This window comes from Equus caballus, chromosome 15, assembly GCF_041296265.1.
Source record: "Equus caballus isolate H_3958 breed thoroughbred chromosome 15, TB-T2T, whole genome shotgun sequence".
Lineage (NCBI taxonomy): Eukaryota > Metazoa > Chordata > Mammalia > Perissodactyla > Equidae > Equus > Equus caballus.
The window spans coordinates 8,342,102-8,409,961 of record NC_091698.1 but is presented as its reverse complement, the minus strand read 5'-3'; positions in this window follow the sequence as shown (position 1 = coordinate 8,409,961).

The window sequence follows — 67,860 nt, the reverse complement described above, 5'->3', positions numbered from 1 at the left end:
GGCGTCTCCGGCACGTGTTTCTGGCACATCTCACAGGTGGTTCCGGCATGCCCGAAAGGTGATTCCGGTCTGTCCAGTAGGTGGTTCCAGCCGGCACGGCATGTGGTTCTGGTACGTCTCAGAGGTGGTTGCGCATGCCCAACAGGTGATTCCGGACTGTCCGCCACATGGTTCTGGCACGTCTGAGAGGTGGTTCCGGCATGCCCGGCAGGTCATCCCAGAGAGTCCTCCAAGTGGTTCTGGCATAACACGCAGGTGATTTTGGCGTGTCAGGCAGGTTGTTCCGTTGTGCTTGGCAGGTGGTTCAGGCTTGGCCGGCAGGTGGTTCCAGACTGTCCAGGACGTGTTTCCAGCTTCTCCGGCAGGTGGTTCTGGTACGTCTGAGAGGTGGTTCCGCCATGGCTGGCAGGTGAATCCGGACCGTCCCCCAGGTGGTTCTGGCATAGCCAGCAGTTGATATTGGCCTGTCCGGCAGGTGGTTCCAGCGAGTCGAACAGGTGGCTCCGGCGTGCTCGGCAGGTGGTTCCGGTGTGTCCGGTAGGTGTTTCCGGCGTGTCTGGCACGTGCTTCCGGCACGTCTGAGAGGTGGTTCCGGAATGCGCGGCAGGTGATTCCGTAGTTTCCGCCAGGTGGTTCTGGCGTACCCGGCAGGTGATTTTGGCGTGTCCGGCAGGTGTTCCTGGCGAGACGAGCAGGTGGCTCCGGCATGCTCGGCAGGTGCTTCCGGCGTCTCCGGCACTTGGTTCTGGTGTGTCTGAGAGCTGGTTCCGGCATGTCTGGCAGATGATTCCGGAGTGTCCGCCAAGTGGTTCTGGCATACCCGGCTGGTGATTTGGGCATGTCAGGTAGGTGGCTCCGGCGTGCTCGGCAGGTTGTTCAGACTGGTCTGGCAGGTGTTTTCCGTCTGTTCGGGGTGTGGTTCCAGCATCTCATGCACATGTTTCTGGCACGTCTGAGATGTGGTTCAGGCCGGCCCGACAGGTGTTTCCACAGTGTCCGCCAAGTGGTACTGGCGTAGTTGGCAGGTGATTTTGGCATGACCGGCAGGTGGTTCCAGCAAGCCCGGCAGGTGATTCCGAAGTGTTCCCCAACTGGTTGTGGCGTAGCTGGCAGGTGATTTTTGCATGTCCGGCAGGTGTTTCTGGCGAGTCGAGCAGGTGGTTCCGGCGTGCTCGGCAGGTGCTTCCGGGGTCATTGGCACGTGGTTCTGGCATATCTGAGAGGTGGTTCCGGCATGCCCGGCAGGTGATTCCGGAGTGTTCGCCAAGTGTTTGCGGCGTAGCCGGCATGTGATTTTGCATGTCCAGTGGTCGTTCCGGCGGGTCGAGCTGGTGGTTCCGGCGTGTCCGGCAGGTGGTTCCGCTCTGTCCGGCAGGTGGTTCTGTGGTGTCCGGCACGAGGTTCAGTCTGAGAGGCTGTGCCGGCATGCCCCTCACGTGATTCCGGCTAGTCCCCGAAGTGGTGCTGGTGTAGCGGGCAGGTGATTTTGGCGTGTCCGGCAGGTGGTTCAGGCGAGTTGAGCAGGTGGTTGCGACGTGCTCGGCAGGTGCTTCCGGCGTCTCCGGCACGTGTTTCTGGCACATCTGACTGGTGGTTCCGGCATGCCCAAAAGTTGATTCCGGTCTGTCCGGTAGGTGGTTCCGGCGTGCACGGCACGTGGTTCTGGTACGTGTCAGAGGTGGTTGCGCATGCCCAACAGGTGATTCCGGACTGTCCGCCACATGGTTCTGGCACGTGTGAGAGGTGGTTCCGGCATGCCCGGCAGGTCATCCCAGAGAGTCCTCCAAGTGGTTCTGGCATAACACGCAGGTGATTTTGGCGTGTCAGGCAGGTTGTTCCGTGGTGCTTGGCAGGTGGTTCAGGCTTGGCCGGCATGTGGTTCCAGACTGTCCAGGACGTGTTTCCAGCTTCTCCGGCAGGTGGTTCTGGTACGTCTGAGAGGTGGTTCCGCCATGGCTGGCAGGTGATTCCGGACCGTCCCCCAGGTGGTTCTGGCATAGCCAGCAGTTGATATTGGCCTGTCCGGCAGGTGGTTCCAGAGAGTCGAACAGGTGGCTCTGGCGTGCTAGGCAGGTGGTTCCGGTCTGTCCGGTAGGTCATTCCGGCGTGTCCGGCACGTGCTTCCTGCACGTCTGAGAGGTGGTTCCGGCATGCGCGACAGGTGATTTTGGCGTGTCCGGCAGGTGTTTCTGGCGAGTCGAGCAGGTGGCTCCGGCATGCTCGGCAGGTGCTTCCGGCGTCTCCGGCACGTGGTTCTGGTGTGTCTGAGAGCTGGTTCCGGCATGTCCGGCAGATGATTCCGGAGTTTTCCGCCAAGTGGTTCTGGCATACCCAGCTGGTGATTTGGGCATGTCAGGTAGGTGGCTCCGGCGTGCTCGGCAGGTTGTTCAGACGGGTCTGGCAGGTGTTTTCCGTCTGTTCTGGGTGTGGTTCCAGCATCTCATGCACATGGTTCTGGCACGTCTGAGATGTGGCTCCGGCCGGCCCGACAGGCGTTTCCACAGTGTCCGCCAAGTGGTACTGGTGTAGTTGGCAGGTGATTTTGGCATGACTGGCAGGTGGTTCCAGCAAGCCCGGCAGGTGATTCCGAAGTGTTCCCCAACTGGTTGTGGCGTAGCCGGCAGGTGATTTTGGCGTGTCTGGCAGGTTGTTCCGTTGTGCTTGGCAGGTGGTTCAGGCTTGGCCGGCAGATGGTTCCAGACTGTCCAGGACGTGTTTCCAGCTTCTCCAGCAGGTGATTCTGGTACGTCTGAGAGGTGGTTCCGCCATGGCTGGCAGGTGATTCCGGACCGTCCCGCAGGTGGTTCTGGCATAGCCAGCAGTTGATATTGGCCTGCCTGGCAGGTGGTTCCAGCGAGTCGAACAGGTGGCTCCGGCGTGCTCGGCAGGTGGTTCCGGTCTGTGCGGTAGGTTATTCCGGCGTGTCCGGCTCGTGCTTCCGGCACGTCTGAGAGGTGGTTCCGGCATGCGCGACAGGTGATTTCGGAGAGTCCGCCAGGTGGTTCTGGCGTACCCGGCAGGTGATTTTGGTGTGTCCGGCAGGTGTTTCTGGCGAGTCGAGCAGGTGGCTCCGGCATGCTCGGCAGGTGCTTCCGGCGTCTCCGGCACGTGGTTCTGGTGTGTCTGAGAGCTGGTTCCGGCATGTCCGGCAGAGGATTCCGGAGTGTCCGCCAAGTGGTTCTGGCATACCCGGCTGGTGATTTGGGCATGTCAGGTAGGTGGCTCCGGCGTGCTCGGCAGGTTGTTCAGACGGGTCTGGCAGGTGTTTTCGGTCTGTTCGGGGTGTGGTTCCAGCATCTCATGCACATGTTTCTGGCACGTCTGAGATGTGGTTCCGGCAGGCCCGACAGGTGTTTCCACAGTGTCCGCCAAGTGGTACTGGCGTAGTTGGCAGGTGATTTTGGCATGACCGGCAGGTGGTTCCAGCAAGCCCGGCAGGTGATTCCGAAGTGTTCCCCAACTGGTTGTGGCATAGCCGGCAGGTGATTTTGGCGTGTCCGGCAGGGGGTTCAGGCGAGTTGAGCTGGTGGTTGCGACGTCCTCGGCAGGTGCTTCCGGCGTCTCCGGCACGTGTTTCTGGCACTTCTGACTGGTGGTTCCGGCATGCCCAAAAGTTGATTCCGGTCTGTCCGGTAGGTGGTTCCGGCGTGCACGGCACGTGGTTCTGGTACGTGTCAGAGGTGGTTGTGTATGCCCAACAGGTGATTCCGTACTGTCCGCCACGTGCTTCTGGCACGTCTGAGAGGTGGTTCCAACATGCCCGGCAGGTCATTTCGGAGAGTCGTCCAAGTGGTTCTGGCGTAGCCCGCAGGTGATTTTGGCGTGTCCGGCAGGTGGTTCCGCCGTGCTCGGCAGGTGGTTCTGGCATGGCCGTCACGTGGTTCCAGTCTGTCCAGGACATGTTTCCAGCTTCTCCGGCAGGTGGTTCTGGTACGTCTGAGAGGTGGTTCCGCCATGGCTGGCAGGTGATCCCGGACTGTCCCCCAGGTGGTTCTGGCATAGCCAGCAGTTGATATTGGCCTGTCCGGCAGGTGGTTCCAGCGAGTCGAACAGGTGGCTCCGGCGTTCTTGGCAGGTGGTTCCGGTCTGTCCGGTAGGTGTTTCCGGCGTGTCTGGCACGTGCTTCCGGCACGTCTGAGAGGTGGTTCCGTCATGCGCGGCAGGTGATTCCGGAGTGTCCGCCAGGTGGTTCTGGCGTACCCAGCAGGTGATTTTGGCGTGTCCGGCAGGTGTTTCTGGCGAGTCGAGCAGGTGGTTCCGGCATGCTCGGCAGGTGCTTCCGGCGTCTCCGGCACTTGGTTCTGGTGTGTCTGAGAGCAGGTTCCGGCATGTCCGGCAGATCATTCCGGAGTGTACGCCAAGTGGTTCTGGCATAGTCGGCAGGTGATTTTGGCATGTCCGGCAGGTGGTTCAGGCGAGTTGAGCAGGTGGTTCCAACGTGCTTGGCAGGTGCTTCCGGCGTCTCCGGCACGTGTTTCTGGCACATCTGACAGGTGGTTCCGGCATGCCCGAAAGGTGATTCCGGTCGGTCCGGTAGGTGGTTCCAGCCGGCACGGCATGTGGTTCTGGTACGTCTCAGAGGTGGTTGCGCATGCCCAACAGGTGATTCCGGACTGTCTACCAGATGGTTCTGGCACGTCTGAGAGGTGGTTCCGGCATGCCCGGCAGGTCATCCCAGAGATTCCTCCAAGTGGTTCTGGCATAACACGCAGGTGATTTTGGCGTGTCCGGCAGGTTGTTCCGTTGTGCTTGGCAGGTGGTTCAGGGTTGGCCGGCAGGTGGTTCCAGACTGTCCAGGACGTGTTTCCAGCTTCTCCGGCAGGTGGTTCTGGTACGTATGAGAGGTGGTTCCGCCATGGCTGGCAGGCGATTTCGGACCGTCCCCCAGGTGGTTCTGGCATAGCCAGCAGTTGATATTGGCCTGTCCGGCAGGTGGTTCCAGCGAGTCGAACAGGTGGCTCCGGCGTGCTCGGCAGGTGGTTCCGGTCTGTCCAGTAGGTGATTCCGGCGTGTCCGGCACGTGCTTCCGGCACGTCTGAGAGGTGGTTCCGGAATGCGCGACAGGTGATTTCGGAGTGTCCGCTACGTGGTTCTGGCGTACCCGGCAGGTGATTTTGGCGTGTCCGGTAGGTGTTTCTGGCGAGTCGAGAAGGTGGCTCCGGCATGCTCGGCAGGTGCTTCCGGCGTCTCCGGCACGTGCTTCTGGTGTGTCTGAGAGCTGGTTCCGGCATGTCCGGCAGATGATTCCGGAGTGTCCGACAAGTGGTTCTAGCATACACAGCTGGTGATTTGGGCATGTCAGGTAGGTGGCTCCGGCGTGCTCGGCAGGTTGTTCAGACGGGTCTGGCAGGTGTTTTCCGTCTGTTCGGGGTGTGGTTCCAGCATCTCATGCACATGGTTCTGGCACGTCTGAGATGTGGTTCCGGCCGGCCCGACAGGTGTTTCCACAGTGTCCGCCAAGTGGTACTGGCGTAGTTGGCAGGTGATTTTGTCATGACCGGCACTTGGTTCCAGCAAGCCCGGCAGGTGATTCCGAAGTGTTCCCCAACTGGTTGTGGCGTAGCCGGCAGGTGATTTCTGCGTGTCCGGCATGTGGTTCTGGCGAGTCGAGCAGGTGGTTCCGGCGTGCTCGGCAGGTGCTTCCGGGGTCTTTGGCACGTGGTTCTGGCATATCTGAGAGGCGGTTCCGGCATGCCCGGCATGTGATTTCCGAGTGTTCGCCAAGTGTTTCCGGCGTAGCCGGCAGGTGATTTTGCATGTCCAGCGGTCGTTCCGGCGGGTCGAGCCGGTGGTTCCGGCGTGTCCGGCAGGTGGTTCCGGTCTGTCCGGCAGGTGGTTCTGTGGTGTCCGGCACGAGGTTCAGTCTGAGGGGCTGTGCCGGCCTGCCCCTCACGTGATTCCGGCTTGTCCCCAAAGTGGTGCTGGTGTAGCGGGCAGGTGATTTTGTCGTGTCCGGCAGGTGGTTCAGGCGAGTTGAGCAGGTGGTTGTGACGTGCTCGGCAGGTGCTTCCGGCGTCTCCGGCACGCGTTTCTGGCACATCTGACTGGTGGTTCCGGCATGCCCAAAAGTTGATTCCGGTCTGTCCGGTAGGTGGTTCCGGCGTGCACGGCACGTGGTTCTGGTACGTGTCAGAGGTGGTTGCGTATGCCCAACAGGTGATTCCGTACTGTCCGCCACGTGCTTCTGGCACGTCTGAGAGGTGGTTCCAACATGCCCGGCAGGTCATTTCGGAGAGTCGTCCAAGTGGTTCTGGCGTAGCCCGCAGGTGATTTTGGCGTGTCCGGCAGGTGGTTCCGCCGTGCTCGGCAGGTGGTTCAGGCATGGCCGTCACGTGGTTCCAGTCTGTCCAGGACGTGTTTCCAGCTTCTCCGGCAGGTGGCTCTGGTATGTCTGAGAGGTGGTTCCGCCATGGCTGGCAGGTGATCCCGGACTGTCCCCCAGGTGGTTCTGGCATAGCCAGCAGTTGATATTGGCCTGTCCGGCAGGTGGTTCCAGCGAGTCGAACAGGTGGCTCCGGCGTTCTTGGCAGGTGGTTCCGGTCTGTCCGGTAGGTGTTTCCGGCGTGTCTGGCACGTGCTTCCGGCACGTCTGAGAGGTGGCTCCGGCATGCGCGGCAGGTGATTCCTTAGTTTCCGCCAGGTGGTTTTGGCGTACCCGGCAGGTGATTTTGGCGTGTCCGGCAGGTGTTTCTGGCGAGTCGAGCAGGTGGCTCCGGCATGCTCGGCAGGTGCTTCCGGCGTCTCCGGCACTTGGTTCTCGTGTGTCTGAGAGCTGGTTCCGGCATGTCCGGCAGATGATTCCGGAGTGTCCGCCAAGTGGTTCTGGCATACCCAGCAGGAGATTTTGGCGTGTCAGGGAGGTGGTACCAGTGAGTCGAGCAGGTGGTTCCGGCGTGCTCGGCATGTGCTTCCGGGGTCATTGGCACGTGGTTCTGGCATATCTGAGAGGTTGTTCCGGCATGCCCGGCAGGTGATTCCGGAGTGTTCGCCAAGTGTTTCCGGCGTAGCCGGCAGGTGATTTTGCATGTCCAGCGGTCGTTCCGGCGGGTCGAGCCGGTGGTTCCGGCGTGTCCGGCAGGTGGTTCCGGTCTGTCCGGCAGGTGGTTCTGTGGTGTCCGGCACGAGGTTCAGTCTGAGAGGCTGTGCCGGCATGCCCCTCACGTGATTCCGGCTTGTCCCCGAAGTGGTGCCGGTGTAGCGGGCAGGTGATTTTGGCGTGTCCGGCAGGTGGTTCAGGCGAGTTGAGCAGGTGGTTGCGACGTGCTCGGCAGGTGCTTCCGGCGTCTCCGGCACGTGTTTCTGGCACATCTGACTGGTGGTTCCGGCATGCCCAAAAGTTGATTCCGGTCTGTCCGGTAGGTGGTTCCGGTGTGCACGGCACGTGGTTCTGGTACGTGTCAGAGGTGGTTGCGTATGCCCAACAGGTGATTCCGGACTGTCCGCCACGTGCCTCTGGCACGTCTGAGAGGTGGTTCCAACATGCCCGGCAGGTCATTTCGGAGCGTCGTCCAAGTTGTTTTGTTGTAGCCCGCAGGTGATTTTGGCGTGTCCGGCAGGTGGTTCCGCCATGCTCGGCATGTGGTTCAGGCATGGCCGTCACGAGGTTCCAGTCTCTCCAGGACGTGTTTCCAACTTCTCCGGCAGGTGGTTCTGGTACGTCTGAGAGGTGGTTCCGCCATGGCTGGCAGGTGATCCCGGACTGTCCCCCAGGTGGTTCTGGCATAGCCAGCAGTTGATATTGGCCTGTCCGGCTGGTGGTTCCAGCGAGTCGAACAGGTGGCTCTGGAGTGCTCGGCAGGTGGTTCCGGTCTGTCCGGTAGGTCTTTCCGGCGTGTCTGGCACGTGCTTCCGGCACGTCTGAGAGGTGGTTCCGTCATGCGCGGCAGGTGATTCCGTAGTGTCCGCCAGGTGGTTCTGGCATACCCGGCAGGTGATTTTGGCGTGTCCGACAGGTGTTTCTGGCGAGTCGAGCAGGTGGCTCCGGCATGCTCGGCAGGTGCTTCCGGCGTCTCCGGCACTTGGCTCTGGTGTGTCTCAGAGCTGGTTCCGGCATGTCCGGCAGATGATTCCGGAGTGTCCGCCAAGTGGTTCTGGCATACCCAGCAGGTGATTTTGGCGTGTCAGGGAGGTGGTACCGGTGAGTCGAGCAGGTGGTTCCGGCGTGCTCAGCAGGTGGTTCAGGCGGTTCTGGCAGGTGGTATCCGTCTGTTCGGGGTGTGGTTCCAGCATCTCATGAACACGTTTCTGGCAAGTCTGAGATGTGGTTCCAGCCGGCCCGACAGGTGTTTCCGCAGTGTCCGCCAAGCGGTTCTGGCGTAGTTGGCAGGTGATTTTGGCATGACTGGCAGGCGGTTCCAGCAAGCCTGGCAGGTGATTCCAAAGTGTTCACCAACTGGTTGTGGCGTAGCCGACAGGTGATTTCTGCGTGATCGGCAGGTGGTTCTGGCGAGTCGAGCAGGTGGTTCCGGCGTGCTCGGCCGGTGCTTCCGGGGTCATTGGCACGGGGTTCTGGCATGTCTGAGAGGTGGTTCCTGCATGCCCGGCACGTGATTCCGGAGTGTTCGCCAAGTGGTTCTGGCATAGTCGGCGGGTGATTTTGGCATGTCCGGCAGGTGGTTCAGGCGAGTTGAGCAGGTGGTTCCAACGTGCTTGGCAGGTGCTTCCGGCGTCTCCGGCACGTGTTTCTGGCACATCTGACAGGTGGTTCCGGCATGCCCGAAAGGTGATTCCGGTCTGTCCAGTAGGTGGTTCCAGCCGGCACGGCATGTGGTTCTGGTACGTCTCAGAGGTGGTTGCGCATGCCCAACAGGTGATTCCGGACTGTCCGCCACATGGTTCTGGCACGTGTGAGAGGTGGTTCCGGCATGCCCGGAAGGTCATCCCAGAGAGTCCTCCAAGTGGTTCTGGCATAACACGCAGGTGATTTTGGCGTGTCTGGCAGGTTGTTCCGTTGTGCTCGGCAGGTGGTTCAGGCTTGGCCGGCAGGTGGTTCCAGACTGTCCAGGACGTGTTTCCAGCTTCTCCGGCAGGTGGTTCTGGTACGTCTGAGAGGTGGTTCCGCCATGGCTGGCAGGCGATTCCAGACCGTCCCCCAGGGGGTTCTGGCATAGCCAGCAGTTGATATTGGCCTGTCCGGCAGGTGGTTCCAGCGAGTCGAACAGGTGGCTCCGGCGTGCTCGGCAGGTGGTTCCGGTCTGTCCGGTAGGTGATTCCGGCGTGTCCGGCACGTGCTTCCGGCACGTCTGAGAGGTGGTTCCGGCATGCGTGACAGGTGATTTCGGAGTGTCCTCCAGGTGGTTCTGGCGTACCCGGCAGGTGATATTGGCGTGTCCGGCAGGTGTTTCTGGCGAGTCGAGCAGGTGGCTCCGGCGTGCTCGGCAGGTGCTTCCGGCGTCTCCGGCACGTGGTTCTGGTGTGTCTGAGAGCTGGTTCCGGCATGTCCGGCAGATGATTCCGGAGTGTCCGCCAAGTGGTTCTGGCATACCCAGCAGGTGATTTTGGCGTGTCAGGGAGGTGGTACCGGTGAGTCGAGCAGGTGGTTCCGGCGTGCTCAGCAGGTGGTTCAGGCGGTTCTGGCAGGTGGTATCCGTCTGTTCGGGGTGTGGTTCCAGCATCTCATGAACACGTTTCTGGCAAGTCTGAGATGTGGTTCCAGCCGGCCCGACAGGTGTTTCCGCAGTGTCCGCCAAGCGGTTCTGGCGTAGTTGGCAGGTGATTTTGGCATGACCGGCAGGTGGTTCCAGCAAGCCTGGCAGGTGATTCCAAAGTGTTCACCAACTGGTTGTGGCGTAGCCGGCAGGTGATTTTTGCGTGATCGGCAGGTGGTTCTGGCGAGTCGAGCAGGTGGTTCCGGCGTGCTCGGCTGGTGCTTCCGGGGTCATTGGCACGGGGTTCTGGCATGTCTGAGAGGTGGTTCCTGCATGCCCGGCAAGTGATTCCGGAGTGTTCGCCAAGTGGTTCTGGCATAGTCGGCAGGTGATTTTGGCATGTCCGGCAGGTGGTTCAGGCGAGTTGAGCAGGTGGTTCCAACGTGCTTGGCAGGTGCTTCCGGCGTCTCCGGCACGTGTTTCTGGCACATCTGACAGGTGGTTCCGGCATGCCCGAAAGGTGATTCCGGTCTGTCCGGTAGGTGGTTCCAGCCGGCACGGCATGTGGTTCTGGTACGTCTCAGAGGTGGTTGCGCATGCCCAACAGGTGATTCCAGACTGTCCGCCACATGGTTCTGGCACGTCTGAGAGGTGGTTCCGGCATGCCCGGCAGGTCATCCCAGAGAGTCCTCCAAGTGGTTCTGGCATAACACGCAGGTGATTTTGGCGTGTCAGGCAGGTTGTTCCGTTGTGCTTGGCAGGTGGTTCAGGCTTGGCCGGCAGGTGGTTCCAGACTGTCCAGGACGTGTTTCCAGCTTCTCCGGCAGGTGGTTCTGGTACGTCTGAGAGGTGGTTCCGCCATGGCTGGCAGGTGATTCCGGACCGTCCCCTAGGTGGTTCTGGCATAGCCAGCAGTTGATATTGGCATGTCCGGCAGGTGGTTCCAGCGATTCGAACAGGTGGCTCCGGCGTGCTCGGCAGGTGGTTCCGGTCTGTCCGGTAGGTCATTCCGGCGTGTCCGGCACGTGCTTCCTGCACGTCTGAGAGGTGGTTCCGGCATGCGCGACAGGTGGTTTCGGAGTGTCCGCCAGGTGGTTCTGGCGTACCCGGCAGGTGATTTTGGCGTGTCCGGCAGGTGTTTCTGGCGAGTCGAGCAGGTGGCTCCGGCATGCTCGGCAGGTGCTTCCGGCGTCTCCGGCACGTGGTTCTGGTGTGTCTGAGAGCTGGTTCCGGCATGTCCGGCAGATGATTCCGGAGTTTTCCGCCAAGTGGTTCTGGCATACCCGGCTGGTGATTTGGGCATGTCAGGTAGGTGGCTCCGGCGTGCTCGGCAGGTTGTTCAGACGGGTCTGGCAGGTGTTTTCCGTCTGTTCTGGGTGTGGTTCCAGCATCTCATGCACATGGTTCTGGCACGTCTGAGATGTGGTTCCGGCCGGCCCGACAGGTGTTTCCACAGTGTCCGCCAAGTGGTACTGGCGTAGTTGGCAGGTGATTTTGGCATGACCGGCAGGTGGTTCCAGCAAGCCCGGCAGGTGATTCCGAAGTGTTCCCCAACTGGTTGTGGCGTAGCCGGCAGGTGATTTCTGCGTGTCCGGCAGGTGGTTCTGGCGAGTCGAGCAGGTGGTTCCGGCGTGCTCGGCAGTTGCTTCCGGGGTCATTGGCACATGGTTCTGGCATATCTGAGAGGCGGTTCCGGCATGCCCGGCATGTGATTTCCGAGTGTTCGCCAAGTGTTTCCGGCGTAGCCGGCAGGTGATTTTGCATGTCCAGCGGTCGTTCCGGCGGGTCGAGCCGGTGGTTCCGGCGTGTCCGGCAGGTGGTTCCGGTCTGTCCGGCAGGTGGCTCTGTGGTGTCTGGCACGAGGTTCAGTCTGAGGGGCTGTCTCGGCCTGCCCCTCACGTGATTCCGGCTTGTCCCCAAAGTGGTGCTGGTGTAGCGGGCAGGTGATTTTGTCGTGTCCGGCAGGTGGTTCAGGCGAGTTGAGCAGGTGGTTGTGACGTGCTCGGCAGGTGCTTCCGGCGTCTCCGGCACGTGTTTCTGGCACATCTGACTGGTGGTTCCGGCATGCCCAAAAGTTGATTCCGGTCTGTCCGGTAGGTGGTTCCGGCGTGCACGGCACGTGGTTCTGGTATGTGTCAGAGGTGGTTGCGTATGCCCAACAGGTGATTCCGGACTGTCCGCCACGTGCTTCTGGCACGTCTGAGAGGTGGTTCCAACATGCCCGGCAGGTCATTTCGGAGAGTCGTCCAAGTGGTTCTGGCGTAGCCCGCAGGTGATTTTGGCGTGTCCGGCAGGTGGTTCCGCCGTGCTCGGCAGGTGGTTCAGGCATGGCCGTCACGTGGTTCCAGTCTGTCCAGGACGTGTTTCCAGCTTCTCCGGCAGGTGGTTCTGGTACGTCTGAGAGGTGGTTCCGCCATGGCTGGCAGGTGATCCCGGACTGTCCCCCAGGTGGTTCTGGCATAGCCAGCAGTTGATATTGGCCTGTCCGGCAGGTGGTTCCAGCGAGTCGAACAGGTGGCTCAGGCGTTCTTGGCAGGTGGTTCCGGTCTGTCCGGTAGGTGTTTCCGGCGTGTCTGGCACGTGCTTCCAGCACGTCTGAGAGGTGGTTCCGTCATGCGCGGCAGGTGATTCCGGAGTGTCCGCCAGGTGGTTCTGGCGTACCCGGCAGGTGATTTTGGCGTGTCCGGCAGGTGTTTCTGGCGAGTCGAGCAGGTGGCTCCGGCATGCTCGGCAGGTGCTTCCGGCGTCTCCGGCACTTGGTTCTCGTGTGTCTGAGAGCTGGTTCCGGCATGTCCGGCAGATGATTCCGGAGTGTCCGCCAAGTGGTTCTGGCATACCCAGCAGGTGATTTTGGCGTGTCAGGGAGGTGGTACCAGTGAGTCGAGCAGGTGGTTCCGGCGTGCTCGGCATGTGCTTCCGGGGTCATTGGCACGTGGTTCTGGCATATCTGAGAGGTGGTTCCGGCATGCCCGGCAGGTGATTCCGGAGTGTTCGCCAAGTGTTTCCGGCGTAGCCGGCAGGTGATTTTGCATGTCCAGCGGTCGTTCCGGCGGGTCGAGCCGGTGGTTCCGGCGTGTCCGGCAGGTGGTTCCGGTCTGTCCGGCAGGTGGTTCTGTGGTGTCCGGCACGAGGTTCAGTCTGAGAGGCTGTGCCGGCATGCCCCTCACGTGATTCCGGCTTGTCCCCGAAGTGGTGCCGGTGTAGCGGGCAGGTGATTTTGGCGTGTCCGGCAGGTGGTTCAGGCGAGTTGAGCAGGTGGTTGCGACGTGCTCGGCAGGTGCTTCCGGCGTCTCCGGCACGTGTTTCTGGCACATCTGACTGGTGGTTCCGGCATGCCCAAAAGTTGATTCCGGTCTGTCCGGTAGGTGGTTCCGGTGTGCACGGCACGTGGTTCTGGTACGTGTCAGAGGTGGTTGCGTATGCCCAACAGGTGATTCCGGACTGTCCGCCACGTGCCTCTGGCACGTCTGAGAGGTGGTTCCAACATGCCCGGCAGGTCATTTCGGAGCGTCGTCCAAGTTGTTTTGTTGTAGCCCGCAGGTGATTTTGGCGTGTCCGGCAGGTGGTTCCGCCATGCTCGGCATGTGGTTCAGGCATGGCCGTCACGAGGTTCCAGTCTCTCCAGGACGTGTTTCCAACTTCTCCGGCAGGTGGTTCTGGTACGTCTGAGAGGTGGTTCCGCCATGGCTGGCAGGTGATCCCGGACTGTCCCCCAGGTGGTTCTGGCATAGCCAGCAGTTGATATTGGCCTGTCCGGCAGGTGGTTCCAGCGAGTCGAACAGGTGGCTCTGGAGTGCTCGGCAGGTGGTTCCGGTCTGTCCGGTAGGTGTTTCCGGCGTGTCTGGCACGTGCTTCCGGCACGTCTGAGAGGTGGTTCCGTCATGCGCGGCAGGTGATTCCGTAGTGTCCGCCAGGTGGTTCTGGCATACCCGGCAGGTGATTTTGGCGTGTCCGACAGGTGTTTCTGGCGAGTCGAGCATGTGGCTCCGGCATGCTCGGCAGGTGCTTCCGGCGTCTCCGGCACTTGGCTCTGGTGTGTCTGAGAGCTGGTTCCGGCATGTCCGGCAGATGATTCCGGAGTGTCCGCCAAGTGGTTCTGGCATACCCAGCAGGTGATTTTGGCGTGTCAGGGAGGTGGTACCGGTGAGTCGAGCAGGTGGTTCCGGCGTGCTCAGCAGGTGGTTCAGGCGGTTCTGGCAGGTGGTATCCATCTGTTCGGGGTGTGGTTCCAGCATCTCATGAACACGTTTCTGGCAAGTCTGAGATTTGGTTCCAGCCGGCCCGACAGGTGTTTCCGCAGTGTCCGCCAAGCGGTTCTGGCGTAGTTGGCAGGTGATTTTGGCATGACTGGCAGGCGGTTCCAGCAAGCCTGGCAGGTGATTCCAAAGTGTTCACCAACTGGTTGTGGCGTAGCCGGCAGGTGATTTTTGCGTGATCGGCAGGTGGTTCTGGCGAGTCGAGCAGGTGGTTCCGGCGTGCTCGGCTGGTGCTTCCGGGGTCATTGGCACGGGGTTCTGGCATGTCTGAGAGGTGGTTCCTGCATGCCCGGCACGTGATTCCGGAGTGTTCGCCAAGTGGTTCTGGCATAGTCGGCGGGTGATTTTGGCATGTCCGGCAGGTGGTTCAGGCGAGTTGAGCAGGTGGTTCCAACGTGCTTGGCAGGTGCTTCCGGCGTCTCCGGCACGTGTTTCTGGCACATCTGACAGGTGGTTCCGGCATGCCCGAAAGGTGATTCCGGTCTGTCCGGTAGGTGGTTCCAGCCGGCACGGCATGTGGTTCTGGTACGTCTCAGAGGTGGTTGCGCATGCCCAACAGGTGATTCCGGACTGTCCGCCACATGGTTCTGGCACGTGTGAGAGGTGGTTCCGGCATGCCCGGAAGGTCATCCCAGAGAGTCCTCCAAGTGGTTCTGGCATAACACGCAGGTGATTTTGGCGTGTCTGGCAGGTTGTTCCGTTGTGCTCGGCAGGTGGTTCAGGCTTGGCCGGCAGGTGGTTCCAGACTGTCCAGGACGTGTTTCCAGCTTCTCCGGCAGGTGGTTCTGGTACGTCTGAGAGGTGGTTCCGCCATGGCTGGCAGGCGATTCCAGACCGTCCCCCAGGGGGTTCTGGCATAGCCAGCAGTTAATATTGGCTTGTCCGGCAGGTGGTTCCAGCGAGTCGAACGGGTGGCTCCGCCGTGCTCGGCAGGTGGTTCCGGTCTGTCCGGTACGTGATTCCGGCGTGTCCGGCACGTGCTACCGGCACGTCTGAGAGGTGGTTCCGGCATGCGTGACAGGTGATTTCGGAGTGTCCTCCAGGTGGTTCTGGCGTACCCGGCAGGTGATATTGGCGTGTCCGGCAGGTGTTTCTGGCGAGTCGAGCAGGTGGCTCCGGCGTGCTCGGCAGGTGCTTCCGGCGTCTCCGGCACGTGGTTCTGGTGTGTCTGAGAGCTGGTTCCGGCATGTCCGGCAGATGATTCCGGAGTGTCCGCCAAGTGGTTCTGGCATACCCAGCAGGTGATTTTGGCGTGTCAGGGAGGTGGTACCGGTGAGTCGAGCAGGTGGTTCCGGCGTGCTCAGCAGGTGGTTCAGGCGGTTCTGGCAGGTGGTATCCGTCTGTTCGGGGTGTGGTTCCAGCATCTCATGAACACGTTTCTGGCAAGTCTGAGATGTGGTTCCAGCCGGCCCGACAGGTGTTTCCGCAGTGTCCGCCAAGCGGTTCTGGCGTAGTTGGCAGGTGATTTTGGCATGACTGGCAGGTGGTTCCAGCAAGCCTGGCAGGTGATTCCAAAGTGTTCACCAACTGGTTGTGGCGTAGCCGGCAGGTGATTTTTGCGTGATCGGCAGGTGGTTCTGGCGAGTCGAGCAGGTGGTTCCGGCGTGCTCGGCTGGTGCTTCCGGGGTCATTGGCACGGGGTTCTGGCATGTCTGAGAGGTGGTTCCTGCATGCCCGGCAAGTGATTCCGGAGTGTTCGCCAAGTGGTTCTGGCATAGTCGGCAGGTGATTTTGGCATGTCCGGCAGGTGGTTCAGGCGAGTTGAGCAGGTGGTTCCAACGTGCTTGGCAGGTGCTTCCGGCGTCTCCGGCACGTGTTTCTGGCACATCTGACAGGTGGTTCCGGCATGCCCGAAAGGTGATTCCGGTCTGTCCGGTAGGTGGTTCCAGCCTGCACGGCATGTGGTTCTGGTACATCTCAGAGGTGGTTGCGCATGCCCAACAGGTGATTCTGGACTGTCCGCCACATGGTTCTGGCACGTCTGAGAGGTGGTTCCGGCATGCCCGGCAGGTCATCCCAGAGAGTCCTCCAAGTGGTTCTGGCATAACACGCAGGTGATTTTGGCGTGTCTGGCAGGTTGTTCCGTTGTGCTCGGCAGGTGGTTCAGGCTTGGCCGGCAGGTGGTTCCAGACTGTCCAGGACGTGTTTCCAGCTTCTCCGGCAGGAGGTTCTGGTACGTCTGAGAGGTGGTTCCGCCATGGCTGGCAGGCGATTCCGGACCGTCCCCCAGGTGGTTCTGGCATGGCCAGCAGTTAATATTGGCCTGTCCGGCAGGTGGTTCCAGCGAGTCGAACAGGTGGCTCCGGCGTGCTCGGCAGGTGGTTCCGGTCTGTCCGGTAGGTGATTCCGGCGTGTCCGGCACGTGCTTCCGGCACGTCTGAGAGGTGGTTCCGGCATGCGCGACAGGTGATTTCGGAGTGTCCGCCAGGTGGTTCTGGCGTACCCGGCAGGTGATTTTGGCGTGTCCGGCAGGTGTTTCTGGCGAGTCGAGCAGGTGGCTCCGGCATGCTCGGCAGGTGCTTCCGGCGTCTCCGGCACGTGGTTCTGGTGTGTCTGAGAGCTGGTTCCGGCATGTCCGGCAGATGATTCCGGAGTGTCCGCCAAGTGGTTCTGGAATACCCAGGTGGTGATTTGGGCATGTCAGGTAGGTGGTTCCGGCGAGTCGAGCAGGTGGCTCCGGCGTGCTCGGCAGGTTGTTCAGACGGGTCTGGCAGGTGTTTTCCGTCTGTTCTGGGTGTGGTTCCAGCATCTCATGCACATGGTTCTGGCACGTCTGAGATGTGGTTCCGGCCGGCCCGACAGGTGTTTCCACAGTGTCCGCCAAGTGGTACTGGCGTAGTTGGCAGGTGATTTTGGCATGACCGGCAGGTGGTTCCAGCAAGCCCGGCAGGTGATTCCGAAGTGTTCCCCAACTGGTTGTGGCGTAGCCGGCAGGTGATTTTTGCGTGTCCGGCAGGTGGTTCTGGCGAGTCGAGCAGGTGGTTCCGGCGTGCTCGGCAGGTGCTTCCGGGGTCATTGGCACGTGGTTCTGGCATATCTGCGAGGTGGTTCCGGCATGCCCGGCAGGTGATTCCGGAGTGTTCGCCAAGTGTTTCCGGCGTAGCCGGCAGGTGATTTTGCATGTCCAGCGGTCGTTCCGGCGGGTCGAGCCGGTGGTTCCGGGGTGTCCGGCAGGTGGTTCCGGTCTGTCCGGCAGGTGGTTCTGTGGTGTCCGGCACGAGGTTCAGTCTGAGAGGCTGTGCCGGCATGCCCCTCACGTGATTCCGGCTTGTCCCCGAAGTGGTGCTGGTGTAGCGGGCAGGTGATTTTGGTGTGTCCGGCAGGTGGTTCAGGCGAGTTGAGCAGGTGGTTGCGACGTGCTCGGCAGGTGCTTCCGGCGTCTCCGGCACGTGTTTCTGGCACATCTGACTGGTGGTTCCGGCATGACCAAAAGTTGATTCCGGTCTGTCCGGTAGGTGGTTCCGGCGTGCACGGCACGTGGTTCTGGTACGTCTCAGAGGTGGTTGCGTATGCACAACACGTGATTCCGGACTGTCCGCCACGTGCTTCTGGCACGTCTGAGAGGTGGTTCCAACATGCCCAGCAGCTCATTTCGGAGAGTCGTCCAGTGGTTCTGGCGTAGCCCGCAGGTGATTTTGGCGTGTCCGGCAGGTGGTTCCGCCGTGCTCGGCAGGTGGTTCAGGCATGGACGTCACGTGGTTCCAGTCTGTCCAGGACGTGTTTCCAGCTTCTCCGGCAGGTGGTTCTGGTACGTCTGAGAGGTGGTTCCGCCATGGCTGGCAGGTGATCCCGGACTGTCCCCCAGGTGGTTCTGGCATAGCCAGCAGTTGATATTGGCCTGTCCGGCAGGTGGTTCCAGCGAGTCGAACAGGTGGCTCCGGCGTTCTTGGCAGGTGGTTCCGGTCTGTCCGGTAGGTGTTTCCGGCGTGTCTGGCACGTGCTTCCGGCACGTCTGAGAGGTGGTTCCGTCATGCGCGGCAGGTGATTCCGGAGTGTCCGCCAGGTGGTTCTGGCGTACCCAGCAGGTGATTTTGGCGTGTCCGGCAGGTGTTTCTGGCAAGTCGAGCAGGTGGCTCCGGCATGCTCGGCAGGTGCTTCCGGCGTCTCCGGCACTTGGTTCTGGTGTGTCTGAGAGCTGGTTCCGGCATGTCCGGCAGATGATTCCGGAGTGTCCGCCAAGTGGTTCTGGCATACCCAGCAGGTGATTTTGGCGTGTCAGGGAGGTGGTACCGGTGAGTCGAGCAGGTGGTTCCGGCGTGCTCAGCAGGTGGTTCAGGCGGTTCTGGCAGGTGGTATCCGTCTGTTCGGGGTGTGGTTCCAGCATCTCATGAACACGTTTCTGGCAAGTCTGAGATGTGGTTCCAGCCGGCCCGACAGGTGTTTCCGCAGTGTCCGCCAAGCGGTTCTGGCCTAGTTGGCAGGTGATTTTGGCATGACTGGCAGGTGGTTCCAGCAAGCCTGGCAGGTGATTCCAAAGTGTTCACCAACTGGTTGTGGCGTAGCCGGCAGGTGATTTTTGCGTGATCGGCAGGTGGTTCTGGCGAGTCGAGCAGGTGGTTCCGGCGTGCTCGGCTGGTGCTTCCGGGGTCATTGGCACGGGGTTCTGGCATGTCTGAGAGGTGGTTCCTGCATGCCCGGCAAGTGATTCCGGAGTGTTCGCCAAGTGGTTCTGGCATAGTCGGCAGGTGATTTTGGCATGTCCGGCAGGTGGTTCAGGCGAGTTGAGCAGGTGGTTCCAACGTGCTTGGCAGGTGCTTCCGGCGTCTCCGGCACGTGTTTCTGGCACATCTGACAGGTGGTTCCGGCATGCCCGAAAGGTGATTCCGGTCTGTCCGGTAGGTGGTTCCAGCCGGCACGGCATGTGGTTCTGGTACGTCTCAGAGGTGGTTGCGCATGCCCATGAGGTGATTCCGGACTGTCCGCCACATGGTTCTGGCACGTCTGAGAGGTGGTTCCGGCATGCCCGGCAGGTCATCCCAGAGAGTCCTCCAAGTGGTTCTGGCATAACACGCAGGTGATTTTGGCGTGTCAGGCAGGTTGTTCCGTTGTGCTTGGCAGGTGGTTCAGGCTTGGCCGGCAGGTGGTTCCAGACTGTCCAGGACGTGTTTCCAGCTTCTCCGGCAGGTGGTTCTGGTACGTCTGAGAGGTGGTTCCGCCATGGCTGGCAGGTGATTCCGGACCGCCCCCCAGGTGGTTCTGGCATAGCCAGCAGTTGATATTGGCCTGTCTGGCAGGTGGTTCCAGACATTTGAACAGGTGGCTCCGGCGTGCTCGGCAGGTGGTTCCGGTCTGTCCGGTAGGTCATTCCGGCGTGTCCGGCACGTGCTTCCTGCACGTCTGAGAGGTGGTTCCGGCATGCGCGACAGGTGGTTTCGGAGTGTCCGCCAGGTGGTTCTGGCGTACCCGGCAGGTGATTTTGGCGTGTCCGGCAGGTGTTTCTGGCGAGTCGAGCAGGTGGCTCCGGCATGCTCGGCAGGTGCTTCCGGCGTCTCCGGCACGTGGTTCTGGTGTGTCTGAGAGCTGGTTCCGGCATGTCCGGCAGATGATTCCGGAGTTTTCCGCCAAGTGGTTCTGGCATACCCGGCTGGTGATTTGGGCATGTCAGGTAGGTGGCTCCGGCGTGCTCGGCAGGTTGTTCAGACGGGTCTGGCAGGTGTTTTCCGTCTGTTCGGGGTGTGGTTCCAGCATCTCATGCACATGGTTCTGGCACGTCTGAGATGTGGTTCCGGCCGGCCCGACAGGTGTTTCCACAGTGTCCGCCAAGTGGTACTGGCGTAGTTGGCAGGTGATTTTGGCATGACCGGCAGGTGGTTCCAGCAAGCCCGGCAGGTGATTCCGAAGTGTTCCCCAACTGGTTGTGGCGTAGCCGGCAGGTGATTTTTGCGTGTCCGGCAGGTGGTTCTGGCGAGTCGAGCAGGTGGTTCCGGCGTGCTCGGCAGGTGCTTCCGGGGTCATTGGCACGTGGTTCTGGCATATCTGAGAGGTGGTTCCGGCATGCCCGGCAGGTGATTCCGGAGTGTTCGCCAAGTGTTTCCGGCGTAGCCGGCAGGTGATTTTGCATGTCCAGCGGTCGTTCCGGCGGGTCGAGCCGGTGGTTCCGGCGTGTCCGGCAGGTGGTTCCGGTCTGTCCGGCAGGTGGTTCTGTGGTGTCCGGCACGAGGTTCAGTCTGAGAGGCTGTGCCGGCATGCCCCTCACGTGATTCCGGCTTGTCCCCGAAGTGGTGCTGGTGTAGCGGGCAGGTGATTTTGGCGTGTCCGGCAGGTGGTTCAGGCGAGTTGAGCTGGTGGTTGCGACGTGCTCGGCAGGTGCTTCCGGCGTCTCCGGCACGTGTTTCTGGCACATCTGACAGGTGGTTCCGGCATGCCCGAAAGGTGATTCCGGTCTGTCCGGTAGGTGGTTCCAGCCTGCACGGCATGTGGTTCTGGTACGTCTCAGAGGTGGTTGCGCATGCCCAACAGGTGATTCCGGACTGTCCGCCACATGGTTCTGGCACGTCTGAGAGGTGGTTCCGGCATGCCCGGCAGGTCATCCCAGAGAGTCCTCCAAGTGGTTCTGGCATAACACGCAGGTGATTTTGGCGTGTCTGGCAGGTTGTTCCGTTGTGCTCGGCAGGTGGTTCAGGCTTGGCCGGCAGGTGGTTCCAGACTGTCCAGGACGTGTTTCCAGCTTCTCCGGCAGGAGGTTCTGGTACGTCTGAGAGGTGGTTCCGCCATGGCTGGCAGGCGATTCCGGACCGTCCCCCAGGTGGTTCTGGCATGGCCAGCAGTTAATATTGGCCTGTCCGGCAGGTGGTTCCAGCGAGTCGAACAGGTGGCTCCGGCGTGCTCGGCAGGTGGTTCCGGTCTGTCCGGTAGGTGATTCCGGCGTGTCCGGCACGTGCTTCCGGCACGTCTGAGAGGTGGTTCCGGCATGCGCGACAGGTGATTTCGGAGTGTCCGCCAGGTGGTTCTGGCGTACCCGGCAGGTGATTTTGGCGTGTCCGGCAGGTGTTTCTGGCGAGTCGAGCAGGTGGCTCCGGCATGCTCGGCAGGTGCTTCCGGCGTCTCCGGCACGTGGTTCTGGTGTGTCTGAGAGCTGGTTCCGGCATGTCCGGCAGATGATTCCGGAGTGTCCGCCAAGTGGTTCTGGAATACCCAGCTGGTGATTTGGGCATGTCAGGTAGGTGGTTCCGGCGAGTCGAGCAGGTGGCTCCGGCGTGCTCGGCAGGTTGTTCAGACGGGTCTGGCAGGTGTTTTCCGTCTGTTCTGGGTGTGGTTCCAGCATCTCATGCACATGGTTCTGGCACGTCTGAGATGTGGTTCCGGCCGGCCCGACAGGTGTTTCCACAGTGTCCGCCATGTGGTACTGGCGTAGTTGGCAGGTGATTTTGGCATGACCGGCAGGTGGTTCCAGCAAGCTCGGCAGGTGATTCCGAAGTGTTCCCCAACTGGTTGTGGCGTAGCCGGCAGGTGATTTTTGCGTGTCCGGCAGGTGGTTCTGGCGAGTCGAGCAGGTGGTTCCGGCGTGCTCGGCAGGTGCTTCCGGGGTCATTGGCATGTGGTTCTGGCATATCTGAGAGGTGGTTCCGGCATGCCCGGCAGGTGATTCCGGAGTGTTCGCCAAGTGTTTCCGGCGTAGCCGGCAGGTGATTTTGCATGTCCAGCGGTCGTTCCGGCGGGTCGAGCCGGTGGTTCCGGCGTGTCCGGCAGGTGGTTCCGGTCTGTCCGGCAGGTGGTTCTGTGGTGTCCGGCACGAGGTTCAGTCTGAGAGGCTGTGCCAGCATGCCCCTCACGTGATTCCGGCTTGTCCCCGAAGTGGTGCTGGTGTAGCGGGCAGGTGATTTTGGCGTGTCCGGCAGGTGGTTCAGGCGAGTTGAGCAGGTGGTTGCGACGTGCTCGGCAGGTGCTTCCGGCGTCTCCGGCACGTGTTTCTGGCACATCTGACTGGTGGTTCCGGCATGCCCAAAAGTTGATTCCGGTCTGTCCGGTAGGTGGTTCCGGCGTGCACGGCACGTGGTTCTGGTACGTGTCAGAGGTGGTTGCGTATGCCCAACAGGTGATTCCGGACTGTCCGCCACGTGCTTCTGGCACGTCTGAGAGGTGGTTCCAACATGCCCGGCAGGTCATTTCGGAGAGTCGTCCAAGTGGTTCTGGCGTAGCCCGCAGGTGATTTTGGCATGTCCGGCAGGTGGTTCCGCCGTGCTCGGCAGGTGGTTCAGGCATGGCCGTCACGTGGTTCCAGTCTGTCCAGGACGTGTTTCCAGCTTCTCCGGCAGGTGGTTCTGGTACGTCTGAGAGGTGGTTCCGCCATGGCTGGCAGGTGATCCCGGACTGTCCCCCAGGTGGTTCTGGCATAGCCAGCAGTTGATATTGGCCTGTCCGGCAGGTGGTTCCAGCGAGTCGAACAGGTGGCTCCGGCGTTCTTGGCAGGTGGTTCCGGTCTGTCCGGTAGGTGTTTCCGGCGTGTCTGGAACGTGCTTCCGGCACGTCTGAGAGGTGGTTCCGTCATGCGCGGCAGGTGATTCCGGAGTGTCCGCCAGGTGGTTCTGGCATACCCGGCAGGTGATATTGGCGTGTCCGGCAAGTGTTTCTGGCGAGTCGTGCAGGTGGCTCCGGCATGCTCGGCAGGTGCTTCCGGCGTCTCCGGCACTTGGTTCTGGTGTGTCTGAGAGCTGGTTCCGGCATGTCCGGCAGATGATTCCGGAGTGTCCGCCAAGTGGTTCTGGCATACCCAGCAGGTGATTTTGGCGTGTCAGGGAGGTGGTACCGGTGAGTCGAGCAGGTGGCTCCGGCGTGCTCAGCAGGTGGTTCAGGCGGTTCTGGCAGGTGGTATCCGTCTGTTCGGGGTGTGGTTCCAGCATCTCATGAACACGTTTCTGGCACGTCTGAGATGTGGTTCCAGCCGGCCCGACAGGTGTTTCCGCAGTGTCCGCCAAGCGGTTCTGGCGTAGTTGGCAGGTGATTTTGGCATGACTGGCAGGTGGTTCCAGCAAGCCTGGCAGGTGATTCCAAAGTGTTCACCAACTGGTTGTGGCGTAGCCGGCAGGTGATTTTTGCGTGATCGGCAGGTGGTTCTGGCGAGTCGAGCAGGTGGTTCCGGCGTGCTCGGCTGGTGCTTCCGGGGTCATTGGCACGGGGTTCTGGCATGTCTGAGAGGTGGTTCCTGCATGCCCGGCAAGTGATTCCGGAGTGTTCGCCAAGTGGTTCTGGCATAGTCGGCAGGTGATTTTGGCATGTCCGGCAGGTGGTTCAGGCGAGTTGAGCAGGTGGTTCCAACGTGCTTGGCAGGTGCTTCCGGCGTCTCCGGCACGTGTTTCTGGCACATCTGACAGGTGGTTCCGGCATGCCCGAAAGGTGATTCCGGTCTGTCCGGTAGGTGGTTCCAGCCTGCACGGCATGTGGTTCTGGTACGTCTCAGAGGTGGTTGCGCATGCCCAACAGGTGATTCCGGACTGTCCGCCACATGGTTCTGGCACGTCTGAGAGGTGGTTCCGGCATGCCCGGCAGGTCATCCCAGAGAGTCCTCCAAGTGGTTCTGGCGTAGCCGGCAGGTGATTTTGCATGTCCAGCGGTCGTTCCGGCGGGTCGAGCCGGTGGTTCCGGCGTGTCCGGCAGGTGGTTCCGGTCTGTCCGGCAGGTGGTTCTGTGGTGTCCGGCACGAGGTTCAGTCTGAGAGGCTGTGCCAGCATGCCCCTCACGTGATTCCGGCTTGTCCCCGAAGTGGTGCTGGTGTAGCGGGCAGGTGATTTTGGCGTGTCCGGCAGGTGGTTCAGGCGAGTTGAGCAGGTGGTTGCGACGTGCTCGGCAGGTGCTTCCGGCGTCTCCGGCACGTGTTTCTGGCACATCTGACTGGTGGTTCCGGCATGCCCAAAAGTTGATTCCGGTCTGTCCGGTAGGTGGTTCCGGCGTGCACGGCACGTGGTTCTGGTACGTGTCAGAGGTGGTTGCGTATGCCCAACAGGTGATTCCGGACTGTCCGCCACGTGCTTCTGGCACGTCTGAGAGGTGGTTCCAACATGCCCGGCAGGTCATTTCGGAGAGTCGTCCAAGTGGTTCTGGCGTAGCCCGCAGGTGATTTTGGCATGTCCGGCAGGTGGTTCCGCCGTGCTCGGCAGGTGGTTCAGGCATGGCCGTCACGTGGTTCCAGTCTGTCCAGGACGTGTTTCCAGCTTCTCCGGCAGGTGGTTCTGGTACGTCTGAGAGGTGGTTCCGCCATGGCTGGCAGGTGATCCCGGACTGTCCCCCAGGTGGTTCTGGCATAGCCAGCAGTTGATATTGGCCTGTCCGGCAGGTGGTTCCAGCGAGTCGAACAGGTGGCTCCGGCGTTCTTGGCAGGTGGTTCCGGTCTGTCCGGTAGGTGTTTCCGGCGTGTCTGGAACGTGCTTCCGGCACGTCTGAGAGGTGGTTCCGTCATGCGCGGCAGGTGATTCCGGAGTGTCCGCCAGGTGGTTCTGGCATACCCGGCAGGTGATATTGGCGTGTCCGGCAAGTGTTTCTGGCGAGTCGTGCAGGTGGCTCCGGCATGCTCGGCAGGTGCTTCCGGCGTCTCCGGCACTTGGTTCTGGTGTGTCTGAGAGCTGGTTCCGGCATGTCCGGCAGATGATTCCGGAGTGTCCGCCAAGTGGTTCTGGCATACCCAGCAGGTGATTTTGGCGTGTCAGGGAGGTGGTACCGGTGAGTCGAGCAGGTGGCTCCGGCGTGCTCAGCAGGTGGTTCAGGCGGTTCTGGCAGGTGGTATCCGTCTGTTCGGGGTGTGGTTCCAGCATCTCATGAACACGTTTCTGGCACGTCTGAGATGTGGTTCCAGCCGGCCCGACAGGTGTTTCCGCAGTGTCCGCCAAGCGGTTCTGGCGTAGTTGGCAGGTGATTTTGGCATGACTGGCAGGTGGTTCCAGCAAGCCTGGCAGGTGATTCCAAAGTGTTCACCAACTGGTTGTGGCGTAGCCGGCAGGTGATTTTTGCGTGATCGGCAGGTGGTTCTGGCGAGTCGAGCAGGTGGTTCCGGCGTGCTCGGCTGGTGCTTCCGGGGTCATTGGCACGGGGTTCTGGCATGTCTGAGAGGTGGTTCCTGCATGCCCGGCAAGTGATTCCGGAGTGTTCGCCAAGTGGTTCTGGCATAGTCGGCAGGTGATTTTGGCATGTCCGGCAGGTGGTTCAGGCGAGTTGAGCAGGTGGTTCCAACGTGCTTGGCAGGTGCTTCCGGCGTCTCCGGCACGTGTTTCTGGCACATCTGACAGGTGGTTCCGGCATGCCCGAAAGGTGATTCCGGTCTGTCCGGTAGGTGGTTCCAGCCTGCACGGCATGTGGTTCTGGTACGTCTCAGAGGTGGTTGCGCATGCCCAACAGGTGATTCCGGACTGTCCGCCACATGGTTCTGGCACGTCTGAGAGGTGGTTCCGGCATGCCCGGCAGGTCATCCCAGAGAGTCCTCCAAGTGGTTCTGGCGTAGCCGGCAGGTGATTTTGCATGTCCAGCGGTCGTTCCGGCGGGTCGAGCCGGTGGTTCCGGCGTGTCCGGCAGGTGGTTCCGGTCTGTCCGGCAGGTGGTTCTGTGGTGTCCGGCACGAGGTTCAGTCTGAGAGGCTGTGCCAGCATGCCCCTCACGTGATTCCGGCTTGTCCCCGAAGTGGTGCTGGTGTAGCGGGCAGGTGATTTTGGCGTGTCCGGCAGGTGGTTCAGGCGAGTTGAGCAGGTGGTTGCGACGTGCTCGGCAGGTGCTTCCGGCGTCTCCGGCACGTGTTTCTGGCACATCTGACTGGTGGTTCCGGCATGCCCAAAAGTTGATTCCGGTCTGTCCGGTAGGTGGTTCCGGCGTGCACGGCACGTGGTTCTGGTACGTGTCAGAGGTGGTTGCGTATGCCCAACAGGTGATTCCGGACTGTCCGCCACGTGCTTCTGGCACGTCTGAGAGGTGGTTCCAACATGCCCGGCAGGTCATTTCGGAGAGTCGTCCAAGTGGTTCTGGCGTAGCCCGCAGGTGATTTTGGCATGTCCGGCAGGTGGTTCCGCCGTGCTCGGCAGGTGGTTCAGGCATGGCCGTCACGTGGTTCCAGTCTGTCCAGGACGTGTTTCCAGCTTCTCCGGCAGGTGGTTCTGGTACGTCTGAGAGGTGGTTCCGCCATGGCTGGCAGGTGATCCCGGACTGTCCCCCAGGTGGTTCTGGCATAGCCAGCAGTTGATATTGGCCTGTCCGGCAGGTGGTTCCAGCGAGTCGAACAGGTGGCTCCGGCGTTCTTGGCAGGTGGTTCCGGTCTGTCCGGTAGGTGTTTCCGGCGTGTCTGGAACGTGCTTCCGGCACGTCTGAGAGGTGGTTCCGTCATGCGCGGCAGGTGATTCCGGAGTGTCCGCCAGGTGGTTCTGGCATACCCGGCAGGTGATATTGGCGTGTCCGGCAAGTGTTTCTGGCGAGTCGTGCAGGTGGCTCCGGCATGCTCGGCAGGTGCTTCCGGCGTCTCCGGCACTTGGTTCTGGTGTGTCTGAGAGCTGGTTCCGGCATGTCCGGCAGATGATTCCGGAGTGTCCGCCAAGTGGTTCTGGCATACCCAGCAGGTGATTTTGGCGTGTCAGGGAGGTGGTACCGGTGAGTCGAGCAGGTGGCTCCGGCGTGCTCAGCAGGTGGTTCAGGCGGTTCTGGCAGGTGGTATCCGTCTGTTCGGGGTGTGGTTCCAGCATCTCATGAACACGTTTCTGGCACGTCTGAGATGTGGTTCCAGCCGGCCCGACAGGTGTTTCCGCAGTGTCCGCCAAGCGGTTCTGGCGTAGTTGGCAGGTGATTTTGGCATGACTGGCAGGTGGTTCCAGCAAGCCTGGCAGGTGATTCCAAAGTGTTCACCAACTGGTTGTGGCGTAGCCGGCAGGTGATTTTTGCGTGATCGGCAGGTGGTTCTGGCGAGTCGAGCAGGTGGTTCCGGCGTGCTCGGCTGGTGCTTCCGGGGTCATTGGCACGGGGTTCTGGCATGTCTGAGAGGTGGTTCCTGCATGCCCGGCAAGTGATTCCGGAGTGTTCGCCAAGTGGTTCTGGCATAGTCGGCAGGTGATTTTGGCATGTCCGGCAGGTGGTTCAGGCGAGTTGAGCAGGTGGTTCCAACGTGCTTGGCAGGTGCTTCCGGCGTCTCCGGCACGTGTTTCTGGCACATCTGACAGGTGGTTCCGGCATGCCCGAAAGGTGATTCCGGTCTGTCCGGTAGGTGGTTCCAGCCGGCACGGCATGTGGTTCTGGTACGTCTCAGAGGTGGTTGCGCATGCCCAACAGGTGATTCCAGACTGTCCGCCACATGGTTCTGGCACGTCTGAGAGGTGGTTCCGGCATGCCCGGCAGGTCATCCCAGAGAGTCCTCCAAGTGGTTCTGGCATAACACGCAGGTGATTTTGGCGTGTCAGGCAGGTTGTTCCGTTGTGCTTGGCAGGTGGTTCAGGCTTGGCCGGCAGGTGGTTCCAGACTGTCCAGGACGTGTTTCCAGCTTCTCCGGCAGGTGGTTCTGGTACGTCTGAGAGGTGGTTCCGCCATGGCTGGCAGGTGATTCCGGACCGTCCCCTAGGTGGTTCTGGCATAGCCAGCAGTTGATATTGGCATGTCCGGCAGGTGGTTCCAGCGAGTCGAACAGGTGGCTCCGGCGTGCTCGGCAGGTGGTTCCGGTCTGTCCGGTATGTCATTCCGGCGTGTCTGGCACGTGCTTCCTGCACGTCTGAGAGGTGCTTCCGGCATGCGCGACAGGTGGTTTCGGAGTGTCCGCCAGGTGGTTCTGGCGTACCCGGCAGGTGATTTTGGCGTGTCCGGCAGGTGTTTCTGGCGAGTCGAGCAGGTGGCTCCGGCATGCTCGGCAGGTGCTTCCGGCGTCTCCGGCACGTGGTTCTGGTGTGTCTGAGAGCTGGTTCCGGCATGTCCGGCAGATGATTCCGGAGTTTTCCGCCAAGTGGTTCTGGCATACCCGGCTGGTGATTTGGGCATGTCAGGTAGGTGGCTCCGGCGTGCTCGGCAGGTTGTTCAGACGGGTCTGGCAGGTGTTTTCCGTCTGTTCGGGGTGTGGTTCCAGCATCTCATGCACATGGTTCTGGCACGTCTGAGATGTGGTTCCGGCCGGCCCGACAGGTGTTTCCACAGTGTCCGCCAAGTGGTACTGGCGTAGTTGGCAGGTGATTTTGGCATGACCGGCAGGTGGTTCCAGCAAGCCCGGCAGGTGATTCCGAAGTGTTCCCCAACTGGTTGTGGCGTAGCCGGCAGGTGATTTTTGCGTGTCCGGCAGGTGGTTCTGGCGAGTCGAGCAGGTGGTTCCGGCGTGCTCGGCAGGGGCTTCCGGGGTCATTGGCATGTGGTTCTGGCATATCTGAGAGGTGGTTCCGGCATGCCCGGCAGGTGATTCCGGAGTGTTCGCCAAGTGTTTCCGGCGTAGCCGGCAGGTGATTTTGCATGTCCAGCGGTCGTTCCGGCGGGTCGAGCCGGTGGTTCCGGCGTGTCCGGCAGGTGGTTCCGGTCTGTCCGGCAGGTGGTTCTGTGGTGTCCGGCACGAGGTTCAGTCTGAGAGGCTGTGCCAGCATGCCCCTCACGTGATTCCGGCTTGTCCCCGAAGTGGTGCTGGTGTAGCGGGCAGGTGATTTTAGCGTGTCCGGCAGGTGGTTCAGGCGAGTTGAGCAGGTGGTTGCGACGTGCTCGGCAGGTGCTTCCGGCGTCTCCGGCACGTGTTTCTGGCACATCTGACTGGTGGTTCCGGCATGCCCAAAAGTTGATTCCGGTCTGTCCGGTAGGTGGTTCCGGCGTGCACGGCACGTGGTTCTGGTATGTGTCAGAGGTGGTTGCGTATGCCCAACAGGTGATTCCGGACTGTCCGCCACGTGCTTCTGGCACGTCTGAGAGGTGGTTCCAACATGCCCGGCAGGTCATTTCGGAGAGTCGTCCAAGTGGTTCTGGCGTAGCCCGCAGGTGATTTTGGCATGTCCGGCAGGTGGTTCCGCCGTGCTCGGCAGGTGGTTCAGGCATGGCCGTCACGTGGTTCCAGTCTGTCCAGGACGTGTTTCCAGCTTCTCCGGCAGGTGGTTCTGGTACGTCTGAGAGGTGGTTCCGCCATGGCTGGCAGGTGATCCCGGACTGTCCCCCAGGTGGTTCTGGCATAGCCAGCAGTTGATATTGGCCTGTCCGGCAGGTGGTTCCAGCGAGTCGAACAGGTGGCTCCGGCGTTCTTGGCAGGTGGTTCCGGTCTGTCCGGTAGGTGTTTCCGGCGTGTCTGGAACGTGCTTCCGGCACGTCTGAGAGGTGGTTCCGTCATGCGCGGCAGGTGATTCCGGAGTGTCCGCCAGGTGGTTCTGGCATACCCGGCAGGTGATATTTGCGTGTCCGGCAAGTGTTTCCGGCGAGTCGTGCAGGTGGCTCCGGCATGCTCGGCAGGTGCTTCCGGCGTCTCCGGCACTTGGTTCTGGTGTGTCTGAGAGCTGGTTCCGGCATGTCCGGCAGATGATTCCGGAGTGTCCGCCAAGTGGTTCTGGCATACCCAGCAGGTGATTTTGGCGTGTCAGGGAGGTGGTACCGGTGAGTCGAGCAGGTGGCTCCGGCGTGCTCAGCAGGTGGTTCAGGCGGTTCTGGCAGGTGGTATCCGTCTGTTCGGGGTGTGGTTCCAGCATCTCATGAACACGTTTCTGGCACGTCTGAGATGTGGTTCCAGCCGGCCCGACAGGTGTTTCCGCAGTGTCCGCCAAGCGGTTCTGGCGTAGTTGGCAGGTGATTTTGGCATGACTGGCAGGTGGTTCCAGCAAGCCTGGCAGGTGATTCCAAAGTGTTCACCAACTGGTTGTGGCGTAGCCGGCAGGTGATTTTTGCGTGATCGGCAGGTGGTTCTGGCGAGTCGAGCAGGTGGTTCCGGCGTGCTCGGCTGGTGCTTCCGGGGTCATTGGCACGGGGTTCTGGCATGTCTGAGAGGTGGTTCCTGCATGCCCGGCAAGTGATTCCGGAGTGTTCGCCAAGTCGTTCTGGCATAGTCGGCAGGTGATTTTGGCATGTCCGGCAGGTGGTTCAGGCGAGTTGAGCAGGTGGTTCCAACGTGCTTGGCAGGTGCTTCCGGCGTCTCCGGCACGTGTTTCTGGCACATCTGACAGGTGGTTCCGGCATGCCCGAAAGGTGATTCCGGTCTGTCCGGTAGGTGGTTCCAGCCGGCACGGCATGTGGTTCTGGTACGTCTCAGAGGTGGTTGCGCATGCCCAACAGGTGATTCCAGACTGTCCGCCACATGGTTCTGGCATGTCTGAGAGGTGGTTCCGGCATGCCCGGCAGGTCATCCCAGAGAGTCCTCCAAGTGGTTCTGGCATAACATGCAGGTGATTTTGGCGTGTCAGGCAGGTTGTTCCGTTGTGCTTGGCAGGTGGTTCAGGCTTGGCCGGCAGGTGGTTCCAGACTGTCCAGGACGTGTTTCCAGCTTCTCCGGCAGGTGGTTCTGGTACGTCTGAGAGGTGGTTCCGCCATGGCTGGCAGGTGATTCCGGACCGTCCCCTAGGTGGTTCTGGCATAGCCAGCAGTTGATATTGGCATGTCCGGCAGGTGGTTCCAGCGAGTCGAACAGGTGGCTCCGGCGTGCTCGGCAGGTGGTTCCGGTCTGTCCGGTATGTCATTCCGGCGTGTCTGGCACGTGCTTCCTGCACGTCTGAGAGGTGGTTCCGGCATGCGCGACAGGTGGTTTCGGAGTGTCCGCCAGGTGGTTCTGGCGTACCCGGCAGGTGATTTTGGCGTGTCCGGCAGGTGTTTCTGGCGAGTCGAGCAGGTGGCTCCGGCATGCTCGGCAGGTGCTTCCGGCGTCTCCGGCACGTGGTTCTGGTGTGTCTGAGAGCTGGTTCCGGCATGTCCGGCAGATGATTCCGGAGTTTTCCGCCAAGTGGTTCTGGCATACCCGGCTGGTGATTTGGGCATGTCAGGTAGGTGGCTCCGGCGTGCTCGGCAGGTTGTTCAGACGGGTCTGGCAGGTGTTTTCCGTCTGTTCTGGGTGTGGTTCCAGCATCTCATGCACATGGTTCTGGCACGTCTGAGATGTGGTTCCGGCCGGCCCGACAGGTGTTTCCACAGTGTCCGCCAAGTGGTACTGGCGTAGTTGGCAGGTGATTTTGGCATGACCGGCAGGTGGTTCCAGCAAGCCCGGCAGGTGATTCCGAAGTGTTCCCCAACTGGTTGTGGCGTAGCCGGCAGGTGATTTTTGCGTGTCCGGCAGGTGGTTCTGGCGAGTCGAGCAGGTGGTTCCGGCGTGCTCGGCAGGTGCTTCCGGGGTCATTGGCACGTGGTTCAGGCATATCTGAGAGGTGGTTCCGGCATGCCCGGCAGGTGATTCCGGAGTGTTCTCCAAGTGTTTGCGGCGTAGCCGGCAGGTGATTTTGCATGTCCAGCGGTCGTTCCGGCGGGTCGAGCCGGTGGTTCCGGCGTGTCCGGCAGGTGGTTCCGGTCTGTCCGGCAGGTGGTTCTGTGGTGTCCGGCACGAGGTTCAGTCTGAGAGGCTGTGCCGGCATGCCCCTCACGTGATTCCGGCTTGTCCCCGAAGTGGTGCTGGCGTAGCGGGCAGGTGATTTTGGCGTGTCCGGCAGGTGGTTCAGGCGAGTTGAGCAGGTGGTTGCGACGTGCTCGGCAGGTGCTTCCGGCGTCTCCGGCACGTGTTTCTGGCACATCTGACTGGGGGTTCCGGCATGCCCAAAAGTTGATTCCGGTCTGTCCGGTAGGTGGTTCCGGCGTGCACGGCACGTGGTTCTGGTACGTGTCAGACGTGGTTGCGTATGCCCAACAGGTGATTCCGGACTGTCCGCCACGTGCTTCCGGCAGGTCTGAGAGGTGGTTCCAACATGCCCGGCAGGTCATTTCGGAGAGTCGTCCAAGTGGTTCTGGCGTAGCCCGCAGGTGATTTTGGCGTGTCCGGCAGGTGGTTCCGCCGTGCTCGGCAGGTGGTTCAGGCATGGCCGTCACGTGGTTCCAGTCTGTCCAGGACGTGTTTCCAGCTTCTCCGGCAGGTGGTTCTGGTACGTCTGAGAGGTGGTTCCGCCATGGCTGGCAGGTGATCCCGGACTGTCCCCCAGGTGGTTCTGGCATAGCCAGCAGTTGATATTGGCCTGTCCGGCAGGTGGTTCCAGCGAGTCGAACAGGTGGCTCCGGCGTTCTTGGCAGGTGGTTCCGGTCTGTCCGGTAGGTGTTTCCGGTGTGTCTGGCACGTGCTTCCGGCACGTCTGAGAGGTGGTTCCGTCATGCGCGGCAGGTGATTCCGGAGTGTCCGCCAGGTGGTTCTGGCGTACCCAGCAGGTGATTTTGGCGTGTCCGGCAGGTGTTTCTGGCGAGTCGAGCAGGTGGCTCCGGCATGCTCGGCAGGTGCTTCCGGCGTCTCCGGCACTTGGTTCTGGTGTGTCTGAGAGCTGGTTCCGGCATGTCCGGCAGATGATTCCGGAGTGTCCGCCAAGTGGTTCTGGCATACCCAGCAGGTGATTTTGGCGTGTCAGGGAGGTGGTACCGGTGAGTCGAGCAGGTGGTTCCGGCGTGCTCAGCAGGTGGTTCAGGCGGTTCTGGCAGGTGGTATCCGTCTGTTCGGGGTGTGGTTCCAGCATCTCATGAACACGTTTCTGGCAAGTCTGAGATGTGGTTCCAGCCGGCCCGACAGGTGTTTCCGCAGTGTCCGCCAAGCGGTTCTGGCGTAGTTGGCAGGTGATTTTGGCATGACTGGCAGGTGGTTCCAGCAAGCCTGGCAGGTGATTCCAAAGTGTTCACCAACTGGTTGTGGCGTAGCCGGCAGGTGATTTTTGCGTGATCGGCAGGTGGTTCTGGCGAGTCGAGCAGGTGGTTCCGGCGTGCTCGGCTGGTGCTTCCGGGGTCATTGGCACGGGGTTCTGGCATGTCTGAGAGGTGGTTCCTGCATGCCCGGCAAGTGATTCCGGAGTGTTCGCCAAGTGGTTCTGGCATAGTCGGCAGGTGATTTTGGCATGTCCGGCAGGTGGTTCAGGCGAGTTGAGCAGGTGGTTCCAACGTGCTTGGCAGGTGCTTCCGGCGTCTCCGGCACGTGTTTCTGGCACATCTGACAGGTGGTTCCGGCATGCCCGAAAGGTGATTCCGGTCTGTCCGGTAGGTGGTTCCAGCCGGCACGGCATGTGGTTCTGGTACGTCTCAGAGGTGGTTGCGCATGCCCAACAGGTGATTCCGGACTGTCCGCCACATGGTTCTGGCACGTGTGAGAGGTGGTTCCGGCATGCCCGGCAGGTCATCCCAGAGAGTCCTCCAAGTGGTTCTGGCATAACACGCAGGTGATTTTGGCGTGTCAGGCAGGTTGTTCCGTTGTGCTTGGCAGGTGGTTCAGGCTTGGCCGGCAGGTGGTTCCAGACTGTCCAGGACGTGTTTCCAGCTTCTCCGGCAGGTGGTTCTGGTACGTCTGAGAGGTGGTTCCGCCATGGCTGGCAGGTGATTCCGGACCGCCCCCCAGGTGGTTCTGGCATAGCCAGCAGTTGATATTGGCCTGTCTGGCAGGTGGTTCCAGACAGTTGAACAGGTGGCTCCGGCGTGCTCGGCAGGTGGTTCCGGTCTGTCCGGTAGGTCATTCCGGCGTGTCCGGCTCGTGCTTCCTGCACGTCTGAGAGGTGGTTCCGGCATGCGCGACAGGTGGTTTCGGAGTGTCCGCCAGGTGGTTCTGGCGTACCCGGCAGGTGATTTTGGCGTGTCCGGCAGGTGTTTCTTGCGAGTCGAGCAGGTGGCTCCGGCATGCTCGGCAGGTGCTTCCGGCGTCTCCGGCACGTGGTTCTGGTGTGTCTGAGAGCTGGTTCCGGCATGTCCGGCAGATGATTCCGGAGTTTTCCGCCAAGTGGTTCTGGCATAACCGGCTGGTGATTTGGGCATGTCAGGTAGGTGGCTCCGGCGTGCTCGGCAGGTTGTTCAGACGGGTCTGGCAGGTGTTTTCCGTCTGTTCTGGGTGTGGTTCCAGCATCTCATGCACATGGTTCTGGCACGTCTGAGATGTGGTTCCGGCCGGCCCGACAGGTGTTTCCACAGTGTCCGCCAAGTGGTACTGGCGTAGTTGGCAGGTGATTTTGGCATGACTGGCAGGTGGTTCCAGCAAGCCCGGCAGGTGATTCCGAAGTGTTCCCCAACTGGTTGTGGCGTAGCCGGCAGGTGATTTTTGCGTGTCCGGCAGGTGGTTCTGGCGAGTCGAGCAGGTGGTTCCGGCGTGCTCGGCAGGTGCTTCCGGGGTCATTGGCACGTGGTTCTGGCATATCTGAGAGGTGGTTCCGGCATGCCCGGCAGGTGATTCCGGAGTGTTCGCCAAGTGTTTCCGGCGTAGCCGGCAGGTGATTTTGCATGTCCAGCGGTCGTTCCGGCGGGTCGAGCCGGTGGTTCCGGCGTGTCCGGCAGGTGGTTCCGGTCTGTCCGGCAGGTGGTTCTGTGGTGTCCGGCACGAGGTTCAGTCTGAGAGGCTGTGCCGGCATGCCCCTCACGTGATTCCGGCTTGTCCCCGAAGTGGTGCTGGTGTAGCGGGCAGGTGATTTTGGCGTGTCCGGCAGGTGGTTCAGGCGAGTTGAGCAGGTGGTTGCGACGTGCTCGGCAGGTGCTTCCGGCGTCTCCGGCACGTGTTTCTGGCACACCTGACTGGTGGTTCCGGCATGCCCAAAAGTTGATTCCGGTCTGTCCGGTAGGTGGTTCCGGCGTGCACGGCACGTGGTTCTGGTACGTGTCAGAGGTGGTTGCGTATGCCCAACAGGTGATTCCGGACTGTCCGCCACGTGCTTCTGGCACGTCTGAGAGGTGGTTCCAACATGCCCGGCAGGTCATTTCGGAGAGTCGTCCAAGTGGTTCTGGCGTAGCCCGCAGGTGATTTTGGTGTGTCCGGCAGGTGGTTCCGCCGTGCTCGGCAGGTGGTTCAGGCATGGCCGTCACGTGGTTCCAGTCTGTCCAGGACGTGTTTCCAGCTTCTCCGGCAGGTGGTTCTGGTACGTCTGAGAGGTGGTTCCGCCATGGCTGGCAGGTGATCCCGGACTGTCCCCCAGGTGGTTCTGGCATAGCCAGCAGTTGATATTGGCCTGTCCGGCAGGTGGTTCCAGCGAGTCGAACAGGGGGCTCCGGCGTGCTCGGCAGGTGGTTCCGGTCTGTGCGGTAGGTTATTCCGGCGTGTCCGGCACGTGCTTCCGGCACGTCTGAGAGGTGGTTCCGGCATGCGCGACAGGTGGTTTCGGAGTGTCCGCCAGGTGGTTCTGGCGTACCCGGCAGGTGATTTTGGCGTGTCCGGCAGGTGTTTCTGGCGAGTCGAGCAGGTGGCTCCGGCATGCTCGGCAGGTGCTTCCGGCGTCTCCGGCACGTGGTTCTGGTGTGTCTGAGAGCTGGTTCCGGCATGTCCGGCAGATGATTCCGGAGTTTTCCGCCAAGTGGTTCTGGCATACCCGGCTGGTGATTTGGGCATGTCAGGTAGGTGGCTCCGGCGTGCTCGGCAGGTTGTTCAGACGGGTCTGGCAGGTGTTTTCCGTCTGTTCTGGGTGTGGTTCCAGCATCTCATGCACATGGTTCTGGCACGTCTGAGATGTGGTTCCGGCCGGCCCGACAGGTGTTTCCACAGTGTCCGCCAAGTGGTACTGGCGTAGTTGGCAGGTGATTTTGGCATGACCGGCAGCTGGTTCCAGCTAGCCCGGCAGGTGATTCCGAAGTGTTCCCCAACTGGTTGTGGCGTAGCCGGCAGGTGATTTTTGCGTGTCCGGCAGGTGGTTCTGGCGAGTCGAGCAGGTGGTTCCGGCGTGCTCGGCAGGTGCTTCCGGGGTCATTGGCACGTGGTTCTGGCATATCTGAGAGGTGGTTCCGGCATGCCCGGCAGGTGATTCCGGAGTGTTCGCCAAGTGTTTCCGGCGTAGCCGGCAGGTGATTTTGCATGTCCAGCGGTCGTTCCGGCGGGTCGAGCCGGTGGTACCGGCGTGTCCGGCAGGTGGTTCCGGTCTGTCCGGCAGGTGGTTCTGTGGTGTCCGGCACGAGGTTCAGTCTGAGAGGCTGTGCCGGCATGCCCCTCACGTGATTCCGGCTTGTCCCCGAAGTGGTGCTGGTGTAGCGGGCAGGTGATTTTGGCGTGTCCGGCAGGTGGTTCAGGCGAGTTGAGCTGGTGGTTGCGACGTGCTCGGCAGGTGCTTCCGGCGTCTCCGGCACGTGTTTCTGGCACATCTGACTGGTGGTTCCGGCATGCCCAAAAGTTGATTCCGGTCTGTCCGGTAGGTGGTTCCTGCGTGCACGGCACGTGGTTCTGGTACGTGTCAGAGGTGGTTGCGCATGCCCAACAGGTGATTCCGGACTGTCCGCCACGTGCTTCTGGCACGTCTGAGAGGTGGTTCCAACATGCCCGGCAGGTCATTTCGGAGAGTCGTCCAAGTGGTTCTGGCGTAGCCCGCAGGTGATTTTGGCGTGTCCGGCAGGTGTTTCTGGTGAGTCGAGCAGGTGGCTCCGGCATGCTCGGCAGGTGCTTCCGGCGTCTCCGGCACTTGGTTCTGGTGTGTCTGAGAGCTGGTTCCGGCATGTCCGGCAGATGATTCCGGAGTGTCCGCCAAGTGGTTCTGGCATACCCAGCAGGTGATTTTGGCGTGTCAGGGAGGTGGTACCGGTGAGTCGAGCAGGTGGTTCCGGCGTGCTCAGCAGGTGGTTCAGGCGGTTCTGGCAGGTGGTATCCGTCTGTTCGGGGTGTGGTTCCAGCATCTCATGAACACATTTCTGGCAAGTCTGAGATGTGGTTCCAGCCGGCTCGACAGGTGTTTCCGCAGTGCCCGCCAAGCGGTTCTGGCGTAGTTGGCAGGTGATTTTGGCATGACTGGCAGGTGGTTCCAGCAAGCCTGGCAGGTGATTCCAAAGTGTTCACCAACTGGTTGTGGCGTAGCCGGCAGGTGATTTTTGCGTGATCGGCAGGTGGTTCTGGCGAGTCGAGCAGGTGGTTCCGGCGTGCTCGGCTGGTGCTTCCGGGGTCATTGGCACGGGGTTCTGGCATGTCTGAGAGGTGGTTCCTGCATGCCCGGCAAGTGATTCCGGAGTGTTCGCCAAGTGGTTCTGGCATAGTCGGCAGGTGATTTTGGCATGTCCGGCAGGTGGTTCAGGCGAGTTGAGCAGGTGGTTCCAACGTGCTTGGCAGGTGCTTCCGGCGTCTCCGGCACGTGTTTCTGGCACATCTGACAGGTGGTTCCGGCATGCCCGAAAGGTGATTCCGGTCTGTCCGGTAGGTGGTTCCAGCCGGCACGGCATGTGGTTCTGGTACGTCTCAGAGGTGGTTGCGCATGCCCAACAGGTGATTCCCTACTGTCCGCCACATGGTTCTGGCACGTCTGAGAGGTGGTTCCGGCATGCCCGGCAGGTCATCCCAGAGAGTCCTCCAAGTGGTTCTGGCATAACACGCAGGTGATTTTGGCGTGTCAGGCAGGTTGTTCCGTTGTGCTTGGCAGGTGGTTCAGGCTTGGCCGGCAGGTGGTTCCAGACTGTCCAGGACGTGTTTCCAGCTTCTCCGGCAGGTGGTTCTGGTACGTCTGAGAGGTGGTTCCGCCATGGCTGGCAGGTGATTCCGGACCGTCCCCCAGGTGGTTCTGGCATAGCCAGCAGTTGATATTGGCCTGTCCGGCAGGTGGTTCCAGAGAGTCGAACAGGTGGCTCCGGCGTGCTCGGCAGGTGGTTCCGGTCTGTCCGGTAGGTCATTCCGGCGTGTCCGGCACGTGCTTCCTGCACGTCTGAGAGGTGGTTCCGGCATGCGCGACAGGTGGTTTCGTAGTGTCCGCCAGGTGGTTCTGGCGTACCCGGCAGGTGATTTTGGCGTGTCCGGCAGGTGTTTCTGGCGAGTCGAGCAGGTGGCTCCGGCATGCTCGGCAGGTGCTTCCGGCGTCTCCGGCACGTGGTTCTGGTGTGTCTGAGAGCTGGTTCCGGCATGTCTGGCAGATGATTCCGGAGTTTTCCGCCAAGTGGTTCTGGCATACCCGGCTGGTGATTTGGGCATGTCAGGTAGGTGGCTCCGGCGTGCTCGGCAGGTTGTTCAGACGGGTCTGGCAGGTGTTTTCCGTCTGTTCGGGGTGTGGTTCCAGCATCTCATGCACATGGTTCTGGCACGTCTGAGATGTGGTTCCGGCCGGCCCGACAGGTGTTTCCACAGTGTCCGCCAAGTGGTACTGGCGTAGTTGGCAGGTGATTTTGGCATGACCGGCAGGTGGTTCCAGCAAGCCCGGCAGGTGATTCCGAAGTGTTCCCCAACTGGTTGTGGCGTAGCCGGCAGGTGATTTTTGCGTGTCCGGCAGGTGGTTCTGGCGAGTCGAGCAGGTGGTTCCGGCGTGCTCCGCAGGTGCTTCCGGGGTCATTGGCACGTGGTTCTGGCATATCTGAGAGGTGGTTCCGGCATGCCCGGCAGGTGATTCCGGAGTGTTCGCCAAGTGTTTCCGGCGTAGCCGGCAGGTGATTTTGCATGTCCAGCGGTCGTTCCGGCGGGTCGAGCCGGTGGTTCCGGCGTGTCCGGCAGGTGGTTCCGGTCTGTCCGGCAGGTGGTTCTGTGGTGTCCGGCACGAGGTTCAGTCAGAGAGGCTGTGCCGGCATGCCCCTCACATGATTCCGGCTTGTCCCCGAAGTGGTGCTGGTGTAGCGGGCAGGTGATTTTGGCGTGTCCGGCAGGTGGTTCAGGCGAGTTGAGCAGGTGGTTGCGACGTGCTCGGCAGGTGCTTCCGGCGTCTCCGGCACGTGTTTCTGGCACATCTGACTGGTGGTTCCGGCATGCCCAAAAGTTGATTCCGGTCTGTCCGGTAGGTGGTTCCGGCGTGCACGGCACGTGGTTCTGGTACGTGTCAGAGGTGGTTGCGTATGCCCAACAGGTGATTCCGGACTGTCCGCCACGTGCTTCTGGCACGTCTGAGAGGTGGTTCCAACATGCCCGGCAGGTCATTTCGGAGAGTCGTCCAAGTGGTTCTGGCGTAGCCCGCAGGTGATTTTGGCGTGTCCGGCAGGTGGTTCCGCCGTGCTCGGCAGGTGGTTCAGGCATGGCCGTCACGTGGTTCCAGTCTGTCCAGGACGTGTTTCCAGCTTCTCCGGCAGGTGGTTCTGGTACGTCTGAGAGGTGGTTCCGCCATGGCTGGCAGGTGATCCCGGACTGTCCCCCAGGTGGTTCTGGCATAGCCAGCAGTTGATATTGGCCTGTCCGGCAGGTGGTTCCAGTGAGCCGAACAGGTGGCTCCGGCGTTCTTGGCAGGTGGTTCCGGTCTGTCCGGTAGGTGTTTCCGGCGTGTCTGGCACGTGCTTCCGGCACGTCTGAGAGGTGGTTCCGGCATGCGCGGCAGGTGATTCCGGAGTGTCCGCCAGGTGGTTCTGGCGTACCCGGCAGGTGATTTTGGCGTGTCCGGCAGGTGTTTCTGGCGAGTCGAGCAGGTGGCTCCGGCATGCTCGGCAGGTGCTTCCGGCGTCTCCGGCACTTGGTTCTGGTGTGTCTGAGAGCTGGTTCCGGCATGTCCGGCAGATGATTCCGGAGTGTCCGCCAAGTGGTTCTGGCATACCCAGCAGGTGATTTTGGCGTGTCAGGGAGGTGGTACCGGTGAGTCGAGCAGGTGGTTCCGGCGTGCTCAGCAGGTGGTTCAGGCGGTTCTGGCAGGTGGTATCCGTCTGTTCGGGGTGTGGTTCCAGCATCTCATGAACACGTTTCTGGCAAGTCTGAGATGTGGTTCCAGCCGGCCCGACAGGTGTTTCCGCAGTGTCCGCCAAGCGGTTCTGGCCTAGTTGGCAGGTGATTTTGGCATGACTGGCAGGTGGTTCCAGCAAGCCTGGCAGGTGATTCCAAAGTGTTCACCAACTGGTTGTGGCGTAGCCGGCAGGTGATTTTTGCGTGATCGGCAGGTGGTTCTGGCGAGTCGAGCAGGTGGTTCCGGCGTGCTCGGCTGGTGCTTCCGGGGTCATTGGCACGGGGTTCTGGCATGTCTGAGAGGTGGTTCCTGCATGCCCGGCAAGTGATTCCGGAGTGTTCGCCAAGTGGTTCTGGCATAGTCGGCAGGTGATTTTGGCATGTCCGGCAGGTGGTTCAGGCGAGTTGAGCAGGTGGTTCCAACGTGCTTGGCAGGTGCTTCCGGCGTCTCCGGCACGTGTTTCTGGCACATCTGACAGGTGGTTCCGGCATGCCCGAAAGGTGATTCCGGTCTGTCCGGTAGGTGGTTCCAGCCGGCACGGCATGTGGTTCTGGTACGTCTCAGAGGTGGTTGCGCATGCCCAACAGGTGATTCCGGACTGTCCGCCACATGGTTCTGGCACGTGTGAGAGGTGGTTCCGGCATGCCCGGCAGGTCATCCCAGAGAGTCCTCCAAGTGGTTCTGGCATAACACGCAGGTGATTTTGGCGTGTCAGGCAGGTTGTTCCGTTGTGCTTGGCAGGTGGTTCAGGCTTGGCCGGCAGGTGGTTCCAGACTGTCCAGGACGTGTTTCCAGCTTCTCCGGCAGGTGGTTCTGGTACGTCTGAGAGGTGGTTCCGCCATGGCTGGCAGGTGATTCCGGACCGTCCACCAGGTGGTTCTGGCATAGCCAGCAGTTGATATTGGCCTGTCCGGCAGGTGGTTCCAGAGAGTCGAACAGGTGGCTCCGGCGTGCTCGGCAGGTGGTTCCGGTCTGTCCGGTAGGTCATTCCGGCGTGTCCGGCACGTGCTTCCGGCACGTCTGAGAGGTGGTTCCGGCATGCGCGACAGGTGGTTTCGGAGTGTCCGCCAGGTGGTTCTGGCGTACCCGGCAGGTGATTTTGGCGTGTCCGGCAGGTGTTTCTGGCGAGTCGAGCAGGTGGCTCCGGCATGCTCGGCAGGTGCTTCCGGCGTCTCCGGCACGTGGTTCTGGTGTGTCTGAGAGCTGGTTCCGGCATGTCCGGCAGATGATTCCGGAGTTTTCCGCCAAGTGGTTCTGGCATACCCGGCTGGTGATTTGGGCATGTCAGGTAGGTGGCTCCGGCGTGCTCGGCAGGTTGTTCAGACGGGTCTGGCAGGTGTTTTCCGTCTGTTCTGGGTGTGGTTCCAGCATCTCATGCACATGGTTCTGGCACGTCTGAGATGTGGTTCCGGCCGGCCCGACAGGTGTTTCCACAGTGTCCGCCAAGTGGTACTGGCGTAGTTGGCAGGTGATTTTGGCATGACCGGCAGCTGGTTCCAGCTAGCCCGGCAGGTGATTCCGAAGTGTTCCCCAACTGGTTGTGGCGTAGCCGGCAGGTGATTTTTGCGTGTCCGGCAGGTGGTTCTGGCGAGTCGAGCAGGTGGTTCCGGCGTGCTCGGCAGGTGCTTCCGGGGTCATTGGCACGTGGTTCTGGCATATCTGAGAGGTGGTTCCGGCATGCCCGGCAGGTGATTCCGGAGTGTTCGCCAAGTGTTTCCGGCGTAGCCGGCAGGTGATTTTGCATGTCCAGCGGTCGTTCCGGCGGGTCGAGCCGGTGGTACCGGCGTGTCCGGCAGGTGGTTCCGGTCTGTCCGGCAGGTGGTTCTGTGGTGTCCGGCACGAGGTTCAGTCTGAGAGGCTGTGCCGGCATGCCCCTCACGTGATTCCGGCTTGTCCCCGAAGTGGTGCTGGTGTAGCGGGCAGGTGATTTTGGCGTGTCCGGCAGGTGGTTCAGGCGAGTTGAGCTGGTGGTTGCGACGTGCTCGGCAGGTGCTTCCGGCATCTCCGGCACGTGTTTCTGGCACATCTGACTGGTGGTTCCGGCATGCCCAAAAGTTGATTCCGGTCTGTCCGGTAGGTGGTTCCTGCGTGCACGGCACGTGGTTCTGGTACGTGTCAGAGGTGGTTGCGCATGCCCAACAGGTGATTCCGGACTGTCCGCCACGTGCTTCTGGCACGTCTGAGAGGTGGTTCCAACATGCCCGGCAGGTCATTTCGGAGAGTCGTCCAAGTGGTTCTGGCGTAGCCCGCAGGTGATTTTGGCGTGTCCGGCAGGTGTTTCTGGCGAGTCGAGCAGGTGGCTCCGGCATGCTCGGCAGGTGCTTCCGGCGTCTCCGGCACTTGGTTCTGGTGTGTCTGAGAGCTGGTTCCGGCATGTCCGGCAGATGATTCCGGAGTGTCCGCCAAGTGGTTCTGGCATACCCAGCAGGTGATTTTGGCGTGTCAGGGAGGTGGTACCGGTGAGTCGAGCAGGTGGTTCCGGCGTGCACAGCAGGTGGTTCAGGCGGTTCTGGCAGGTGGTATCCGTCTGTTCGGGGTGTGGTTCCAGCATCTCATGAACACATTTCTGGCAAGTCTGAGATGTGGTTCCAGCCGGCTCGACAGGTGTTTCCGCAGTGCCCGCCAAGCGGTTCTGGCGTAGTTGGCAGGTGATTTTGGCATGACTGGCAGGTGGTTCCAGCAAGCCTGGCAGGTGATTCCAAAGTGTTCACCAACTGGTTGTGGCGTAGCCGGCAGGTGATTTTTGCGTGATCGGCAGGTGGTTCTGGCGAGTCGAGCAGGTGGTTCCGGCGTGCTCGGCTGGTGCTTCCGGGGTCATTGGCACGGGGTTCTGGCATGTCTGAGAGGTGGTTCCTGCATGCCCGGCAAGTGATTCCGGAGTGTTCGCCAAGTGGTTCTGGCATAGTCGGCAGGTGATTTTGGCATGTCCGGCAGGTGGTTCAGGCGAGTTGAGCAGGTGGTTCCAACGTGCTTGGCAGGTGCTTCCGGCGTCTCCGGCACGTGTTTCTGGCACATCTGACAGGTGGTTCCGGCATGCCCGAAAGGTGATTCCGGTCTGTCCGGTAGGTGGTTCCAGCCGGCACGGCATGTGGTTCTGGTACGTCTCAGAGGTGGTTGCGCATGCCCAACAGGTGATTCCCTACTGTCCGCCACATGGTTCTGGCACGTCTGAGAGGTGGTTCCGGCATGCCCGGCAGGTCATCCCAGAGAGTCCTCCAAGTGGTTCTGGCATAACACGCAGGTGATTTTGGCGTGTCAGGCAGGTTGTTCCGTTGTGCTTGGCAGGTGGTTCAGGCTTGGCCGGCAGGTGGTTCCAGACTGTCCAGGACGTGTTTCCAGCTTCTCCGGCAGGTGGTTCTGGTACGTCTGAGAGGTGGTTCCGCCATGGCTGGCAGGTGATTCCGGACCGTCCCCCAGGTGGTTCTGGCATAGCCAGCAGTTGATATTGGCCTGTCCGGCAGGTGGTTCCAGAGAGTCGAACAGGTGGCTCCGGCGTGCTCGGCAGGTGGTTCCGGTCTGTCCGGTAGGTCATTCCGGCGTGTCCGGCACGTGCTTCCTGCACGTCTGAGAGGTGGTTCCGGCATGCGCGACAGGTGGTTTCGTAGTGTCCGCCAGGTGGTTCTGGCGTACCCGGCAGGTGATTTTGGCGTGTCCGGCAGGTGTTTCTGGCGAGTCGAGCAGGTGGCTCCGGCATGCTCGGCAGGTGCTTCCGGCGTCTCCGGCACGTGGTTCTGGTGTGTCTGAGAGCTGGTTCCGGCATGTCCGGCAGATGATTCCGGAGTTTTCCGCCAAGTGGTTCTGGCATACCCGGCTGGTGATTTGGGCATGTCAGGTAGGTGGCTCCGGCGTGCTCGGCAGGTTGTTCAGACGGGTCTGGCAGGTGTTTTCCGTCTGTTCTGGGTGTGGTTCCAGCATCTCATGCACATGGTTCTGGCACGTCTGAGATGTGGTTCCGGCCGGCCCGACAGGTGTTTCCACAGTGTCCGCCAAGTGGTACTGGCGTAGTTGGCAGGTGATTTTGGCATGACCGGCAGGTGGTTCCAGCAAGCCCGGCAGGTGATTCCGAAGTGTTCCCCAACTGGTTGTGGCGTAGCCGGCAGGTGATTTTTGCGTGTCCGGCAGGTGGTTCTGGCGAGTCGAGCAGGTGGTTCCGGCGTGCTCGGCAGGTGCTTCCGGGGTCATTGGCACGTGGTTCTGGCATATCTGAGAGGTGGTTCCGGCATGCCCGGCAGGTGATTCCGGAGTGTTCGCCAAGTGTTTCCGGCGTAGCCGGCAGGTGATTTTGCATGTCCAGCGGTCGTTCCGGCGGGTCGAGCCGGTGGTTCCGGCGTGTCCGGCAGGTGGTTCCGGTCTGTCCGGCAGGTGGTTCTGTGGTGTCCGGCACGAGGTTCAGTCTGAGAGGCTGTGCCGGCATGCCCCTCACGTGATTCCGGCTTGTCCCCGAAGTGGTGCTGGTGTAGCGGGCAGGTGATTTTGGCGTGTCCGGCAGGTGGTTCAGGCGAGTTGAGCAGGTGGTTGCGACGTGCTCGGCAGGTGCTTCCGGCGTCTCCGGCACGTGTTTCTGGCACATCTGACTGGTGGTTCCGGCATGCCCAAAAGTTGATTCCGGTCTGTCCGGTAGGTGGTTCCGGCGTGCACGGCACGTGGTTCTGGTACGTGTCAGAGGTGGTTGCGTATGCCCAACAGGTGATTCCGGACTGTCCGCCACGTGCTTCTGGCACGTCTGAGAGGTGGTTCCAACATGCCCGGCAGGTCATTTCGGAGAGTCGTCCAAGTGGTTCTGGCGTAGCCCGCAGGTGATTTTGGCGTGTCCGGCAGGTGGTTCCGCCGTGCTCGGCAGGTGGTTCAGGCATGGCCGTCACGTGGTTCCAGTCTGTCCAGGACGTGTTTCCAGCTTCTCCGGCAGGTGGTTCTGGTACGTCTGAGAGGTGGTTCCGCCATGGCTGGCAGGTGATCCCGGACTGTCCCCCAGGTGGTTCTGGCATAGCCAGCAGTTGATATTGGCCTGTCCGGCAGGTGGTTCCAGTGAGCCGAACAGGTGGCTCCGGCGTTCTTGGCAGGTGGTTCCGGTCTGTCCGGTAGGTGTTTCCGGCGTGTCTGGCACGTGCTTCCGGCACGTCTGAGAGGTGGTTCCGGCATGCGCGGCAGGTGATTCCGGAGTGTCCGCCAGGTGGTTCTGGCGTACCCGGCAGGTGATTTTGGCGTGTCCGGCAGGTGTTTCTGGCGAGTCGAGCAGGTGGCTCCGGCATGCTCGGCAGGTGCTTCCGGCGTCTCCGGCACTTGGTTCTGGTGTGTCTGAGAGCTGGTTCCGGCATGTCCGGCAGATGATTCCGGAGTGTCCGCCAAGTGGTTCTGGCATACCCAGCAGGTGATTTTGGCGTGTCAGGGAGGTGGTACCGGTGAGTCGAGCAGGTGGTTCCGGCGTGCTCAGCAGGTGGTTCAGGCGGTTCTGGCAGGTGGTATCCGTCTGTTCGGGGTGTGGTTCCAGCATCTCATGAACACGTTTCTGGCAAGTCTGAGATGTGGTTCCAGCCGGCCCGACAGGTGTTTCCGCAGTGTCCCCCAAGCGGTTCTGGCGTAGTTGGCAGGTGATTTTGGCATGACTGGCAGGTGGTTCCAGCAAGCCTGGCAGGTGATTCCAAAGTGTTCACCAACTGGTTGTGGCGTAGCCGGCAGGTGATTTTTGCGTGATCGGCAGGTGGTTCTGGCGAGTCGAGCAGGTGGTTCCGGCGTGCTCGGCTGGTGCTTCCGGGGTCATTGGCACGGGGTTCTGGCATGTCTGAGAGGTGGTTCCTGCATGCCCGGCAAGTGATTCCGGAGTGTTCGCCAAGTGGTTCTGGCATAGTCGGCAGGTGATTTTGGCATGTCCGGCAGGTGGTTCAGGCGAGTTGAGCAGGTGGTTCCAACGTGCTTGGCAGGTGCTTCCGGCGTCTCCGGCACGTGTTTCTGGCACATCTGACAGGTGGTTCCGGCATGCCCGAAAGGTGATTCCGGTCTGTCCGGTAGGTGGTTCCAGCCGGCACGGCATGTGGTTCTGGTACGTCTCAGAGGTGGTTGCGCATGCCCAACAGGTGATTCCGGACTGTCCGCCACATGGTTCTGGCACGTGTGAGAGGTGGTTCCGGCATGCCCGGCAGGTCATCCCAGAGAGTCCTCCAAGTGGTTCTGGCATAACACGCAGGTGATTTTGGCGTGTCAGGCAGGTTGTTCCGTTGTGCTTGGCAGGTGGTTCAGGCTTGGCCGGCAGGTGGTTCCAGACTGTCCAGGACGTGTTTCCAGCTTCTCCGGCAGGTGGTTCTGGTACGTCTGAGAGGTGGTTCCGCCATGGCTGGCAGGTGATTCCGGACCGTCCCCCAGGTGGTTCTGGCATAGCCAGCAGTTGATAATGGCCTGTCCGGCAGGTGGTTCCAGAGAGTCGAACAGGTGGCTCCGGCGTGCTCGGCAGGTGGTTCCGGTCTGTCCGGTAGGTCATTCCGGCGTGTCCGGCACGTGCTTCCGGCACGTCTGAGAGGTGGTTCCGGCATGCGCGACAGGTGGTTTCGGAGTGTCCGCCAGGTGGTTCTGGCGTACCCGGCAGGTGATTTTGGCGTGTCCGGCAGGTGTTTCTGGCGAGTCGAGCAGGTGGCTCCGGCATGCTCGGCAGGTGCTTCCGGCGTCTCCGGCACGTGGTTCTGGTGTGTCTGAGAGCTGGTTCCGGCATGTCCGGCAGATGATTCCGGAGTTTTCTGCCAAGTGGTTCTGGCATACCCGGCTGGTGATTTGGGCATGTCAGGTAGGTGGCTCCGGCGTGCTCGGCAGGTTGTTCAGACGGGTCTGGCAGGTGTTTTCCGTCTGTTCGGGGTGTGGTTCCAGCATCTCATGCACATGGTTCTGGCACGTCTGAGATGTGGTTCCGGCCGGCCCGACAGGTGTTTCCACAGTGTCCGCCAAGTGGTACTGGCGTAGTTGGCAGGTGATTTTGGCATGACCGGCAGGTGGTTCCAGCAAGCCCGGCAGGTGATTCCGAAGTGTTCCCCAACTGGTTGTGGCGTAGCCGGCAGGTGATTTTTGCGTGTCCGGCAGGTGGTTCTGGCGAGTCGAGCAGGTGGTTCCGGCGTGCTCGGCAGGTGCTTCCGGGGTCATTGGCACGTGGTTCTGGTATATCTGAGAGGTGGTTCCGGCATGCCCGGCAGGTGATTGCGGAGTGTTCGCCAAGTGTTTCCGGCGTAGCCGGCAGGTGATTTTGCATGTCCAGCGGTCGTTCCGGCGGGTCGAGCCGGTGGTTCCGGCGTGTCCGGCAGGTGGTTCCGGTCTGTCCGGCAGGTGGTTCTGTGGTGTCCGGCACGAGGTTCAGTCTGAGAGGCTGTGCCGGCATGCCCCTCACGTGATTCCGGCTTGTCCCCGAAGTGGTGCTGGTGTAGCGGGCAGGTGATTTTGGCGTGTCCGGCAGGTGGTTCAGGCGAGTTGAGCAGGTGGTTGCGACGTGCTCGGCAGGTGCTTCCGGCGTCTCCGGCACGTGTTTCTGGCACATCTGACTGGTGGTTCCGGCATGCCCAAAAGTTGATTCCGGTCTGTCCGGTAGGTGGTTCCGGCGTGCACGGCACGTGGTTCTGGTACGTGTCAGAGGTGGTTGTGTATGCCCAACAGGTGATTCCGGACTGTCCGCCACGTGCTTCTGGCACGTCTGAGAGGTGGTTCCAACATGCCCGGCAGGTCATTTCGGAGAGTCGTCCAAGTGGTTCTGGCGTAGCCCGCAGGTGATTTTGGCGTGTCCGGCAGGTGGTTCCGCCGTGCTCGGCAGGTGGTTCAGGCATGGCCGTCACGTGGTTCCAGTCTGTCCAGGACGTGTTTCCAGCTTCTCCGGCAGGTGGTTCTGGTATGTCTGAGAGGTGGTTCCGCCATGGCTGGCAGGTGATCCCGGACTGTCCCCCAGGTGGTTCTGGCATAGCCAGCAGTTGATATTGGCCTGTCCGGCAGGTGGTTCCAGCGAGTCGAACAGGTGGCTCCGGCGTTCTTGGCAGGTGGTTCCGGTCTGTCCGGTAGGTGTTTCCGGCGTGTCTGGCACGTGCTTCCGGCACGTCTGAGAGGTGGTTCCGGCATGCGCGGCAGGTGATTCCGGAGTGTCCGCCAGGTGGTTCTGGCGTACCCAGCATGTGATTTTGGCGTGTCCGGCAGGTGTTTCTGGCGAGTCGAGCAGGTGGCTCCGGCATGCTCGGCAGGTGCTTCCGGCGTCTCCGGCACTTGGTTCTGGTGTGTCTGAGAGCTGGTTCCGGCATGTCCGGCAGATGATTCCGGAGTGTCCGCCAAGTGGTTCTGGCATACCCAGCAGGTGATTTTGGCGTGTCAGGGAGGTGGTACCGGTGAGTCGAGCAGGTGGTTCCGGCGTGCTCAGCAGGTGGTTCAGGCGGTTCTGGCAGGTGGTATCCGTCTGTTCGGGGTGTGGTTCCAGCATCTCATGAACACGTTTCTGGCACGTCTGAGATGTGGTTCCAGCCGGCCCGACAGGTGTTTCCGCAGTGTCCGCCAAGCGGTTCTGGCGTAGTTGGCAGGTGATTTTGGCATGACTGGCAGGTGGTTCCAGCAAGCCTGGCAGGTGATTCCAAAGTGTTCACCAACTGGTTGTGGCGTAGCCGGCAGGTGATTTTTGCGTGATCGGCAGGTGGTTCTGGCGAGTCGAGCAGGTGCTTCCGGCGTGCTCGGCTGGTGCTTCCGGGGTCATTGGCACGGGGTTCTGGCATGTCTGAGAGGTGGTTCCTGCATGCCCGGCAAGTGATTCCGGAGTGTTCGCCAAGTGGTTCTGGCATAGTCGGCAGGTGATTTTGGCATGTCCGGCAGGTGGTTCAGGCGAGTTGAGCAGGTGGTTCCAACGTGCTTGGCAGGTGCTTCCGGCGTCTCCGGCACGTGTTTCTGGCACATCTGACAGGTGGTTCCGGCATGCCCGAAAGGTGATTCCGGTCTGTCCGGTAGGTGGTTCCAGCCGGCACGGCATGTGGTTCTGGTACGTCTCAGAGGTGGTTGCGCATGCCCAACAGGTGATTCCGGACTGTCCGCCACATGGTTCTGGCACGTCTGAGAGGTGGTTCCGGCATGCCCGGCAGGTCATCCCAGAGAGTCCTCCAAGTGGTTCTGGCATAACACGCAGGTGATTCTGGCGTGTCAGGCAGGTTCTTCCGTTGTGCTTGGCAGGTGGTTCAGGCTTGGCCGGCAGGTGGTTCCAGACTGTCCAGGACGTGTTTCCAGCTTCTCCGGCAGGTGGTTCTGGTACGTCTGAGAGGTGGTTCCGCCATGGCTGGCAGGTGATTCCGGACCGTCCCCCAGGTGGTTCTGGCATAGCCAGCAGTTGATATTGGCCTGTCCGGCAGGTGGTTCCAGAGAGTCGAACAGGTGGCTCCGGCGTGCTCGGCAGGTGGTTCCGGTCTGTCCGGTAGGTCATTCCGGCGTGTCCGGCACGTGCTTCCTGCACGTCTGAGAGGTGGTTCCGGCATGCGCGACAGGTGGTTTCGTAGTGTCCGCCAGGTGGTTCTGGCGTACCCGGCAGGTGATTTTGGCGTGTCCGGCAGGTGTTTCTGGCGAGTCGAGCAGGTGGCTCCGGCATGCTCGGCAGGTGCTTCCGGCGTCTCCGGCACGTGGTTCTGGTGTGTCTGAGAGCTGGTTCCGGCATGTCCGGCAGATGATTCCGGAGTTTTCCGCCAAGTGGTTCTGGCATACCCGGCTGGTGATTTGGGCATGTCAGGTAGGTGGCTCCGGCGTGCTCGGCAGGTTGTTCAGACGGGTCTGGCAGGTGTTTTCCGTCTGTTCTGGGTGTGGTTCCAGCATCTCATGCACATGGTTCTGGCACGTCTGAGATGTGGTTCCGGCCGGCCCGACAGGTGTTTCCACAGTGTCCGCCAAGTGGTACTGGCGTAGTTGGCAGGTGATTTTGGCATGACCGGCAGGTGGTTCCAGCAAGCCCGGCAGGTGATTCCGAAGTGTTCCCCAACTGGTTGTGGCGTAGCCGGCAGGTGATTTTTGCGTGTCCGGCAGGTGGTTCTGGCGAGTCGAGCAGGTGGTTCCGGCGTGCTCCGCAGGTGCTTCCGGGGTCATTGGCACGTGGTTCTGGCATATCTGAGAGGTGGTTCCGGCATGCCCGGCAGGTGATTCCGGAGTGTTCGCCAAGTGTTTCCGGCGTAGCCGGCAGGTGATTTTGCATGTCCAGCGGTCGTTCCGGCGGGTCGAGCCGGTGGTTCCGGCGTGTCCGGCAGGTGGTTCCGGTCTGTCCAGCAGGTGGTTCTGTGGTGTCCGGCACGAGGTTCAGTCTGAGAGGCTGTGCCGGCATGCCCCTCACGTGATTCCGGCTTGTCCCCGAAGTGGTGCTGGTGTAGCGGGCAGGTGATTTTGGCGTGTCCGGCAGGTGGTTCAGGCGAGTTGAGCAGGTGGTTGCGACGTGCTCGGCAGGTGCTTCCGGCGTCTCCGGCACGTGTTTCTGGCACATCTGACTGGTGGTTCCGGCATGCCCAAAAGTTGATTCCGGTCTGTCCGGTAGGTGGTTCCGGCGTGCACGGCACGTGGTTCTGGTACGTGTCAGAGGTGGTTGCGTATGCCCAACAGGTGATTCCGGACTGTCCGCCACGTGCTTCTGGCACGTCTGAGAGGTGGTTCCAACATGCCCGGCAGGTCATTTCGGAGAGTCGTCCAAGTGGTTCTGGCGTAGCCCGCAGGTGATTTTGGCGTGTCCGGCAGGTGGTTCCGCCGTGCTCGGCAGGTGGTTCAGGCATGGCCGTCACGTGGTTCCAGTCTGTCCAGGACGTGTTTCCAGCTTCTCCGGCAGGTGGTTCTGGTACGTCTGAGAGGTGGTTCCGCCATGGCTGGCAGGTGATCCCGGACTGTCCCCCAGGTGGTTCTGGCATAGCCAGCAGTTGATATTGGCCTGTCCGGCAGGTGGTTCCAGTGAGCCGAACAGGTGGCTCCGGCGTTCTTGGCAGGTGGTTCCGGTCTGTCCGGTAGGTGTTTCCGGCGTGTCTGGCACGTGCTTCCGGCACGTCTGAGAGGTGGTTCCGGCATGCGCGGCAGGTGATTCCGGAGTGTCCGCCAGGTGGTTCTGGCGTACCCGGCAGGTGATTTTGGCGTGTCCGGCAGGTGTTTCTGGCGAGTCGAGCAGGTGGCTCCGGCATGCTCGGCAGGTGCTTCCGGCGTCTCCGGCACTTGGTTCTGGTGTGTCTGAGAGCTGGTTCCGGCATGTCCGGCAGATGATTCCGGAGTGTCCGCCAAGTGGTTCTGGCATACCCAGCAGGTGATTTTGGCGTGTCAGGGAGGTGGTACCGGTGAGTCGAGCAGGTGGTTCCGGCGTGCTCAGCAGGTGGTTCAGGCGGTTCTGGCAGGTGGTATCCGTCTGTTCGGGGTGTGGTTCCAGCATCTCATGAACACGTTTCTGGCAAGTCTGAGATGTGGTTCCAGCCGGCCCGACAGGTGTTTCCGCAGTGTCCCCCAAGCGGTTCTGGCGTAGTTGGCAGGTGATTTTGGCATGACTGGCAGGTGGTTCCAGCAAGCCTGGCAGGTGATTCCAAAGTGTTCACCAACTGGTTGTGGCGTAGCCGGCAGGTGATTTTTGCGTGATCGGCAGGTGGTTCTGGCGAGTCGAGCAGGTGGTTCCGGCGTGCTCGGCTGGTGCTTCCGGGGTCATTGGCACGGGGTTCTGGCATGTCTGAGAGGTGGTTCCTGCATGCCCGGCAAGTGATTCCGGAGTGTTCGCCAAGTGGTTCTGGCATAGTCGGCAGGTGATTTTGGCATGTCCGGCAGGTGGTTCAGGCGAGTTGAGCAGGTGGTTCCAACGTGCTTGGCAGGTGCTTCCGGCGTCTCCGGCACGTGTTTCTGGCACATCTGACAGGTGGTTCCGGCATGCCCGAAAGGTGATTCCGGTCTGTCCGGTAGGTGGTTCCAGCCGGCACGGCATGTGGTTCTGGTACGTCTCAGAGGTGGTTGCGCATGCCCAACAGGTGATTCCGGACTGTCCGCCACATGGTTCTGGCACGTGTGAGAGGTGGTTCCGGCATGCCCGGCAGGTCATCCCAGAGAGTCCTCCAAGTGGTTCTGGCATAACACGCAGGTGATTTTGGCGTGTCAGGCAGGTTGTTCCGTTGTGCTTGGCAGGTGGTTCAGGCTTGGCCGGCAGGTGGTTCCAGACTGTCCAGGACGTGTTTCCAGCTTCTCCGGCAGGTGGTTCTGGTACGTCTGAGAGGTGGTTCCGCCATGGCTGGCAGGTGATTCCGGACCGTCCCCCAGGTGGTTCTGGCATAGCCAGCAGTTGATAATGGCCTGTCCGGCAGGTGGTTCCAGAGAGTCGAACAGGTGGCTCCGGCGTGCTCGGCAGGTGGTTCCGGTCTGTCCGGTAGGTCATTCCGGCGTGTCCGGCACGTGCTTCCGGCACGTCTGAGAGGTGGTTCCGGCATGCGCGACAGGTGGTTTCGGAGTGTCCGCCAGGTGGTTCTGGCGTACCCGGCAGGTGATTTTGGCGTGTCCGGCAGGTGTTTCTGGCGAGTCGAGCAGGTGGCTCCGGCATGCTCGGCAGGTGCTTCCGGCGTCTCCGGCACGTGGTTCTGGTGTGTCTGAGAGCTGGTTCCGGCATGTCCGGCAGATGATTCCGGAGTTTTCTGCCAAGTGGTTCTGGCATACCCGGCTGGTGATTTGGGCATGTCAGGTAGGTGGCTCCGGCGTGCTCGGCAGGTTGTTCAGACGGGTCTGGCAGGTGTTTTCCGTCTGTTCGGGGTGTGGTTCCAGCATCTCATGCACATGGTTCTGGCACGTCTGAGATGTGGTTCCGGCCGGCCCGACAGGTGTTTCCACAGTGTCCGCCAAGTGGTACTGGCGTAGTTGGCAGGTGATTTTGGCATGACCGGCAGGTGGTTCCAGCAAGCCCGGCAGGTGATTCCGAAGTGTTCCCCAACTGGTTGTGGCGTAGCCGGCAGGTGATTTTTGCGTGTCCGGCAGGTGGTTCTGGCGAGTCGAGCAGGTGGTTCCGGCGTGCTCGGCAGGTGCTTCCGGGGTCATTGGCACGTGGTTCTGGTATATCTGAGAGGTGGTTCCGGCATGCCCGGCAGGTGATTGCGGAGTGTTCGCCAAGTGTTTCCGGCGTAGCCGGCAGGTGATTTTGCATGTCCAGCGGTCGTTCCGGCGGGTCGAGCCGGTGGTTCCGGCGTGTCCGGCAGGTGGTTCCGGTCTGTCCGGCAGGTGGTTCTGTGGTGTCCGGCACGAGGTTCAGTCTGAGAGGCTGTGCCGGCATGCCCCTCACGTGATTCCGGCTTGTCCCCGAAGTGGTGCTGGTGTAGCGGGCAGGTGATTTTGGCGTGTCCGGCAGGTGGTTCAGGCGAGTTGAGCAGGTGGTTGCGACGTGCTCGGCAGGTGCTTCCGGCGTCTCCGGCACGTGTTTCTGGCACATCTGACTGGTGGTTCCGGCATGCCCAAAAGTTGATTCCGGTCTGTCCGGTAGGTGGTTCCGGCGTGCACGGCACGTGGTTCTGGTACGTGTCAGAGGTGGTTGTGTATGCCCAACAGGTGATTCCGGACTGTCCGCCACGTGCTTCTGGCACGTCTGAGAGGTGGTTCCAACATGCCCGGCAGGTCATTTCGGAGAGTCGTCCAAGTGGTTCTGGCGTAGCCCGCAGGTGATTTTGGCGTGTCCGGCAGGTGGTTCCGCCGTGCTCGGCAGGTGGTTCAGGCATGGCCGTCACGTGGTTCCAGTCTGTCCAGGACGTGTTTCCAGCTTCTCCGGCAGGTGGTTCTGGTATGTCTGAGAGGTGGTTCCGCCATGGCTGGCAGGTGATCCCGGACTGTCCCCCAGGTGGTTCTGGCATAGCCAGCAGTTGATATTGGCCTGTCCGGCAGGTGGTTCCAGCGAGTCGAACAGGTGGCTCCGGCGTTCTTGGCAGGTGGTTCCGGTCTGTCCGGTAGGTGTTTCCGGCGTGTCTGGCACGTGCTTCCGGCACGTCTGAGAGGTGGTTCCGGCATGCGCGGCAGGTGATTCCGGAGTGTCCGCCAGGTGGTTCTGGCGTACCCAGCATGTGATTTTGGCGTGTCCGGCAGGTGTTTCTGGCGAGTCAAGCAGGTGGCTCCGGCATGCTCGGCAGGTGCTTCCGGCGTCTCCGGCACTTGGTTCTGGTGTGTCTGAGAGCTGGTTCCGGCATGTCCGGCAGATGATTCCGGAGTGTCCGCCAAGTGGTTCTGGCATACCCAGCAGGTGATTTTGGCGTGTCAGGGAGGTGGTACCGGTGAGTCGAGCAGGTGGTTCCGGCGTGCTCAGCAGGTGGTTCAGGCGGTTCTGGCAGGTGGTATCCGTCTGTTCGGGGTGTGGTTCCAGCATCTCATGAACACGTTTCTGGCACGTCTGAGATGTGGTTCCAGCCGGCCCGACAGGTGTTTCCGCAGTGTCCGCCAAGCGGTTCTGGCGTAGTTGGCAGGTGATTTTGGCATGACTGGCAGGTGGTTCCAGCAAGCCTGGCAGGTGATTCCAAAGTGTTCACCAACTGGTTGTGGCGTAGCCGGCAGGTGATTTTTGCGTGATCGGCAGGTGGTTCTGGCGAGTCGAGCAGGTGCTTCCGGCGTGCTCGGCTGGTGCTTCCGGGGTCATTGGCATGGGGTTCTGGCATGTCTGAGAGGTGGTTCCTGCATGCCCGGCAAGTGATTCCGGAGTGTTCGCCAAGTGGTTCTGGCATAGTCGGCAGGTGATTTTGGCATGTCCGGCAGGTGGTTCAGGCGAGTTGAGCAGGTGGTTCCAACGTGCTTGGCAGGTGCTTCCGGCGTCTCCGGCACGTGTTTCTGGCACATCTGACAGGTGGTTCCGGCATGCCCGAAAGGTGATTCCGGTCTGTCCGGTAGGTGGTTCCAGCCGGCACGGCATGTGGTTCTGGTACGTCTCAGAGGTGGTTGCGCATGCCCAACAGGTGATTCCGGACTGTCCGCCACATGGTTCTGGCACGTCTGAGAGGTGGTTCCGGCATGCCCGGCAGGTCATCCCAGAGAGTCCTCCAAGTGGTTCTGGCATAACACGCAGGTGATTCTGGCGTGTCAGGCAGGTTCTTCCGTTGTGCTTGGAAGGTGGTTCAGGCTTGGCCGGCAGGTGGTTCCAGACTGTCCAGGACGTGTTTCCAGCTTCTCCGGCAGGTGGTTCTGGTACGTCTGAGAGGTGGTTCCGCCATGGCTGGCAGGTGATTCCGGACCGTCCCCCAGGTGGTTCTGGCATAGCCAGCAGTTGATATTGGCCTGTCTGGCAGGTGGTTCCAGACAGTCGAACAGGTGGCTCCGGCGTGCTCGGCAGGTGGTTCCGGTCTGTCCGGTAGGTCATTCCGGCGTGTCCGGCACGTGCTTCCTGCACGTCTGAGAGGTGGTTCCGGCATGCGCGACAGGTGGTTTCGGAGTGTCCGCCAGGTGGTTCTGGCGTACCCGGCAGGTGATTTTGGCGTGTCTGGCAGGTGTTTCTGGCGAGTCGAGCAGGTGGCTCCGGCATGCTCGGCAGGTGCTTCCGGCGTCTCCGGCACGTGGTTCTGGTGTGTCTGAGAGCTGGTTCCGGCATGTCCGGCAGATGATTCCGGAGTTTTCCGCCAAGTGGTTCTGGCATACCCGGCTGGTGATTTGGGCATGTCAGGTAGGTGGCTCCGGCGTGCTCGGCAGGTTGTTCAGACGGGTCTGGCAGGTGTTTTCCGTCTGTTCTGGGTGTGGTTCCAGCATCTCATGCACATGATTCTGGCACGTCTGAGATGTGGTTCCGGCCGGCCCGACAGGTGTTTCCACAGTGTCCGCCAAGTGGTACTGGCGTAGTTGGCAGGTGATTTTGGCATGACCGGCAGGTGGTTCCAGCAAGCCCGGCAGGTGATTCCGAAGTGTTCCCCAACTGGTTGTGGCGTAGCCGGCAGGTGATTTTTGCGTGTCCGGCAGGTGGTTCTGGCGAGTCGAGCAGGTGGTTCCGGCGTGCTCGGCAGGGGCTTCCGGGGTCATTGGCACGTGGTTCTGGCATATCTGAGAGGTGGTTCCGGCATGCCCGGCAGGTGATTCCGGAGTGTTCGCCAAGTGTTTCCTGCGTAGCCGGCAGGAGATTTTGCATGTCCAGCGGTCGTTCCGGCGGGTCGAGCCGGTGGTTCCGGCGTGTCCGGCAGGTGGTTCCGGTCTGTCCGGCAGGTGGTTCTGTGGTGTCCGGCACGAGGTTCAGTCTGAGAGGCTGTGCCGGCATGCCCCTCACGTGATTCCAGCTTGTCCCCGAAGTGGTGCTGGTGTAGCGGGCAGGTGATTTTGGCGTGTCCGGCAGGTGGTTCAGGCGAGTTGAGCAGGTGGTTGCGACGTGCTCGGCAGGTGCTTCCGGCGTCTCCGGCACGTGTTTCTGGCACATCTGACTGGTGGTTCCGGCATGCCCAAAAGTTGATTCCGGTCTGTCCGGTAGGTGGCTCCGGCGTGCACGGCACGTGGTTCTGGTACGTGTCAGAGGTGGTTGCGTATGCCCAACAGGTGATTCCGGACTGTCCGCCACGTGCTTCTGGCACGTCTGAGAGGTGGTTCCAACATGCCCGGCAGGTCATTTCGGAGAGTCGTCCAAGTGGTTCTGGCGTAGCCCGCAGGTGATTTTGGCGTGTCCGGCAGGTGGTTCCGCCGTGCTCGGCAGGTGGTTCAGGCATGGCCGTCACGTGGTTCCAGTCTGTCCAGGACGTGTTTCCAGCTTCTCCGGCAGGTGGTTCTGGTACGTCTGAGAGGTGGTTCCGCCATGGCTGGCAGGTGATCCCGGACTGTCCCCCAGGTGGTTCTGGCATAGCCAGCAGTTGATATTGGCCTGTCCGGCAGGTGGTTCCAGCGAGTCGAACAGGTGGCTCCGGCGTTCTTGGCAGGTGGTTCCGGTCTGTCCGGTAGGTGTTTCCGGCGTGTCTGGCACGTGCTTCCGGCACGTCTGAGAGGTGGTTCCGGCATGCGCGGCAGGTGATTCCGGAGTGTCCGCCAGGTGTTTCTGGCGTACCCAGCAGGTGATTTTGGCGTGTCCGGCAGGTGTTTCTGGCGAGTCGAGCAGGTGGCTCCGGCATGCTCGGCAGGTGCTTCCGGCGTCTCCGGCACTTGGTTCTGGTGTGTCTGAGAGCTGGTTCCGGCATGTCCGGCTGATGATTCCGGAGTGTCCGCCAAGTGGTTCTGGCATACCCAGCAGGTGATTTTGGCGTGTCAGGGAGGTGGTACCGGTGAGTCGAGCAGGTGGTTCCGGCGTGCTCAGCAGGTGGTTCAGGCGGTTCTGGCAGGTGGTATCCGTCTGTTCGGGGTGTGGTTCCAGCATCTCATGAACACGTTTCTGGCAAGTCTGAGATGTGGTTCCAGCCGGCCCGACAGGTGTTTCCGCAGTGTCCGCCAAGCGGTTCTGGCGTAGTTGGCAGGTGATTTTGGCATGACTGGCAGGTGGTTCCAGCAAGCCTGGCAGGTGATTCCAAAGTGTTCACCAACTGGTTGTGGCGTAGCCGGCAGGTGATTTTTGCGTGATCGGCAGGTGGTTCTGGCGAGTCGAGCAGGTGGTTCCGGCGTGCTCGGCTGGTGCTTCCGGGGTCATTGGCACGGGGTTCTGGCATGTCTGAGAGGTGGTTCCTGCATGCCCGGCAAGTGATTCCGGAGTGTTCGCCAAGTGGTTCTGGCATAGTCGGCAGGTGATTTTGGCATGTCCGGCAGGTGGTTCAGGCGAGTTGAGCAGGTGGTTCCAACGTGCTTGGCAGGTGCTTCCGGCGTCTCCGGCACGTGTTTCTGGCACATCTGACAGGTGGTTCCAGCATGCCCGAAAGGTGATTCCGGTCTGTCCGGTAGGTGGTTCCAGCCGGCACGGCATGTGGTTCTGGTACGTCTCAGAGGTGGTTGCGCATGCCCAACAGGTGATTCCGGACTGTCCGCCACATGGTTCTGGCACGTCTGAGAGGTGGTTCCGGCATGCCCGGCAGGTCATCCCAGAGAGTCCTCCAAGTGGTTCTGGCATAACACGCAGGTGATTTTGGCGTGTCAGGCAGGTTGTTCCATTGTGCTTGGCAGGTGGTTCAGGCTTGGCCGGCAGGTGGTTCCAGACTGTCCAGGACGTGTTTCCAGCTTCTCCGGCAGGTGGTTCTGGTACGTCTGAGAGGTGGTTCCGCCATGGCTGGCAGGTGATTCCGGACCGTCCCCCAGGTGGTTCTGGCATAGCCAGCAGTTGATATTGGCCTGTCCGGCAGGTGGTTCCAGCAAGTCGAACAGGTGGCTCCGGCGTGCTCGGCAGGTGGTTCCGGTCTGTCCGGTAGGTCATTCCGGCGTGTCCGGCACGTGCTTCTGGCACGTCTGAGAGGTGGTTCCGGCATGCGCGACAGGTGGTTTCGGAGTGTCCGCCAGGTGGTTCTGGCGTACCCGGCAGGTGATTTTGGCGTGTCCGGCAGGTGTTTCTGGCGAGTCGAGCAGGTGGCTCCGGCATGCTCGGCAGGTGCTTCCGGCGTCTCCGGCACGTGGTTCTGGTGTGTCTGAGAGCTGGTTCCGGCATGCCCGGCAGGTGATTCTGGAGTGTTCGCCAAGTGTTTCCGGCGTAGCCGGCAGGGGATTTTGCATGTCCAGCGGTCGTTCCGGCGGGTCGAGCCGGTGGTTCCGGCGTGTCCGGCAGGTGGTTCCGGTCTGTCCGGCAGGTGGTTCTGTGGTGTCCGGCACGAGGTTCAGTCTGAGAGGCTGTGCCGGCATGCCCCTCACGTGATTCCGGCTTGTCCCCGAAGTGGTGCTGGTGTAGCGGGCAGGTGATTTTGGCGTGTCCGGCAGGTGGTTCAGGCGAGTTGAGCAGGTGGTTGCGACGTGCTCGGCAGGTGCTTCCGGCGTCTCCGGCACGTGTTTCTGGCACATCTGACTGGTGGTTCCGGCATGCCCAAAAGTTGATTCCGGTCTGTCTGGTAGGTGGTTCCGGCGTGCACGGCACGTGGTTCTGGTACGTGTCAGAGGTGGTTGCGTATGCCCAACAGGTGATTCCGGACTGTCCGCCACGTGCTTCTGGCACGTCTGAGAGGTGGTTCCAACATGCCCGGCAGGTCATTTCGGAGAGTCGTCCAAGTGGTTCTGGCGTAGCCCGCAGGTGATTTTGGCGTGTCCGGCAGGTGGTTCCGCCGTGCTCGGCAGGTGGTTCAGGCATGGCCGTCACGTGGTTCCAGTCTGTCCAGGACGTGTTTCCAGCTTCTCCGGCAGGTGGTTCTGGTACGTCTGAGAGGTGGTTCCGCCATGGCTGGCAGGTGATCCCGGACTGTCCCCCAGGTGGTTCTGGCATAGCCAGCAGTTGATATTGGCCTGTCCGGCAGGTGGTTCCAGCGAGTCGAACAGGTGGCTCCGGCGTTCTTGGCAGGTGGTTCCGGTCTGTCCGGTAGGTGTTTCCGGCGTGTCTGGCACGTGCTTCCGGCACGTCTGAGAGGTGGTTCCGTCATGCGCGGCAGGTGATTCCGGAGTGTCCGCCAGGTGTTTCTGGCGTACCCAGCAGGTGATTTTGGCGTGTCCGGCAGGTGTTTCTGGCGAGTCGAGCAGGTGGCTCCGGCATGCTCGGCAGGTGCTTCCGGCGTCTCCGGCACTTGGTTCTGGTGTGTCTGAGAGCTGGTTCCGGCATGTCCGGCAGATGATTCCGGAGTGTCCGCCAAGTGGTTCTGGCATACCCAGCAGGTGATTTTGGCGTGTCAGGGAGGTGGTACCGGTGAGTTGAGCAGGTGGTTCCGGCGTGCTCAGCAGGTGGTTCAGGTGGTTCTGGCAGGTGGTATCCGTCTGTTCGGGGTGTGGTTCCAGCATCTCATGAACACGTTTCTGGCAAGTCTGAGATTTGGTTCCAGCCGGCCCGACAGGTGTTTCCGCAGTGTCCGCCAAGCGGTTCTGGCGTAGCCGGCAGGTGATTTTTGCGTGATCGGCAGGTGGTTCTGGCGAGTCGAGCAGGTGGTTCCGGCGTGCTCGGCTGGTTCTTCCGGGGTCATTGGCACGGGGTTCTGGCATGTCTGACAGGTGGTTCCGGCATGCCCGAAAGGTGATTCCGGAATGTTCGCCAAGTGGTTCTGGCATAGTCGGCAGGTGATTTTTGCGTGATCGGCAGGTGGTTCAGGCGAGTTGAGCAGGTGGTTCCAACGTGCTTGGCAGGTGCTTCCGGCGTCTCCGGCACGTGTTTCTGGCACATCTGACAGGTGGTTCCGGCATGCCCGAAAGGTGATTCCGGTCTGTCCGGTAGGTGGTTCCAGCCGGCACGGCATGTGGTTCTGGTACGTCTCAGAGGTGGTTGCGCATGCCCAACAGGTGATTCCGGACTGTCCGCCACATGGTTCTGGCACGTCTGAGAGGTGGTTCCGGCATGCCCGGCAGGTCATCCCAGAGAGTCCTCCAAGTGGTTCTGGCATAACACGCAGGTGATTCTGGCGTGTCAGGCAGGTTCTTCCGTTGTGCTTGGAAGGTGGTTCAGGCTTGGCCGGCAGGTGGTTCCAGACTGTCCAGGACGTGTTTCCAGCTTCTCCGGCAGGTGGTTCTGGTACGTCTGAGAGGTGGTTCCGCCATGGCTGGCAGGTGATTCCGGACCGTCCCCCAGGTGGTTCTGGCATAGCCAGCAGTTGATATTGGCCTGTCTGGCAGGTGGTTCCAGACAGTCGAACAGGTGGCTCCGGCGTGCTCGGCAGGTGGTTCCGGTCTGTCCGGTAGGTCATTCCGGCGTGTCCGGCACGTGCTTCCTGCACGTCTGAGAGGTGGTTCCGGCATGCGCGACAGGTGGTTTCGGAGTGTCCGCCAGGTGGTTCTGGCGTACCCGGCAGGTGATTTTGGCGTGTCTGGCAGGTGTTTCTGGCGAGTCGAGCAGGTGGCTCCGGCATGCTCGGCAGGTGCTTCCGGCGTCTCCGGCACGTGGTTCTGGTGTGTCTGAGAGCTGGTTCCGGCATGTCCGGCAGATGATTCCGGAGTTTTCCGCCAAGTGGTTCTGGCATACCCGGCTGGTGATTTGGGCATGTCAGGTAGGTGGCTCCGGCGTGCTCGGCAGGTTGTTCAGACGGGTCTGGCAGGTGTTTTCCGTCTGTTCTGGGTGTGGTTCCAGCATCTCATGCACATGGTTCTGGCACGTCTGAGATGTGGTTCCGGCCGGCCCGACAGGTGTTTCCACAGTGTCCGCCAAGTGGTACTGGCGTAGTTGGCAGGTGATTTTGGCATGACCGGCAGGTGGTTCCAGCAAGCCCGGCAGGTGATTGCGAAGTGTTCCCCAACTGGTTGTGGCGTAGCCGGCAGGTGATTTTTGCGTGTCCGGCAGGTGGTTCTGGCGAGTCGAGCAGGTGGTTCCGGCGTGCTCGGCAGGGGCTTCCGGGGTCATTGGCACGTGGTTCTGGCATATCTGAGAGGTGGTTCCGGCATGCCCGGCAGGTGATTCCGGAGTGTTCGCCAAGTGTTTCCTGCGTAGCCGGCAGGTGATTTTGCATGTCCAGCGGTCGTTCCGGCGGGTCGAGCCGGTGGTTCCGGCGTGTCCGGCAGGTGGTTCCGGTCTGTCCGGCAGGTGGTTCTGTGGTGTCCGGCACGAGGTTCAGTCTGAGAGGCTGTGCCGGCATGCCCCTCACGTGATTCCAGCTTGTCCCCGAAGTGGTGCTGGTGTAGCGGGCAGGTGATTTTGGCGTGCCTGGCAGGTGGTTCAGGCGAGTTGAGCAGGTGGTTGCGACGTGCTCGGCAGGTGCTTCCGGCGTCTCCGGCACGTGTTTCTGGCACATCTGACTGGTGGTTCCGGCATGCCCAAAAGTTGATTCCGGTCTGTCCGGTAGGTGGTTCCGGCGTGCACGGCACGTGGTTCTGGTACGTGTCAGAGGTGGTTGCGTATGCCCAACAGGTGATTCCGGACTGTCCGCCACGTGCTTCTGGCACGTCTGAGAGGTGGTTCCAACATGCCCGGCAGGTCATTTCGGAGAGTCGTCCAAGTGGTTCTGGCGTAGCCCGCAGGTGATTTTGGCGTGTCCGGCAGGTGGTTCCGCCGTGCTCGGCAGGTGGTTCAGGCATGGCCGTCACGTGGTTCCAGTCTGTCCAGGACGTGTTTCCAGCTTCTCCGGCAGGTGGTTCTGGTACGTCTGAGAGGTGGTTCCGCCATGGCTGGCAGGTGATCCCGGACTGTCCCCCAGGTGGTTCTGGCATAGCCAGCAGTTGATATTGGCCTGTCCGGCAGGTGGTTCCAGCGAGTCGAACAGGTGGCTCCGGCGTTCTTGGCAGGTGGTTCCGGTCTGTCCGGTAGGTGTTTCCGGCGTGTCTGGCACGTGCTTCCGGCACGTCTGAGAGGTGGTTCCGGCATGCGCGGCAGGTGATTCCGGAGTGTCCGCCAGGTGTTTCTGGCGTACCCAGCAGGTGATTTTGGCGTGTCCGGCAGGTGTTTCTGGCGAGTCGAGCAGGTGGCTCCGGCATGCTCGGCAGGTGCTTCCGGCGTCTCCGGCACTTGGTTCTGGTGTGTCTGAGAGCTGGTTCCGGCATGTCCGGCAGATGATTCCGGAGTGTCCGCCAAGTGGTTCTGGCATACCCAGCAGGTGATTTTGGCGTGTCAGGGAGGTGGTACCGGTGAGTCGAGCAGGTGGTTCCGGCGTGCTCAGCAGGTGGTTCAGGCGGTTCTGGCAGGTGGTATCCGTCTGTTCGGGGTGTGGTTCCAGCATCTCATGAACACGTTTCTGGCAAGTCTGAGATGTGGTTCCAGCCGGCCCGACAGGTGTTTCCGCAGTGTCCCCCAAGCGGTTCTGGCGTAGTTGGCAGGTGATTTTGGCATGACTGGCAGGTGGTTCCAGCAAGCCTGGCAGGTGATTCCAAAGTGTTCACCAACTGGTTGTGGCGTAGCCGGCAGGTGATTTTTGCGTGATCGGCAGGTGGTTCTGGCGAGTCGAGCAGGTGGTTCCGGCGTGCTCGGCTGGTGCTTCCGGGGTCATTGGCACGGGGTTCTGGCATGTCTGAGAGGTGGTTCCTGCATGCCCGGCAAGTGATTCCGGAGTGTTCGCCAAGTGGTTCTGGCATAGTCGGCAGGTGATTTTGGCATGTCCGGCAGGTGGTTCAGGCGAGTTGAGCAGGTGGTTCCAACGTGCTTGGCAGGTGCTTCCGGCGTCTCCGGCACGTGTTTCTGGCACATCTGACAGGTGGTTCCAGCATGCCCGAAAGGTGATTCCGGTCTGTCCGGTAGGTGGTTCCAGCCGGCACGGCATGTGGTTCTGGTACGTCTCAGAGGTGGTTGCGCATGCCCAACAGGTGATTCCGGACTGTCCGCCACATGGTTCTGGCACGTCTGAGAGGTGGTTCCGGCATGCCCGGCAGGTCATCCCAGAGAGTCCTCCAAGTGGTTCTGGCATAACACGCAGGTGATTTTGGCGTGTCAGGCAGGTTGTTCCGTTGTGCTTGGCAGGTGGTTCAGGCTTGGCCGGCAGGTGGTTCCAGACTGTCCAGGACGTGTTTCCAGCTTCTCCGGCAGGTGGTTCTGGTACGTCTGAGAGGTGGTTCCGCCATGGCTGGCAGGTGATTCCGGACCGTCCCCCAGGTGGTTCTGGCATAGCCAGCAGTTGATATTGGCCTGTCCGGCAGGTGGTTCCAGCGAGTCGAACAGGTGGCTCCGGCGTTCTTGGCAGGTGGTTCCGGTCTGTCCGGTAGGTGTTTCCGGCGTGTCTGGCACGTGCTTCCGGCACGTCTGAGAGGTGGTTCCGTCATGCGCGGCAGGTGATGCCGGAGTGTCCGCCAGGTGTTTCTGGCGTACCCAGCAGGTGATTTTGGCGTGTCCGGCAGGTGTTTCTGGCGAGTCGAGCAGGTGGCTCCGGCATGCTCGGCAGGTGCTTCCGGCGTCTCCGGCACTTGGTTCTGGTGTGTCTGAGAGCTGGTTCCGGCATGTCCGGCAGATGATTCCGGAGTGTCCGCCAAGTGGTTCTGGCATACCCAGCAGGTGATTTTGGCGTGTCAGGGAGGTGGTACCGGTGAGTCGAGCAGGTGGTTCCGGCGTGCTCAGCAGGTGGTTCAGGTGGTTCTGGCAGGTGGTATCCGTCTGTTCGGGGTGTGGTTCCAGCATCTCATGAACACGTTTCTGGCAAGTCTGAGATTTGGTTCCAGCCGGCCCGACAGGTGTTTCCGCAGTGTCCGCCAAGCGGTTCTGGCGTAGCCGGCAGGTGATTTTTGCGTGATCGGCAGGTGGTTCTGGCGAGTCGAGCAGGTGGTTCCGGCGTGCTCGGCTGGTGCTTCCGGGGTCATTGGCACGGGGTTCTGGCATGTCTGAGAGGTGGTTCCTGCATGCCCGGCAAGTGATTCCGGAGTGTTCGCCAAGTGGTTCTGGCATAGTCGGCAGGTGATTTTGGCATGTCCGGCAGGTGGTTCAGGCGAGTTGAGCAGGTGGTTCCAACGTGCTTGGCAGGTGCTTCCGGCGTCTCCGGCACGTGTTTCTGGCACATCTGACAGGTGGTTCCGGCATGCCCGAAAGGTGATTCCGGTCTGTCCGGTAGGTGGCTCCAGCCGGCACGGCATGTGGTTCTGGTACGTCTCAGAGGTGGTTGCGCATGCCCAACAGGTGATTCCGGACTGTCCGCCACATGGTTCTGGCACGTCTGAGAGGTGGTTCCGGCATGCCCGGCAGGTCATCCCAGAGAGTCCTCCAAGTGGTTCTGGCATAACACGCAGGTGATTTTGGCGTGTCAGGCAGGTTGTTCCGTTGTGCTTGGCAGGTGGTTCAGGCTTGGCCGGCAGGTGGTTCCAGACTGTCCAGGACGTGTTTCCAGCTTCTCCGGCAGGTGGTTCTGGTACGTCTGAGAGGTGGTTCCGCCATGGCTGGCAGGTGATTCCGGACCGTCCCCCAGGTGGTTCTGGCATAGCCAGCAGTTGATATTGCCCTGTCCGGCAGGTGGTTCCAGCGAGTCGAACAGGTGGCTCCGGCGTGCTCGGCAGGTGGTTCCGGTGTGTCCGGTAGGTGATTCCGGCGTGTCCGGCACGTGCTTCCGGCACGTCTGAGAGGTGGTTCCGGCATGCGCGACAGGTGGTTTCGGAGTGTCCGCCAGGTGGTTCTGGCGTACCCGGCAGGTGATTTTGGCGTGTCCGGCAGGTGTTTCTGGCGAGTCGAGCAGGTGGCTCCGGCATGCTCGGCAGGTGCTTCCGGCGTCTCCGGCACGTGGTTCTGGTGTGTCTGAGAGCTGGTTCCGGCATGTCCGGCAGATGATTCCGGAGTGTCCGCCAAGTGGTTCTGGCATACCCGGCTGGTGATTTGGGCATGTCAGGTAGGTGGCTCCGGCGTGCTCGGCAGGTTGTGCAGACGGGTCTGGCAGGTGTTTTCCGTCTGTTCTGGGTGTGGTTCCAGCATCTCATGCACATGGTTCTGGCACCCTAACCCTAACCCTAACCCTAACCCTAACCCTAACCCTAACCCTAACCCTAACCCTAACCCTAACCCTAACCCTAACCCTAACCCTAACCCTAACCCTAACCCTAACCCTAACCCTAACCCTAACCCTAACCCTAACTCTTTTTAGTGGCGGCCGGCCCGACAGGTGTTTCCACAGTGTCCGCCAAGTGGTACTGTGGTAGTTGGCAGGTGATTTTGGCATGACCGGCAGGTGGTTCCAGCAAGCCCGGCAGGTGATTCCGAAGTGTTCCCCAACTGGTTGTGGCGTAGCCGGCAGGTGATTTTTGCGTGTCCGGCAGGTGGTTCTGGCGAGTCGAGCAGGTGGTTCCGGCGTGCTCGGCAGGTGCTTCCGGGGTCATTGGCACGTGGTTCTGGCATATCTGAGAGGTGGTTCCGGCATGCCCGGCAGGTGATTCCGGAGTGTTCGCCAAGTGTTTCCGGCGTAGCCGGCAGGTGATTTTGCAGATGATGTCCAGCGGTCGTTCCGGCGGGTCGAGCCGGTGGTTCCGGCGTGTCCGGCAGGTGGTTCCGGTCTGTCCGGCAGGTGGTTCTGTGGTGTCCGGCACGAGGTTCAGTCTGAGAGGCTGTGCCGGCATGCCCCTCACGTGATTCCGGCTTGTCCCCGAAGTGGTGCTGGTGTAGCGGGCAGGTGATTTTGGCGTGTCCGGCAGGTGGTTCGGGCGAGTTGAGCAGGTGGTTGCGACGTGCTCGGCAGGTGCTTCCGGCATCTCCGGCACGTGTTTCTGGCACATCTGACTGGTGGTTCCGGCATGCCCAAAAGTTGATTCCGGTCTGTCCGGTAGGTGGTTCCGGCGTGCACGGCACGTGGTTCTGGTACGTGTCAGAGGTGGTTGCGTATGCCCAACAGGTGATTCCGGACTGTCCGCCACGTGCTTCTGGCACGTCTGAGAGGTGGTTCCAACATGCCCGGCAGGTCATTTCGGAGAGTCGTCCAAGTGGTTCTGGCGTAGCCCGCAGGTGATTTTGGCGTGTCCGGCAGGTGGTTCCGCCGTGCTCGGCAGGTGGTTCAGGCATGGCCGTCACGTGGTTCCAGTCTGTCCAGGACGTGTTTCCAGCTTCTCCGGCAGGTGGTTCTGGTACGTCTGAGAGGTGGTTCCGCCATGGCTGGCAGGTGATCCCGGACTGTCCCCCAGGTGGTTCTGGCATAGCCAGCAGTTGATATTGGCCTGTCCGGCAGGTGGTTCCAGCAAGTCGAACAGGTGGCTCCGGCGTTCTTGGCAGGTGGTTCCGGTCTGTCCGGTAGGTGTTTCCGGCGTGTCTGGCACGTGCTTCCGGCACGTCTGAGAGGTGGTTCCGTCATGCGCGGCAGGTGATTCCGGAGTGTCCGCCAGGTGGTTCTGGCGTACCCAGCAGGTGATTTTGGCGTGTCCGGCAGGTGTTTCTGGCGAGTCGAGCAGGTGGCTCCGGCATGCTCGGCAGGTGCTTCCGGCGTCTCCGGCACTTGGTTCTGGTGTGTCTGAGAGCTGGTTCCGGCATGTCCGGCAGATGATTCCGGAGTGTCCGCCAAGTGGTTCTGGCATACCCAGCAGTTGATTTTGGCGTGTCAGGGAGGTGGTACCGGTGAGTCGAGCAGGTGGTTCCGGCGTGCTCAGCAGGTGGTTCAGGCGGTTCTGGCAGGTGGTATCCGTCTGTTCGGGGTGTGGTTCCAGCATCTCATGAACACGTTTCTGGCAAGTCTGAGATGTGGTTCCAGCCGGCCTGACAGGTGTTTCCGCAGTGTCCGCCAAGCGGTTCTGGCGTAGTTGGCAGGTGATTTTGGCATGACTGGCAGGTGGTTCCAGCAAGCCTGGCAGGTGATTCCAAAGTGTTCACCAACTGGTTGTGGCGTAGCCGGCAGGTGATTTTTGCGTGATCGGCAGGTGGTTCTGGCGAGTCGAGCAGGTGGTTCCGGCGTGCTCGGCTGGTGCTTCCGGGGTCATTGGCACGGGGTTCTGGCATGTCTGAGAGGTGGTTCCTGCAAGCCCGGCAAGTGATTCCGGAGTGTTCGCCAAGTGGTTCTGGCATAGTCGGCAGGTGATTTTGGCATGTCCGGCAGGTGGTTCAGGCGAGTTGAGCAGGTGGTTCCAACGTGCTTGGCAGGTGCTTCCGGCGTCTCCGGCACGTGTTTCTGGCACATCTGACAGGTGGTTCCGGCATGCCCGAAAGGTGATTCCGGTCTGTCCGGTAGGTGGCTCCAGCCGGCACGGCATGTGGTTCTGGTACGTCTCAGAGGTGGTTGCGCATGCCCAACAGGTGATTCCGGACTGTCCGCCACATGGTTCTGGCACGTCTGAGAGGTGGTTCCGGCATGCCCGGCAGGTCATCCCAGAGAGTCCTCCAAGTGGTTCTGGCATAACACGCAGGTGATTTTGGCGTGTCAGGCAGGTTGTTCCGTTGTGCTTGGCAGGTGGTTCAGGCTTGGCCGGCAGGTGGTTCCAGACTGTCCAGGACGTGTTTCCAGCATCTCCGGCAGGTGGTTCTGGTACGTCTGAGAGGTGGTTCCGCCATGGCTGGCAGGTGATTCCGGACCGTCCCCCAGGTGGTTCTGGCATAGCCAGCAGTTGATATTGGCCTCTCTGGCAGGTGGTTCCAGCGAGTCGAACAGGTGGCTCCGGCGTGCTCGGCAGGTGGTTCCGGTTTGTCCGGTAGGTCATTCCGGCGTGTCCGGCACGTGCTTCCTGCATGTCTGAGAGGTGGTTCCGGCATGCGCGACAGGTGGTTTCGGAGTGTCCGCCAGGTGGTTCTGGCGTACCCGGCAGGTGATTTTGGCGTGTCCGGCAGGTGTTTCTGGCGAGTCGAGCAGGTGGCTCCGGCATGCTCGGCAGGTGCTTCCGGCGTCTCCGGCACGTGGTTCTGGTGTGTCTGAGAGCTGGTTCCGGCATGTCCGGCAGATGATTCCGGAGTGTCCGCCAAGTGGTTCTGGCATACCCGGCTGGTGATTTGGGCATGTCAGGTAGGTGGCTCCGGCGTGCTCGGCAGGTTGTTCAGACGGGTCTGGCAGGTGTTTTCCGTCTGTTCTGGGTGTGGTTCCAGCATCTCATGCACATGGTTCTGGCACGTCTGAGATGTGGTTCCGGCCGGCCCGACTGGTGTTTCCACAGTGTCCGCCAAGTGGTACTGGCGTAGTTGGCAGGTGATTTTGGCATGACCGGCAGGTGGTTCCAGCAAGCCCG